This window comes from Phyllobates terribilis, unplaced genomic scaffold (genome assembly GCF_046119375.1).
Source record: "Phyllobates terribilis strain yellow unplaced genomic scaffold, ASM4611937v1 Scaffold_4053__1_contigs__length_65767, whole genome shotgun sequence".
NCBI lineage: Eukaryota > Metazoa > Chordata > Amphibia > Anura > Dendrobatidae > Phyllobates > Phyllobates terribilis.
In genome coordinates, this window is record NW_027366805.1 from 2,496 (window position 1) to 65,768 (window position 63,273).

General features: G+C 38.8%; 1 protein-coding gene and 1 pseudogene across 1 annotated transcript; both read left to right on the forward strand.

The window, feature by feature from the left end:
* The first annotated feature begins 25,499 nt into the window (after positions 1–25,499).
* On the forward strand, positions 25,500–28,465 carry LOC141248765 (ATPase family AAA domain-containing protein 3-like; annotated as a pseudogene).
* A 17,072-nt stretch (positions 28,466–45,537) lies between these two features.
* LOC141248766 (uncharacterized) lies at positions 45,538–54,711 on the forward strand. The gene is given in 33 exon segments (XM_073669442.1): positions 45,538–45,636; positions 46,715–46,831; positions 47,164–47,256; positions 47,365–47,436; positions 47,717–47,824; positions 47,912–47,994; positions 48,224–48,362; positions 48,457–48,525; positions 48,612–48,689; positions 49,058–49,120; positions 49,195–49,239; positions 49,356–49,463; positions 49,550–49,648; positions 49,847–50,050; positions 50,308–50,367; positions 50,459–50,569; positions 51,113–51,210; positions 51,420–51,528; positions 51,662–51,727; positions 51,833–51,931; positions 52,016–52,096; positions 52,180–52,269; positions 52,452–52,537; positions 52,633–52,713; positions 52,814–52,996; positions 53,091–53,157; positions 53,541–53,651; positions 53,771–53,879; positions 53,971–54,101; positions 54,190–54,327; positions 54,396–54,438; positions 54,441–54,499; positions 54,589–54,711. Coding segments are annotated over 33 exon segments (3,222 nt in total).
* The last annotated feature ends 8,562 nt before the right edge of the window (positions 54,712–63,273 follow it).

The following is a 63,273-nucleotide window of genomic DNA, read 5'->3' on the forward strand; positions in this document are numbered from 1 at the left end:
AACCTAGTTGGCCACCAAGATGAAATCAATACCAAACAATTATCCAATCAAGCACAAGAGATTAAGAAACAATCCTCAATTGAAATAGAACATAAGCGTTTAGAAACTCACAATGATATAATATCCAAGGCTTCAATCCTTAAAGTGAACAATGGAGGATTTAGTTCTTCATAATCTCTAAGAGCAATGAATAAACTAGAATGGAGGCAAAAGGAAAAAATTGGGAGAGAAACTCTTCCCTATAAAACCTAAACTATATATATGTCTTGGGAAATAAGATAGAAAAGAAATAAAACAAATAAAACTAATAAATTGGTTAAAACAATAAGATTCTCGGATGTAATTCTCGAGTTTCAGCCCATTAAGATCGCCTGTGATCCGCGACCGTGGTAGTTCTACCCACGGTCGCGGTTATGTGTTCTGTAAACCCGCGGTCGCGGTAGTCATGTGCGCGGTCGCGGCTAGCTTCTGTAGAAAAGTGACGTTTGTAGAATTGCCATAACTTTTGACTCACAACTCCGATTGTGCTCATTGTTTGAGGTATTCAATTAGACTCCAGTATCTAACTCATCGAATTAGAATCACCTCAATCGAACATCGGATCAGGGAGAACGAGCCATTTGAACTCAGCTCAACATCTCATCACTTTTTCTCGGCACTTCTTCGCTCTAGCTCCATCCCGAATACACCAATGATGGGTACAAACGGAATCTCCATGGTTGTGCCACAAAATGCTCTTGAACTTCCTGCAAATCCATATAATGTACTCTCCAAGCCGGATTCAGGTAAATGCACTCGACAAACTCCTAAACACCAATAAATCTATACTAATAACTGTTAGTTACATCGTATGGAATCTCTCTGTCAAATCTCCCCATACTTAAACCTTGGTCGTCCTCGAGTAAGTAAAATTTCGCTCACCCCTCCAATAAGATCAAAGGTCTGTCAGTAAGCACGTAAAGATCTACTAACGGTTATGTCTCCAAACTCCAAGTGTGTAGCAAGTAACTCTAACCTACTCCAGTCTAAACTTCTTATAGCTCGAAGGTGACCTACCCAATTCCCTCCTTATATCTCCACTTCGTATGACACCACTTCGTAGTAACCAAGTGATGTGCTTTAAGCACATGTGGGCTCCTAATCTCCTCTAAGGCTACGGGGATGTATAATAAGCACAAATAAACATAAAATCGAGTCACCCACTCGCTTAACACACTTCTTATTCCTCCCTTCATATTGATGATCTAAACCACTAAATATATATAAAAACATCATGCCAACAACCACCAATCCTAAGTCAAAAATCCGCATAGCACAACTACAACAATATGCATCAAACTCCAGATAAGAATCTAATCCTAGTCTAACACAACCGCCATGAACATGCAACAAAAATGTGATAGGAATGATAGTGTATCATGAATATGCAATTTAGCTCAAAAGTGATGAAAAGAAAGGTAAATAAGGTAATACTAACTCCTTATCCCTCCTGGTGAATCGTAAGTCCCGAAACAATCCTTCAAACACCCTTCTTATGTCACCAAAGCCATTAAATAATGTAGACGATGTAACCATCCTAAGACACTCATTTCTTTACACTCCAATTCTTGCTCTGGCGTCCATTCGGGTTTTCACCGGACACTCTATATTCTTTTCAAGCTCATCAATCAACTCAAATCTCTCAAGTCCAATTATTTCCCGGCCTAGAGCCACATGGACTACCTGCTTATTACTTAGACCGCCCATTTGGGTTTTCGACCTATCCCAGGATTTATTTATATTTATATTTTTTTCATATTTCTTAAATTTTTTTCAAAATTCTTCGATTACAGACTCCATAAACTCAACACTTTAGCATAGTTCCAATCATCCTCACAACAGACTCAATAGATGATTAACATCATAAAATGACTATGAAAACACAAAAAGTAGGTATAATCACCCTCCCCATACTTGAACAGCGCATTGTCCTCAATGCAGCAAAAGAGGACTCGATAGAAAAGGAAGGGAAAGAAAAAATTACTAGCATTGGTCTGCTCCTCCTGGATCTCAAGGGGGGAATTCTCTGCAAGGACCTTAACCGCGGGCACGGTAGGTGGGGCCACGGTCGTGGGTGGTGGTTTCGGTGAGTCTGCAGGTTCATTTCCCGCGGGCGCGGTGGTGCTGCCCGCAGGTGCGGGTGGCGTGGAGTCGCTTCTCTACAAAATCATTAACCGCGGGCGCGGTAGCATGGCTGCGGCCGCGGTTTTCTCTACTGGTGTTCTCTTCACCCATACTTCGTTGAAACTCCGAATAATATATTTTTTTCTCAAGCATCCACCTTTTTCTCTCTTTCCATTTTTACTTGCCTGGTTTTTTCATTTTTCTATTTTTTTAAATTTTTTTTTAGAAAAATTTGTAGGAAATTACCTCGGGTTGCCTCCCGAGCAGCGCCTTTGTTATCGATCTGACTCGACGTGGTGCTCTAAATAGTTCAGCCGTGATCACTTGATCCCTTCCGGATCGCATCGTCTAGCAGCAGCTTCTTGAACCAGGGATGGAAAGGTTTGAACCTTAGACCATTCTCTTTCTTAACTACCCATACTTGCTTGGGTGTCTACTTCTTCTTCTTGGCCCCTTTTTCTTCCCCATACTTAGTCGATTTATCAGGGGATGCCTTCACCTCTTTCTTCACCTGCACAACAGAATTAGCATAAACCTTGTTCTTCTTCTTGCTCTTTGGAGAGGCATTCGATATATTCAACAAAGGTAGGTCTGGCGGCTTAATGGTGGTGGGAACCTGCACAATAGGGGGAGCGGTTTCTCGCTCTCAACGGTTAATAACATGGGCCCACAGGTCAAAAGACTATCTGAAACCTCTTGAGAAAGTGCTACAACCTCACTCAAAGCAGCATAACATATGATATCATGCTTATTAGAAGAAGCTTCTCTATTCTCCACCAATGATAAATCAACCCCAAAAACATCATAAACTGTGTGCACCTTAGGGTCAATAACATTAATAGAGAATACTGAGTTATCCTTCGGGGACTGCTTCATAGCATCAAATATATCAAATCTAACTACATCCCCGTCAAACTCAAGTGTCAGCGACCCACTTGCTAGATCTATCTTAGTATTAGCTGCCATCATGAAGGGTCTACCTAGAAGGATAGGGGCAGCTTGATTGTCATATTCCATATCTAGCACGTAGAAGTCAGCTGGGAATATCAATCTATCAACGATTACCAACACATCTTCGACTATCCCTTTCGGGTAAGTCGTCGACCTGTCAACAAGCTGAATCACAATCCCTGTCTCAATCAGGGGTTCTAGGCCTATCAATTTATATAATGAATAAGGCATAACATTAATATAAGCACCCAAATCTAGCATGGCCCTATCAATCTTGGTCTCACCAATCACACAAGGAATGCTCATCATACCTGGATCGCTGCACTTCTTAGCTACTTTCTGCTGAAAGACCGCAGACACTCTCTCACTTACCTGAACTTTCTGCTTCCCCTTTAGCTTTTGTTTCCGCTTGACCGTGCAGAGTTCCTTCAAGAATTTCGCATACCTGGGAATACTTTTAACAAGTTTAAGAAGAGGAATGTTTACCTCGCATTTGCTAAACGTCTCGAATACCTCCTTGTCATTCACCGGACTCCGCGTATCTTTCAATGCTTCTGGAAATGGTGCGGGAGGTTTCTCTGAGTATAGTGGAGGGAAGTTAGGTCTCACATAATTCTCCTGTCGTAGCTTGAAGTCGCCACGATCCTCATATTCTTCCTCCACTTCTGGATTTTTCGAACTGTTATCGCTGTCGAGGGGTAAACCGCGGGCGCGGTAGGCAGACCCGCGTGCATGATTACAATCGTCAAAAGACTCCGGAGTGCATTGCTCATAACCGCGGGTGCGGTTGTCAGGTCTGCGATCGCGGGCGTTACTCTCGGAATTTTCCGAAAAATAGAATCCATCTCCGCAGGCGCGGGCGTCAGTCCGCGGGCGCGGTCTTTCAACAGTAACCTCTTCCTTTCTTTTTCAGCAGTTTCAGCTTCCCCCAAACTTTTCCACTCATGATAGCACTTACGTTTTCTCTCGGATTTACCATAGTTTGCGACGGTAGCTTACCTGAGCCCTGTTGAGAAAAGGTATTGAACGCTTCCGCTAGCTGTCCGACCTGCTTCTCTAGACTCTTGATACTCGACTCCGTGGTCTGAGCATGCATTGTGAAGTGCTTCTTCATCGATTGTAGTATCTCCCTCGTTGATGGCTCTTGGGGCTGCGGTTGATACGGAGCACAATAATGGTTGTTGTTCTGGTATTGATTCTGGTAGTAGCCTGGATTTTATCCACCAACCGGATCATTCCTCCTAAAGCCAGGATTATCGTTACCTTGCTGATTATAATTGTTGTTTTGGTCGTAGCGAGGCCTAGTAGGTCTGAAACCTCCCACCGCGTGAACTTCTGTAATCGTCGGATCCTGGAGTTGGGGGCACATATCAGTATGGTGGCTTTCATCTGCGCATATGCCGCATAGTCTTGCTGGCTTTTGATTTCCATTGGCTATTCCCTTTATCAAACCCTTCAACTCAGCGAATTCCCTTTTCCATCCAGCCTCCCCAGAGCTTATAGCATTAGCTCCTCTCTTCGTATAGGCCTTGTCAAAGCTCCGAGTTCCTTCAGCTATTTCATTATTCGGGCTCGGGCTTCTGCAGGAGTCCAATTCAGCACACTACCGTTATAGGCAGCGTCTACCAGCCTTCTCTCATGATCAAGTAACCCATTATGGAGTGGGTCACCAGGTCTTTCTCCTCAAACCCATGGAATGGGCAGCTGGCGCATAATCTCGCGAACCTCTCGACGCAGTCGTACAGTGACTCGTCATCATACTGCTCTATATTGGCAATCGGTCTCTTCAAAGCAACAACCTTCTTGGAAGGGAAATACTTACTAAGGAACGTCTTGTGTAGCTTCTCCCAAGTGTCAATACTCCCTGTGGGTAGCAAATAATACCATTGTCGTGCACTATCCTTCAGCATAAGACCGAAAGCTCTCATCTTTATCTGCTCGTCTGTGACGTTATGAGGCTTGCTGCAGCTGCAGATGTCGTGAAACTCACTCAGATGCATAATTGGGTCTTCCCCAACCAAGCCATGGAATTTCGGTAGCAGATTGATGAAACCAGTCTTGAGCTCTAACGTGACACTAGCATTCAGGGCAGACAATTTTACTCCTAGGTGTTGTTGCGTCAGGTCTGGGTCTGTAAGTTGTCGCAGAGTTGTCGATCACCAAGTCGTGAATCCCTTGCCGTAAAGTCTGCAAAAACGTCCGCTCTATCTCTGGATCGTAAACAAATAAATCTGGATCAGTAGCGCAAGTGTGGACCATAAGATAGGTTCACACTAGAGTTAGTTACACAAAAAGAAACAAAATGTAAAGTCTGGCTCCCCGGCAACGGCGCCAAAATTTGATGGGGGCTAAGGTCGTTATCCCTATCAAAGATACCCAACTCAATTATCCACTTAGTAAAGTGGGAAGTAGGGATCAAATCCCAAGAAAGCATGAGTACAGTTTAATCCTATCGTTGTAACTAACTAGTAACCAATGGGGGTTTTAATTGCAATTCAAACTAAAACTACTAATGCTAAACAAACTAATCATTGGGTTGTATTAATAATGATGGAAGCGCTCACTTATCAGAAATCAGCACATTGGATAAACACATTAATCATAGAATCCTAATAACTTATGCTCATAAACATTCAATTGGTTGTCCTACTCTTTGTTCTAATATAGCAACTAGTCCAAATAATCCTAGAAACCCTTATTCTCACTATAACCAAGGAAATCCCAAGATTCAATAGTAGACAGCATTAAGATCAAAGATAAGTAGGTTCATGCAATACCACTGGCAAATCGTCGATACTCGACATGAATTCAATATCTCTATCCTATAAACAATCCCAAATAGATCATGCAAATAGAACTTGTTACCAAAGGTGAAGGCTTTTCAAATAGAATTATCTAAACCTAGCAATATGAATAATATAAATCAACCTAGTTGGCCACCTAGATGAAATCAATACCAATCAATTATCTAATCAAGCACAAGAGATAAAGAAACAATCCTCAATTGAAATAGAACATAAGCGTTTAGAAAACTCACAATGATATAATATCCAAGGCTTTAATCCTTAAAGTGAACAATGGAGGATTTAGTTCTTCATAATCTCTAAGAACAATGAATAAACTAGAATGGAGGCAAAAGGGAAAAAGTGGGAGAGAAACTCTTCCCAATAAAACATAAACTATATATATGTCTTAAGAAATAAAATAGAAAAGAAATAAAAGAAATAAAACTAATAAATTGGTTGAAACAATAAGATTCTCGGATGTAATTCCTGAGTTCGGCCCATTAAGATCGCATGTGATCCGCGACAGTGGTAGTTCTACCCGCGGTCGCGGTTATGTGTTCTGTAAACCCGCGGTCGCGGTAGTTATGTGCGCGGTCGCGGCTAGCTTCTACAGGAAAGTGACGTTCGTAGAATTGCCATAACTTTTTTCTCACAACTCCGATTGTGCTCATCGTTTGAGGTATTCAATTAGGCTCCAGTATCTAACTCCTAGAATTAGAATCACCTCAATCAGACATCGGATCAGGGAGAACGAGCCATTTAAACTCAGATCAACATCTCATCACTTTTTCTCAGCACTTCTTCGCTCTAGCTCCACCCTGAATACACCAATGATGGGTACAAACAGAATCTCCATGGTTGTGCCACAAAATGCTCTCGAACTTCCCGCAAAACTATATAATGTACTCTCCAAGCTGGATTCAGGTAAATGCACTCGACAAGCTCCTAAACACCAATAAATCTATACTAATAACCACTAGTTACATCGTATGGAATCTCTCTATCACGCCTATTCTTGGCGCGGTCGCGTCCCTACTTTTGGGGACCCGCGTGCTCACGTCCTAACCGCGCATGACCGCGCCTTAGCGGCGGCCCTTCTGGAGGAAGGTGCACCCTCACGCCCTCCTGAGCGCATCCGCACTCCGTTGTCTGTTGGTTCGATACACTCTCCCACCGCCATTACCTTTTGGCGAGCTCTATTCGGGGATGCAACGGGATGAGAGAGAATGGCAGTTCAAGCCGGGATACGGGAAGAAGGAATCACACTCGGGACCAATGATGAGAAGAAGAGGAGTTTGGTGGACCGAGCAGCCAGGAAAAAGCTAGTAAGTGAAACCATACCAAGTGAAGAAAGGATCCAAGGAGAAGAAGGGCCGCAAGGAGCCCGAACCAGATTAATAGCGAAATACGTCGAGCCAACGACGTTAAACAAAGGCATTGACCGAGAGTCAACCCGTTTATGAGGTAAATTCTCTATTTTCACCCTTCATTTGTCTTTGTCTTTATTTTACGATGAGGACATTGCGTAGCTTAAGTGTGGGGGTAGAAAGATATCTCACCTATCTAGTTAGTTTGATTTTATGCATTTTTAAAATTTCCTAAGTGTCGGCTATCATGAATTTCCCCTACTTGTTTCTTTGTAATGATTACAATGGTGTTTTGAGTTTTAGTCTCTTTACTATGCCTTCAATGTTAATAATACAACTAGATACATGATTACAGGATTGATTAACTTTAGGACTTTGATTCGAGCATGTAGTTTATGATTATGATGCACTAGGTCCAAAACCAAGTTTGCATGACGATCCCCTCTTCTCTAATTTTTACCAATTGATTCGAGAGTTCTATCCCCGTCCTTCTTCATTACAATGGAAAATAAAAAAATTATAAAGAAAATATAAAGGTAGTGAGCTCTAAGTAAGAGAAAGCCGGAAAAGCACGCGATGCCCAAAGTTGAAATAGAACGGAGGGATCGATCCTCTAAGGCCTATTAAGCATAGAGTCTCATAGTAGCGTGGACCATAAAATGGACATGTTCTACCTAAAGAAAAAATAATTGGGTACGTAAATAAATTGTGTGGGTAGGACGAAAAGGGGCATTAGAAGAGTACTATTGGATTAATTAGAGTTGAGACTTGGTTTAGTTTGCTTTCAGTGGTGTGGGATCTTTTGCATCCTCTTCATAAATTTTAGTATGTCACTTGAAAATATGTCCTATTGTTGCTCTTGCTTATCATCTTTTGTGGATTATTTGCTTGGAAACATTTTTGACATAGTATAGAGACTTTGAGTTAGTTCACTTGCGTATTATAGCTTAATTCAAGTGTGGGGGAGTGATTGTTGTCAATGTTGTTAGCGTCAGTTTTGAGTCTTATTTAATTGCTTTATTTTTAGAAATTTTCGAGAGTCGGAATCTACGCCCTTTATTGTATGATCCTAGGTACTACGAGCAAAAGGTTGATCTACTACCACTTCGATCGTGTTTCCTCACACGCTGGGGCCGCCAAGAGTTAGATGAATATGAATCGAGGACGAGCAATGGTTCAAGTGTGGGGGTTGATTGGCGGCATATCGAGCATCATTAGAAGTGGATTTTAGCATCAATCATAGGCAAAAGAGGCCACAAATGAAGTATATGGCCGTGATCCCGACATCATAGAGCTTCCAAGTTAATATGAGGATTGCGCGCACACGGAAGAGGCACGGAAGGCGAAAATCGAGGGCGGACCAAGAAGAGAGGTGAAGAAGGACGGATTATCCAACGGTGTGATCCCGTCCATGAAGGAGCGCCCGCGCATAGCTCTCTGCAAAGAGACACGATCGCTCCCAAGAAGACGTGCTTGCGTCTATGCCCCTGCAAGAGACGTGATCGCGTCGACATAAGACGCGATCGCGCCTTCCCTCTGTCAGAAGCCGCAAGGAGCTTTAATTAATGGGCTTAAATGCTTAGGATTGTACAACTTTGGGATAGGGTTTCCACATACATTAAATTATGTCTTGCTTTCTTATAAATAGAAACGCTTTGCCTCCTCCCAAAGCATCACAATTTCCCAGAAGAATAGAATAGCGTTGTTAGAATGAATAGGGAGTAATCTCCTTTGCTTTGTTCTCCGGGCTTAGACCTGCGGAGGTAAGGTTAATCTCTTGAATGTCTAGTAATTGATTGCAATATGTTTATCTGGCTTAGCTACCTACGTTTACATGTTTCCTTCATAAAGCCAGGGCATGGTTTATCCGAGTTGGAGAACCTTGCCTACCTAGTGGCACAAATCTCTACTTGGATTAGTTGGACTTGTAGGATAGGGAGATTAATGAGGTGTTGGCGCCAAGGACAGTGCACCTTCCTATTTATTCATTATCTTAATGCTTCCTAGGATTTAGTCTTGATAGTTTCATGGCTAGATTGGTAGGATAGACTCTATTAGGACTAGTTGACCTACTTAGCAACCTTAGTACATGGACTAGGACAAACATATCATATAGTATAGAGATAGAACCCAATTTGTAATAGGAATTCGATGATCAAAACCCATAGCTACGTAGGTTGATGCCTAGGAGAACAAAGTGTTTGTTTTTATTATTTTTCAAACCAATCAATCATACCCCCCCCCCCCCCCCCCTTCTTTCTCTTTATTCTTCATAAAGTTAGTTCTTTTGCAAAGACAAGATAAGATTCGCAGGCTCCCTGTAGGATCGACTCTTACTTACCGCTCTACACCTGTGGAGAGTAAGCTAAGGTTTACTTTGACCGAACAACCCAACGACAGCGTCCGTCAGTTTCCTACTTACGATTATTATGCATGAGTTTCAACACCATCGAAAGTAAACAACAACCACAACTCTACTTAAGTCATATCACATGCACTTTTCATTGCTCATTTTCATCCTATTCACACATTTTGCACTTTATTTTCACTTTTGGATATCAGGCCCGTCCATCTTATGGTCCAGGCCAATTTATTTTGATGTATTAAGCTTGTACGTTTTACGGTCCAGGCTACTAATGAGACTCTTTGCTTATTTAGCCATGAAGAATCGAACCCAAGGTGACTGCGCCTCATATCACGCGCCCAACGGGGGACAACTGAGACATGGCGCGTCCAGCCCTCATCAAAGTAATATTTTCCCAACTACTACTCTACTAAAGTAAAGTGGTAAGTAGGGGTCGAATTCCACAGGGAACCGAAAGGGATCAATTCCTACGATATTAATTGAATTAACTCGAAAGCGTAACAAAGGGGGAAATTGGTAAAACTAATGACTAATGATTGTTTGAAGACTAAAATGGAAAAAATACTTTGTATGATTGGTATTCACCTAATAGGTAATAGGTTGATTTAATGGTCCTAGGTCTCTTTATTCGGGTTCTCTTTCTTTCTCTATTGCCTATATATCTTCTAATTTTCCTAATCCTTGTTCCTTTATAGCCAATTAAGTCAACTAGCCCTAATAGCCCTTACCTACAAATTCAGCCTTAAAACCATTAAGACTAATTCCTAGGCAGCATTAAGCACAAGAATAGATAGGAATGTGCAGCGCCACTTGGCTACTAACACATCATTATACTCCACACACCTACAAGTCCAACTAGTCCAGGTGGTTGTTTCGCTACTCTAATGGTTAGATTCTCCAACTAGGATAACCCTAAACCTATCTATATGATATTAAACGAAACAAGCTAGGTGATCAGTCTAGAGAGATAGTTCAATTCAATGATAATTATAGCAAGAGGATAAATCAATTGAGATATATTATTGAGAACCAAATATTAGAAACCTCACATTGAATCAGCCTAATGGCTCCAATCAACCACACAAATTACATGATAACTACTCCTCTAACTCATTGCTAAGAACTACGTAAAACTTGAAACGAATAAAAGATAGAATGAGACTGTAGATGGAGGCAAAGATCTCATCTATTTATTAACCTAGAAACCCTATAAATAATGACTAAAAATCCCAGCCCAAAGCTCCATTAGAAAGAATTCAAAAGGCTCAAAGAAATCTTAAGAAAAAAACCAAAATAGAGTCACAACCCAGCAGTCGCTAGGTCGCGCCCAGGGCTGGCCTATGCGCGCCTGGGCTATGGCGCGGTCGCGTCAGGGCATGCGTGGTCGTGCCCTGGCAGATTTGCTCATTTCGCAAGGGATCATGGGCGCAGTCGCGCGGGCCATGGATGCGGTCGCACCTAGGCTTCTGTAGCGTCTTCTCATACATGGATGTGCGATCGTGCCTCATCCTTTGACCATCTTCTTCGGTCTGCTCCCAAATGATCTTAATCCTCGTATTTAACCACTTTACTTTGAGAGGTCCGGATTACGATAATACATGCCATAATCGTGCCAAATCACTCGTAATTGATGCTAACAACCACTCGCTACGTTGTACTAAACATTGTCTATCAATATATAAGTACAATCTAGATTAACAGTTTTACCATTATAGTTACAAATATTGATGTTGATATTATAAGCAAAATTTATAATTAACTCTATCTTCAACATGGATAAAAAAAAATATTTATGAAAATTTGGGTAGAAACACAGTAAAAGATTTTAATTGCACCCAGTTTCTTGAGAAAGGGATTCTAATTGAATCATCAAAAAAGAGATTGATGCAAAAGAGATAGAATTGAATGAATTTGTAGATCACATACATTGCACATTCATTTCACCTTTACCAAAATGAAAAAACTCCCACCTCTCTCCTCTCTTAAAAATCCAAATACATAAATTCAAAAACCATAATTCATACAAAAGAGTCAAACTTAGAAACCAACAATCTTAAACAACAATCAATACCAAATGAACAAATCAATGTGAATTTTTTCATATAACAACAATTTCATATAGAGTGAGGAAGTTATCACCCATCTCTTTTTAGTAAGAAACTCCTATTTTGTATATCAAATTCTAGGGTTAAAAATTTGAGGGGTCACTAAAGTTTGTTGAAGGTACAAAATGGTCATCAAAGTTCAAAACGTTAAAAAATGGTCACTAAACTATGATTAAGTGAACTTCTCTGTTGAAAAAAATGGTCACTACCTAGAGTTTTTGGTGACCATTATTTGTGAAGGGAAGTCCACTTCTCATAGTTTAGTGACCATTTTTTAACGTTTTGAACTTTGGTGACGATTTTGTAACTTCAAAAAAAATTAGTGACCCCTCAAATTTTTTACCATGTACCGAGGGTTATCACCCAATCTTCTTCAAGGGTTTACACCCAACTATATTCAATAGTCAATCCCGACATCGCTCGGTAATCCCAAATATTTGTTGTTCGTCGATAACCTCGACACAAACAACTTCAAAATACTCCAAATAAGAACAACACCACTTAATAGTTAAAACAAAGGTGGTTTCTATCCATCGCACAAGTATTTTTACTAACCATCGCACCCGAAATTGTCATGGCTACATCATGTTAAATCGTCATGGAGTATACCGACATAAACGTCACGTGGGCCCAACTCCCTTTTCAACATCACGTGGAAGGACCCAGTTCCCGTGATGAAAAATGCCAATTGCCCCGTGACAACGCATGCGGAAGACCACGTGCCGAGGAGCGTGTTTTAGGCTATAAAAGGCTAAAACACTTTCAAACCCTCATTTGTATCATTTTCGTCCGCCTCCCACTCATATCCTCCCAGTTCTCCCTCTTTCGAACTCCATTTATGGTTGTTTTGACTCAATCCGGTGCTCGTAGCCCTCTCATTTCGTTGTTCTTCCATCCCAAAGACCGAATTCGAAGTTGATATGGTTAGTTGTCCAATTTCTAGCTTTATTGAGTTGATGTTTATGTAGATCTATAAGTTCTCATAGGAATTCTTGAAGGATTTAGTAGTTATATATGTTACTTTGTTGAATTAAAGTGATATGTATGCATAACATTGTTGGAATCTTGAAGTATATGGAAGATTTGAGTTGATTTGGAAGATATTTGGATCTATAGGTTTTTAGGTTGAATTATTGGTAGATTGAGTAGATAATCAAGTTAATTAGTTAAAATAATGTGAATTAATTTAAATTTATGGTTGAAATGTTGATATATATTGAGGTTTTAGTAGTAGTAGTGATTTTGTGAATTTTTGGTTGTGTAGGTATTTTTTAAATTGTTCTAAGTTTTGGTGGATTTTTTAGGTTAAAATAATTAGATTTAATTAAATTATATGGTTAAAATGTTTAAATTTTTGTTGATTGTAGCTGTAGTATTGATTTTGTGGATATTTGATTGTATAGGTCTTCTTTTATAAATTGTCCTAAGTTTTGGTGGTCTTTTTAGGTATTTAGGTAAAATAATTAGATTTATTTAAATTTTATGGTTAAAATGTTGAAATTATCTTTGATTGTAGTTGTATTATTGATTTTGTGGATATTTGATGATATAAGAATTTTCTAAGAATTGTTGTATATTATTGTACTATTTGTAGGTATTTAGGTAAAAAAATTGATTTAAATTCATTTTATGTTAGGAATATTGAGATTTTTGGTGATTTTAGCTATATATGTTGTTCAATACCATTGAGTGAAAAATTATCTTAGTAATGAGTGTTATAGCTCGTGATGGTAAGTAATTGTTTGTCAATTACAACATTTTTATATATTTAACGTCGCTATGGTAATGATTTCGACATAAAATACAGAGTTGGATATACACCTACTTCCCGACCTTTATGTCGCACCGAAGTCAGTGGGACGGTGACCGACCTCTAGCCATGAAGTGGGCCCCCATGCCCTGTCCGGGCACGGGATAAACTACCGTGCCGAGCTAGATGCTATGTCAGCGACCGAGGTACGTATTGTGTAGTACAAAATGTTGGTTTATACAAACGTCTATTTTCTAGTGTAGGCTTATTCTAAAACTTAATTCCATATTCAGGTTGACTTGTTGCCCTACGGTGTTCTGGACTTTGATGATGCGGAGCTCGCGCCATCTCTATTCCATGGTGTGCTGGGCTTCTCCCACGACATCACCGAACCTTACATGCCCGACCAGTCCTGAGGCAGTTTGGCGTAGTCCAATGTATTCTGGCACCATTAATCGCACCCTCAAGAGAGATCCGGGCGCGGGCGCTAGGCGGTTATAAGGTCGAATACACGACGACGAATTGGGTGTGGGATGCACGTACTTTCCACATGATATCACTCGACGCGCTAGGTCCATCAACTATGTACGGTTACGAGGTAACCGACGACTACATGGAGTGGTATCTGTCACGCACACACCCTAAGATTATTCCGCCTACGGCCGAGGAAATCGGAATGGTAAGCCATTTCTTTCCTGCATTTCAATTACTAGTGAGCAGTATACATCGATGTCCTGTAATGTGTTGCGTTATTCTTTCAGTGCATGAAGCGTGTGAAGGGCTACCTTATGCCATACAAGGAGAAAGAAGAGTACCCTCCATGGGACATGTGGGACGCCATAAACAACAGTCTTCAAGAAATGTCTTTTTATGACATACCTTGATTTGTGTCATGTTATTTGTTTCTTTGAAACTTTGTTGAACGTTGTACCCTTGCAACTTTGAAACTTTTTTGTGGATTTGTGTCATGTTATTTGTTTATCAAACTAATTGGATCAATTCGTTATGAACGCAACCTCACACAAACAGCAAACGACATAAGAACTGAAATATAAAGGGATCAACATTACATAGAACCAACAAAGACAACATAACCTTAAACACGGTACATGGAATGAACACAAAATCACAACACAACATAAGGTTGCAACTGTTACATGAAACTAACACGATACACAACATAACACAACCCCATAGGCTTACACATGGTGGACAAATGTGATGTTCACCCGATAAAGTTCACAGGGATGCGAGCTAGGAGCTCGACTGTGGTGGGATGCATTGGACAGTCCCTGAATTTCTCAAACTCGGGGGGACAACTTGTAGTCCACCATTCGTCGCCAACGATAGGATCGTGTCTTTCAAGATAATCCCTTACGAACCCCGTTCACTCAGCATACATGCTCTTCAGCATGCCAAACCTCAGCCTCGACACCCCTGGGGTTCCATCCATCTTAGTTGCCTCGTTATACTGTTCCGAATAACGTCCCAGTCAAGCTCGGTGCACCCTGGATTCGTAGAATGTAGTACATGGTGTAGACAAGTAGGGCATCATCATGATGATGACTGAAGTCATACGTTGTCATTTGTTCCTGGGATACAACTACGTATGTTACCAAAGTAGGTCATGAAGTTGCAACATAATGAACACAAAATTAAGGTTTACCCTGTTTGCAGAACACCATAAGCTAGCTCCGCTATGGTTGACGTCTTCCATGTCAGTATTGGACGCTTGTTGTTACCATTGTTGTCGAAGGTGAAGTAACGGTGGTAAACCATACCATCATGGTACCTGATAGAAAACCCTCTCAAGATTCATCACTAAGCAAAATCACAAAAGAAATTGTTATTTTTGGATGAGATTTCTCTTGCCCAAGTGCGGTATTTATAGCCAAATTAGGCTGGATAATAGTGTTACAGCGAGAGTACAGATCACATCCACATTCTATATTATTTTTTAAGATTCGAGGAGACATATGGCCGGGTCCTAAGCTGAAAAGCATGATGAACCACCGCAGTCCAATGTCACATCAATGTGGGTGAATTGCATTTTCGAAATCCAATGGTAGATTGTTGGCACTCTTCAAAGCATGCCTTAATTGGTAGCCCATCTGTCATATTGGGCTTTGTTCTTTTACGATGGGCTTCATTCTGTTTAAGAGTGAGTTCTGTTGGGCTGCATTCAGTGTTTGTCTGGGTCATAGTGGAACTCGCTTTTGTTAAGTGTGAGTTACGATGTCATGCATTGATTAGGAAGAAGGTGTAAGCAAGACAATATGTGAAATCATAACAACATCGAACTTAATATCACATGAACTTAATACTACGTGAACTTAATATTACATCAACTTAATATTACATTGTCAAACAACACCATAGTCACCGACATCTACATGAGAACTACGTTGTTTCCTACCCCGTCCAGCTTGTGTATGCCTATCGTCCACATCAAATTGATAAGCTCCTAACCGTGGAAGAAGGGGCACAAGCATTTCATAGGCTGATAGTTCATGACGATGGTTCCACAACACGTTCAGTGGAGGGAGGGGTGAGTTCGGATGGATGATAACATGTGTGGAAGAAACATATATCGAGAAATCGTTACAAGTAAAACACAACGAAGTTCTGTAAAATGCATTTGCTAGGAATATAATAAACCTACCAAAACCCAGTGGTTCTCAAGTGGTATGTGGCCTAGACATATAATCGGGATATGCTGGTCGGGAACATGGTATGTCGATGCACGCATGGGCAAGTGAGTGTTGTTGTTGTTTTCCCCGAGAATTACCAACACCACATTGAAGGTTGTTGCAGCGATCGTCCCCATGTCAGGAATGGTAAACCATTTCCACGACGGAGCAGTCGGCCAAGACCACTGTGTGTCCAGCTTGACAATCATCTCTTCCTTAGTGATTGATGAAAATACCATCCTGCTTTGGGCTCCCAGTCGGTTTCAACCGTCCTCACCATGGCATCCCTTATCTGGACCAACCATCTTCGCCCATACCAAGTCCAAGAGCGATGGATCTGTATCCACAGTTTTCATCGGAGGATAACGTAGGGAAATGCCCTTAGAAGTCTTATCCCATCCAGGATTGCAAAGAAAACGTCTTGCATCTTGTTTATTTTCGGATCGGATGTGTACTCCACATAATATTTGTTCTCCTTACACTTCTTGAAGAACTCTTGCACAACAGTACGTCCTTCTATTCCTTCCCTCCTGAACTTCTGATTGATGTTATATATTTGCTTGACGCTCGTGACATTGTCTGGGCTTGACAACATCCCTAGTACGTACCTCGGTTGTACATGCACTTCAGCCATCTCTTTCATCAGCTTCAACTCTTCCTTCGTGGGACGGCCAGCGTACACGTTACCGTGCAAGTTGTCGATGATGACATGGTTGTGTGTTCCCTTGCGCACAACAATATTCTAGCGGTTCCTCAAAGACTTGTATGAGGAACGGACAGTCGCACTGTCTCACTCTTGTTCTGATTTTCTTGCTGGGGTATTTGGTTGGCATGCTTTTACCTCTCCTCTGGCACGCTAACCATGTCACAGGCCTTCTACCCTTGGTACCTTTGTCCACCTTGTAGTTGACGAGCATGAAATTGAGCTTCCTCGCCTCCCCCTTCGCCCATGCAATTATGTCGTCTCTGTCTTCGAAGACCTTATCTGTGACAAAGTACTCGCTATAGTCCTTTGATTTTATAGGTTCAGGTGTGGCTACGTTCTCGAACTTCGGTAGAGTGTAGAGGGGTGACCATTACCACAATTCTGTACCTCGTTCCGGAATACTCTGGCATGGGAAGCTTGGTGGACAACTCTTCTTGGGGGAGGGTTATCTTCGTCATCAGTGAACCCAAGACTGGATTTGGGGATTTACAAATCGAGTAGGGATTCCACCGGTATCTGTGGAACATATGTGTACTGTGAGGAAGGCACCTGGGGTTGTAGGTCGTCCCAGCACACTGTTGGGACATGTATTTGATCGAGGCTTTGATACGAATCAGGAACATATGGTTTCCCATAAATTTGATCCCCATGGTAGTACAATGAGTTAGTGCCATACGTGTATGGTGCAATCTATACATTTTAACAAAAGAAATACCAACTATGAGCTTATAGCACTAAATGCGAAGCAACTTAAGCAACATAACGAAACATGGTGCAACATAACAAATTATAAAGTATCCTGCAGCACAAAAAAGGTTATCTTATTAGCAAATTAAACATAAAGCAGAGTAAGAAATAAATCATATTACTACGACATAATGCAACAAAACACACCATAGGGGTTAATCAAGACTTTTGAAACTCTACAATGGTAAACATATATTCTAACTAACCAGATTGTTGTAATCTCCCGAGAAATATAATGTGTTTGGATCCACCCCTTGATCCATGCGTTCCTCATGCTCAGAATGACTAGATTCATCGCCCTCTTCATGTTTTACTCTTTCAATATTCATTATCTTAAACTTTGATGAGAAAAACTTCTTCATTTTTTGTAGAATGCAGAGAAATGTTGTGAATGGATTGGTGAATGGAGATGGTGAGGTGTAGGGGTATAAATAGGTGAAGATGAAGCTCATTTGTGGGTGAAAAGTGGTCAAAGTTGCAGCTTCGGGTCATTTCATTGCAGTCTTCAGCCATGGACACATCAAAACAGAGGTATGGGCTTGATGCGACAGCCTAATTCTGGGTTTGCAGAGTAGCTTGCGGTGCGTGACAGGTACCACCACCTCCATCGTCACGTTTGCAATCGTTGTGGACGTGACGATCAAAACTTTGGACTATATCACACATTTGACATACATGGCCCATTAAAGGGTGGCTTGTTGGGCTATTTTCTTGTTCACATTGAAGTTGTGGCTTGTTGGGCTATTTTCTTGTTCACATTAAAGTTGTGGCTTGTTGGGCTATTTTATTGATGTACAACTAGTAGTAATGCATTCAATTTGATACTCTCTTTACCATTAAGCTACAAAAGATTGAAAACATGAGGACACTAGCTGTTACAAGATTACATTGTTTCTAGGTGACGCGATTCTTTTTTAAATTACTAAATAGAAAATTCTTCAAATAGCATTACATTGTTTCTAAATAAGGCGATTCTGCTTTCGATATCTCTCCCAGGACAATGTCGCATGTTCCCTGCAAAGTTTCATAAAACAAAACATAAATCATGGGTTAGGATTTGTCTTAGGTTTTCTAAGACGACTTACGTCTCTGACCGCTCTAACTTTATCCAAATATTTGATATCTTCTTTAGCCTTGAAATTAAACCTCATAAGACCTTCGTTCTGTTGACTTATCTCATTTCTCTCTTTCCGCAGTTCATCGATAACCTCTTGGGATCTCTTACAGAATGGTGGATCAATCCATTCTGTAAAATTGTAACATCCTTCGTTATTTGGCTTGTTCACATCATATGTGCCAAATTCTGGACACCCCCAGAACCTTCTACCAAAGTTCCACCGACCCTCCACGGTTTGTTGAACTAAAGGAAAACCGCAATGACAGACTTTGTTTGATGTGACTGATGAAGGTGATGAAGATTCCATCTGCTAAGAGATTGATTGATGAATGTGGAATGGATCTTGTGGATCTTGTGGGTGTGGAAACAACTACATAGGAATCACTCTTTTATAGGGGTTGTGCAAAAGGGTTCTAAAGTAGGGTTGAGGAATAGGCATTGTGCTATACAGTTGTATGTGTGCTGTAACCAGCTTCTATCCGTTGTGGGTGTAATACAGTTGTAAACAACTATGAATTAAAGAAATAAAAAAGGTGACTCCAACACATAACATACCAATGTGAAAACCACCTAAAAGTCTATACAAAATTGACTAAAAAGTAGACATAAGTACGAGGATGAATTCAAGTTCCCCTTAATGTCACAATATCTCTATATAGGTCATTAGATATCACACAACATTGTTAAAACCACCTAATACACCCCTTTCATTCATTACAAGTACATTTTCATCCTGCCGAACACCCTTACAGCCCCAGCAAGCCTACCACCATGATCTAATGTGATTTTCTTGTCAAAAATAGCATAAAAAGGCTTCAATAACCATTCAGAACTAATAAAATACTTACGAACATCAAAAACACCTCCTACCATGAAATAGCCATTTTGTCACGCCCAGTGTCACAGACATCGTCACGATCTATCATTAACCTCTCGTCACGCCTCCTCCTCCCCCCATACAACGTCACATCCATGGGTTGATTTCTCGTCACGTGTTTGGCAGCGCTGGTCACGTCCTCCTCCTATCTTCACGTCACGAGATAGGCTGCAGCGACCGTCACGAAAGAGGGTGTGATGGTTAGTAAAATTTGTATGCGATAGATAGAGGGCCCGAAAACAAATTAGGAGTTGGACTTTAAATTTGATCTTATTTCAAAATTTTAGACTGCTTTGTTGGGGCTTTTGTTTATTATGATTTACCTAACTTTATTCTTTCAATAATTTTACTATGTAACTACTTCTCGTTGAACATCTAAATTTAGGGTTCTTGTATCTTTCACAAAACACTACAAATTTTTATTATCTTGGTTTTACCTGTTAATTTCCTTCAATTTCTGGTTTGTTTGTTTGATTCAAACCTCCTCGAGTCGATCTTAACTCTTCGCCAAACTTCTATTGAAATCATCAAATTATAGCTTGCCTTACGGATGTACCATTTTGCCTTGCTCCTTTGATCTCTAACCCATTACCTCTAACCTTTCTTGACGGGATTTTTCTCGTTCCATCACCGTGCACACCTCCATCCTCGGGTCTTTGTCGGTGGTGTTCCTGGGTTACTGCCTCCATGACCTCTTTGTTTTTTTGTTAGATTATTGATTGAATTTGTATTGTACGATGTAATTTTAGTAGTTTCGTGTCTCTTGAAGATCCCTTCAACCAGACAACGTCACGGTGGTCCATTCGTCACTTCCGATCATGTTTAGAGTTCGCTTTTCTTTCCTGGCCTTTTTTCTTTTGAACATACAATACAAAGGCTCATCTTCTAGGGAAGATGGCCTAAATCATCAAAGTGGATGATCTTTACAAAATCCCAAACTCTAGAGGGAGAGTGAAGATACATGAAATCATGTTTATCGACCAAGATAATAGAATTGAAGTTTGTGATTACATCCAAAATCAGCGGTTGTTTCCATCTGGATTTAGCAAGGAAATCAGCTGCTTGGTTACCGGTACGTTTTACGTGGATGAACTTGATTACCTGGATAGTGGAACTTAACTTGTGGATGTCTTGGATGATGGGATCGATACCCCAGGGAACTTTCCACGTGCGCTTAAGACTATTTATTACGTTGAGGTTGTCGCCTTCAATGACGACAAAAGGAGATCCCAAGCCAACAACAACTTTAACTCTTGTTAGAGCAGCTAAAGCTTTGACCTAGAGTGCATTACTAGCATAAACTCCACAAGTGTCAGCATGAATAATACTACTAGTGTGGTTTCTAATAATATAGGCCACATTTCCTGAGTGATCTTTGAAAGAACCATCAAAAATAACTTTAATCCAATTAGGAGAAGGTTTTTTCCAGCTATGGCGGGTTGTGGTGGACTTCTTAGTTGGAAAGTAGGACATCTTATGGTTATTATATGAGTTCCTGATTTCATTCTTATTCCATAAGTCCAACTGAGACAGAGCAGTAGCAATTATAGAATTAAAAAACATGATTCTTGGTTTGTCCTCATTTCTGAAAATAATGTTATTTCTAACCAGTAGAACAAATCAATAGTGAAAGAACAATTGAAAAAAATGTGGTTGGTAGTCTCTATTGAACTATGGCAAAGAGGGCATTGATCAGAGATTCCGATGAAAGAACCTATTAAGTCTTTCAACAGTAGGGATGCAGTCAGAGCAAGCCTTCCAGAGGAAATTCTTAACTTTAGGAGATAGATCGAGGTTCCAAAAATTAAATGGGAGAAAAATATTGCCAGAGGATCGTGAAGCATGGAAGGCTGATTGGGTAGAAAACTCACCATCATTAGATGGAGACCATATAAGCTTATCATTTGTAGAGAAGGAGGGAATGTGAATTTTCTTTATTTGCTCAACGATACAAGGTGGTAAAAGGGCGTTTAACATTTCAATATTCCAATGCCTATCAGGAATTCAGAAATGGTTGAGTGGAGTGCTTCTATCGTTGGAACCCAAATACGAGGAAAGGTCCAGGTTGGGGTGCCAGTTGTCAATCCAAAATTTTATTTTAGTGCCATTACCAATCTGCCATTTGATAAAATAGTATCTCTGATAGAAAGAAGATGGTTAAACTACCATGAAGAAGAAGGGTTTTTTTATATTAAGAATGTCAGAATAAGGGAATTTGGATTAGTCAAAAGTCTCCATAATAGTTTTATTTGTAGGGCTACATTATTTTCTTGAGCAAGACGCAGACCAACACCACCCTCTTTTTAGGTTTACATATTTTATTCCAACTGATCAAAGGATGGTAGTTAGCATTGTGTTTATTCCAAAATAATTTCTTGTGAATATCATCGATTTCTAAACAGATACCTTTGGGAGAAGGAAACATTGCATCAAGTGGTTAAATTTTGAAGATAGATTAGTTTATATTAATTGTATTCTACCAGCTTGGGATAACGAGTTAGCTTTCCATTTAGCTAACTGCTTTTTTAAGATTGGAGATATAGTCATCCAAAAGATTATTACAAACTCGACCATTCACGATAGGAATTCCTAGGTATTTTTCCAATTTCGTGGTGATAGGTATGTTTAATTGGGATGCTAGATTTCTTTGGGTACAACTAAGGAGACTTTTATAAAATTGAATAGAGCTTTTATTGAAATTAATATTGAGGTCACTTTGTGTCGATAATTTATGAAGGAAATTTTTAATAAATTCTATGTTTTGACTTTTTGCTTCCGCAAATATAAGCGTGTCATCAGCAAAACTCGGGAAAGGAATAATATTATCATTTGGAACGAGATTGATTCCAATAGGGCGAGAAGGTCGTGCAACACAAATAGCCATAGATCTGGCAAAGAATTCCATAACAATGATAAAAAAAGAAGAAGAAAAGGAGCGATGGGATCACCTTGTCGAAGGCCACAAGATGGAGAAAATTCTAATCCTGGTTGATTATTAACAAGAACCGATATATGCGGAGTTGTGATATATTGACTTATCAAAGAGATCCATTTTCTTGAAAATCCAAAATTGGAGAGAACTTTAAACAAGAAAGTCCAATCTAGCTTATCATAAGCCTTTTTCATATCAATTTTGATTGCCTTCATATTATTTTTCTTTTTATTATGTTTATGGAAGGAATGGAAGATTTCATGAGCGACCAAGACATTATCATGATGATTCGTCCCTTCACGAAACCACTTTGAAAATGGGAAATAATTTTTGGAAGTATGGTTTTTAACCTATGGCCAAGATTTTTGAAATAATCTTATAGGTGGAGTTGAAAAGACCAAAAGGTCTATAATCATTAATAGTTATATGGGAGTCTTTTTGGGGAATTAGGGCTATAAACGAGTGGTTCCAGTGCGAGAGAAGGTGTCCATAGTGAAAGAAAGCCTTAATAGCTTTCAACAATGAAGGATGGATGATTTTCAAAACTTTTTGTAGAAGTCAATAGGAAAAACGTCTGGACCCGGCGTTTTGTCAGGGGACTGGTCAAAACTGCAATTTCTACTTCAGTTAAAGTAGGAGTTTTGGTTAGAAGTAATTTTTCTTCATTGGTTATCAATTTGGGAATAATAGATAGTTCTTCGGACGTAATGTGAGTATTGTTATTGGCAGTTAGTCTATTGGATAATTCTATTGTAATAGCATTTGAGATTTCTTCTTGAGAGTGAAGAATGGAGTTATCTCTAGTCTGGAACGAGTGAATGGCCTGGCGGTAGGTTCTTATTTTTTCTATGGAGTGGAAATATTTTGTATTTTGGTCGTTATATGCATGGTGCTTTATTTTGGATCTTCTTTTCCTATAGTTGTTGTGATAATTGAGGAGAGTTGTGTGTCGAATAGTGTGATTTCTAATTTTAGTTTTGAGATAATTGTTCGAGGGATCATGAAGATATTGTAGATATAGATTTTCTAATTTTTGTTCAGAGTTTGAGAATTGAGTATAATTATGATTAGTATTCCTTTTGGCCCAAGTTTTTGCACAAGACTTTAATAAACGCAATTTTTGAGAAAATTTGAACATAAATGAACATTTAAGGGTGTATTTCGAAACTTTGGAAACTAAAGCCTCAAAAGACTTGAACTTGGACCAAGCTTGCTCGTATCTAAAAGGAAGCTAATAGCATTGGATTTGTTACCCAGCGTAAAAGTAATCAGACAATGATCCGAGGAGGAGAAAGGATGATGTTTTACTATATTATTGTTATATAATGGGGTAAGGGAGGCATAAATAAGAAGTTGATCAAGACGTTCGAAGATATTATGGTCAAAGTTTCTCGTTTTTCTCCATGTGTATGGAAAACCTTCGGATTTAGTATCAATTAAACCGAGATCGATTATAAGGTTATTAAGACGATCAGAGTTTCTCAAAAAAGGATAATACCTCCAACTTATCCAAAGCAGAGAGAATATCATTGAAATCACCCATCAAAATACACGGAGTTGAAGAATCATAATTTCATTTTTAATAAACTGCCAATAGTCATTTTTTAAATGATCTTTCGAGGGAGAGTAAAGAAAAATCATGATGAAATTGAAATTGTTGAAATTGCAATTTAGGAAAATAGTGTTATTATCGATTTATATTTGGTCAAGGAGCGAGTGGAGCAGGAGTTCTTGATAAGAACCCATAAACTACCTTTAGTTCCATCGGCAGGGCATGTAAGACATTTATCAAAACCCAACCTTTTTAATGTCGTCAATGGACGGATTGTTTATGGTTTTAGTTTCCGCGATGGTGAGAATGTCTAACCTATTGATTCTTTCATGGTCATTTAACTTTTATTTTGTTGCGTTGCTTATCCATTATTTGTATTGTTAGTTTTGATCTCTAGTCGGTTTGTCCGGCTCCCGTTTTTTTCGGGCTCTAGATTGAACTGGTATTGTTACATCAGTTTTATCTAAATACTTACCTTTTATCAAAAAAAAAGATCACATACGTTTTCGCATGAAGGGTTATGGATACTTTAACTGAGTTTTGATTACAACAACATTTCACCTTTACTTTCAATTTATTCAAGTCATTTTTTTGATTTCCGACAAAAGCCTCATGATTTATTGAGTAATTCGACGAATTTGAGGAAGCTTATAGGAAGAGCAATAATATGATTGACAAATTCGTATATAAAGAAGAAGATTATGAAATAGAAAGGGATTAATAAACCTAACATAATCGAAATTGAAGGGTTCAAAACAGAACCATTAACATTGGAATTGAGAGCTACATACCTTATTGGAAGAGGTATCACGAGGAACATTGAAAGGGAATCGGTACATCACCTCCTACCTTCCACCTGCGCCGCTTACTACTTGAAATTCAGCAACTTCTTCACCGATTTAACGATTCACAAACAACTTAGAGAGGGGGAGAGCTTCTCCCTCTAAACATTTTTTTTTAAAGTCCCTCTAAACAAGTTAGTTTAAAGTATCTTATTAAAAGAGAAGAATAGTTCGTTTCATTTTGGTTTTGATCTGGTGATCTCAGTCAAAATTACTTTTTAAACATCTTGATTCTTCGGACTCGTCAATAATAAGTTTACCATCAAAACCAAAATGCACCTAGAAACCGTATTATACGCTTGCAACATGTCTGTATAAAACCAAATAAAAAGTCGGCTAGAAAACGGTCCACTGTAGAGAAAAACCCTACCAAAACCCTTTCTCTCCGATTCGGTCTGCGTTGTTGCCCTCACATGACTTGCTCTCCAACCAATCTAATTCCCTCCGTTTCATATCAGAACACCCGCCTTCCGATCTCACATTTCCAACATTCTCAAATCTGCAAATTGCTACTTCTGAGCTTCCAACTTCAAACATTTGTCTTTCATCATGGCGGCGGCTAAAGCTGGTGCGGCTGCGCTGCTCTCAGCATTAGCCTCGGCGTCGCTAGGAACCAACTACACCTACGCCGATGGCCCTTTCAAATTCTCTCCGTTCTCGTCCTCTTCTTCCTCCTCCCCGGCGCCGCCCTTAAATGTTCCGTTGCCGGCTTCTATGATGCCGGCCAATTCGCCGGCGGCGGAGCCTTCCACTGAGGAATCCCCGCCACCGAAGCCTAGAAATGATAACCCTAGAACGACTGCTGCTGGATTTGACCCTGAACCATTGGAGAGAGGTGCTAAGACTCTTTCGGGAATTGCCAGCTCTTCTCATGCCAAGAAGGTATATGACTTTGACCAATCTCGATCGTCGTTTTTGCATTCAGTGCTAGTGCTAGTTGGTTATTCCCTCACAATTCTGCCTGTAGATGAGGATAACTCTCTTGTTTCTTATTAGTCTGAGTATTTAGTATTTGATGTATTCCGTTTTTTCTATTGATATGAATGTAAATATTGAAACTTCATGCGAATTTCTTATAGCAGAGTAATTTAAATGTAACCATAAACAGAAGTTTAACTAAAACTGAATATTAAGATAGACTCTACTGAAAATTACTTATTTGTTTATCTGATCATAGGTGTTTGAGGCCATAAAGCAGCAGGAAGAGACTAAGCAGCAAGAAATTGCATTGAAGGTGCAAGAGATGAAGAAAATGCAATATGATGCTGAAGTCGTAAGTTGATCAGTGCACTTATTACTTCAGATATTCTTGTCATTTGCAATTATTTCAGCCTCATTGGATTGAAAAAAAAGAAAAGGATTGGCTTGTATGATGTTTCTTTAGTCGTTACTGATTATATATTGATAGTTATTTTCGTTATTCTTTTGCAGGAGAAGCAAAGGGTGATACACGAGGAGCAAAAGAAGTTGGCTCAGCAGCAGGCACAGATCAAATCCCAAATGGCTCGTTATGAAGATGAGCTGGCCAGGAAAAGAATGGCGGTATGTGATCTCTATTATATCAGTTATAGGATAATGTCTTACACTGGAAAAGGTCTAATTGGTCTATATTCACAGGCAGAAAATGACTTTCAAAGGCAAAGAAATCAGGAGCTTGTAAAACTGCAAGAGGAGTCATCAATGAGGCAGGAACACATTAGACGTGAAACAGAGAAGCAAATCCAAGCTCAACGTAGGCAAACAGAAAAAGAGAAGGCTGAGATTGAACGTGAAACTATCAGAGTGAAAGCTATGGCAGAAGCTGAAGGGGCTGCCCTTCAAGCTAAGCTAACTGAAGATGTAAACAGACGTTTGCTCATTGACCGTGTAAATACTGAGAAGGACAAGTGGGTTTCTGCTATTAACACTACTTTTAACCATATAGGAGGTGTGTATTTGGTGTTATCATGCTTGAAATTGTTAATATTAAAACATGTGTATGTGCTCTTTTATCTTACTAAAACAGAATGTTTAATTCCTTTCTGTAGGTGGTTTTAAAGCTATCTTGACGGATCAAAATAAGCTGATTGTTGTAGTTGGTGGAGTCACTGCAGTTGCTGCTGGAATTTACACGACAAGGTACATGAGATGTTAGTGTAACACCATTTGTTTTAACTAAATTCTGTTCTAAGTCCCATGTCATAAATAATGAAGAGGCATGTAATTAAAGACTGTGGTGTAATTACAGAGAGGGAGCGAAGGTGGTATGGAGTTATGTTGACAGAATATTGGGTCAACCGTCACTAATAAGAGAATCCTCACGAGGAAAGTACCCATGGTCAGGCTTTTTCTCGAGTTCTTTGAGCAAGCTAAAAGGGTCAGGTGGAGCATCTTCTTCTAAAAACGGTAAAGGCTTTGGAGATGTAATTTTACATCCTTCACTGCAGAAGAGGATTGAACAGCTTTCGTCTGCTACTGCTAATACAAAAGCTCATCAAGCTCCATTCAGGAATATGCTCTTCTACGGTCCCCTGGAACTGGAAAAACAATGGCTGCAAGAGAGCTCGCTCGTAAATCTGTATGTTTATCACCCTTAATACTTTATTTTTTTCATGCTTTCTATTAGAAAAACGTGTTTGGAGAAGTAAAAAATTGTATTCTTCTATTAGGGATTAGATTATGCTTTAATGACTGGTGGAGATGTAGCACCTTTAGGCTCACAAGCAGTTACCAAAATCCACCAATTGTTTGACTGGGCAAAGAAGTCCAATAAGGGTTTGCTGTTGTTCATTGATGAAGCCGATGCCTTTCTATGCGAGTAAGTTCTCCATTCAGTATAACATCTTTGGAGACTTTATACAAATCGGAATTTTGTTTTTTACTGTGCTATTAAATTTTACAGGCGTAATAAAACGTATATGAGTGAAGCCCAAAGGAGCGCATTGAATGCGCTTCTTTTCCGCACGGGTGACCAATCCAAAGACATTGTACTTGCACTAGCAACTAACCGTCCAGGGGATCTTGATTCAGCCATATCAGATCGAATTGATGAGGTGCTTGAGTTCCCATTACCTGGCGAAGAAGAACGGTTCAAACTTCTGAAACTTTACTTAGACAAGTACATAGCTCAAGCTGGAAATAGCAAAACTAGCTTCCTGAAAAGGTTATTTAAGAAGCAAAATCAACAGAAGATAGAGATTAAGGGTGTAACAGATGATATACTAAAGGAAGCAGCTACCAAGATTGAAGGCTTTTCTGGGCGTGAGATTGCTAAGCTTATGGCCAGTGTTCAAGCTGCTGTTTATGGTAGTAAAGATTGTGTGCTTGATCCGCAGCTTTTTAGGGAAGTTGTGGATTATAAAGTTGCAGAACATGAGCAAAGAAGAAAGCTTGCTGATAAGTAGCTTAAATTGTTGTGTTGTTACTGCATTTAGCACCCATTTTTAACAGGGGAGTTTTGTTGATTATTACCTTTCAATTGGTTCTTGAGTAGTCCTGTTAGAGATTACACAACTTTTGTAATGGTTGAAATGTAGTTTTGGTTCTACAATGAGTAATAAGTGTCTTGATGGATCTGCATAGGAATGCTGATTGGAAAGTCAATTGACTTTGAATGAAATGTTTGTAATCTTTGGTAATGTAAATTGTGCTGAAAATTTCATTCAAATTATTTAAGTAGTACTAATGTCAGTGTTAACGAATCAATGGATTATATGAAGATATGTTACAAGCTTTCATTACTCTCATGTGAACTATTGTAGAAAACAAAATGATCAATTAACCATGTATAAAGAAGGATTTTTCTAAAAATGGAGAGTAAAATTCGCGTGTTAAATAAAAATGACAACTGAGTATAAAAAATTTGAAATTGATATTTTTATTAAACCTTTTTCCAAATTTTATAGTACATTGTTATGTTTAATTGAAAAGCTTAACAGATCAAAATATTAAAAAAGGTAATGAGTGGGTTTTTATAAGGGTAGACAATGGTTAAGTCTCATGAATAACTCTACCACATGGTGGTTTATACATGCCCCCCATTGTTTTTATCGGATTGTACTGTAATGCGGATAACATATAAATGAAAGAGGAGGTGTAATCTATGTGATATTAATGCGTCGATATAATTTAATTGATAAAATTATATAAAATTGTGGACGAATTAGCTTGTGGAGCTTAAATTTTTTTTTTTTTACAATGGTCAACAAAGTAAATCCTCCTTATCCATGAGTCAATTCCGCATTATCATGTTAGATAATGCTTATAAGAGAAAAAAGAAAACTAAGGAGCAAAGGTTGCGAAACCCGCAACCTTTCTCGCAAAGTCTTGATATGACAATCAGGTACGTTACACAAGTTACAAAGATACTGAAGATATCCTACATCAATCTTCTCAGCGTCTTTAGATGTAATAAGGTCAGATGCCTGGTTGTTTTATCTTAAGCAGTGGAAGATTCGAACCTCGTTGAAATATCGGAGTTGATCTTGAATTTCTTCAATTGTGGTTTTAATCTTCCAAGGTACCTGTCAAGTTTGTCTAATGGCATTTATTGATGTAAGGTTATCTCCTTCTAAGATGATATTTCTTAGGTTGAGGATATTCGCTTGTCTAATACCCTCAATAGCCGCACGAGCCTCGCTTTGAATCCGCAGATTGTCATGATAAATTTTAATGATATTTCCTTTGTTATCACGAATGATAATACCAATATAAGAGCGTAATAGGAAGCATCAAAGTTAACCTTAAACCAACCTTCAGGAGTTTTTTTCAATTTTTACTGTTATTCCTCTTCTTGCGGTTACACATAAGGTGATTGTTACCATTCATTTGCGTAGTATTAGTTTTATATTTAGAAGAATGAAAATCTTTGGTGGCTATCCAAGAGTGAAATTTAAGGAAGGTTGTATCAGTATCAATGAGTTTATCCTTAGGGGTGTTCGATCTGTCAAAAATTAGTTTGTTACAACATTTCCAAAGTTCAAACCAAAGAAAGAATATAACATCGATATTAGTGTTGTTATCCAAGAGGTATTCAAAATCATTGTTAAAATTATTAGTATTAATATAGTTGATCTTTTTACCCAATCTGTTTTCAATTATGTTAATCATTTAGATAGTATTTGGGCAGCTGAAGAAGAAGTGGGACGTCGTTTTCACAGGTCCGTTACAGGGAGTACAATGATTTGGAACACGATTAAAATACCTATTTAATCTCTCTGTTGTTGGAAGAGAATAAGAAAGAGCCTTCCATAGGCAATTTTTAATTTTGGGTGGAATGTTGAGATTCCACATTTTAGTGAAGATTGTTGAGTTTTGATTAGCGCATTGATTTTTCGTTAACTCTACTGCACTTTTAGTGCTGAATTCACCTGAGCTAGAAAGTTTTCATATCAATTTATCTTCAGTATCAGATAAGGGAATATAGATCTTTATGATTTGATTGACTATGTTAGTTGGTAAAATAGTAGCTAATTTTAGAGGATCCCACATTTTGTTATTGGTAATGAATTCAGAGACTTTAGTGTCTCGGTCATGAATACTAGGATTGTAAAATGGATTAATATCAATGTTATCAATCCAATTATCTGTCCAGAAATTAATATTTCTACCATTGCCTAGGATCCAAAAGAGCCCTTTGTTGAATTTATCCTGAAGGTGTAATAAACGACCAAATTGCCAGGAGTGACTGTGTTTTTTATGATAATTCAGGATATCTTTTGTCTTTAAATATTTTTCCTTGATGATTCTAACCCACATATTATGATCTTTGTCATTGACAATCTTCCAAAGTAATTTCATTTGTAAAGCAATATTAATATTCTCCGCCTTTTGAAGCCCATACCACCATTAACTTTTTGGCTGGCAAATACTATCCCATGAAATGAGCGGACTCGAATTAGGGGTATATTTATTCCAGAAGAATTTCTTGTTACTGTCATCAATTTGGTTATGGACGCCAGTAGGTAGATAGAAGTTTTGCATTAAATAATTAGTTTGAGATAGTAAGTTTGATTGGATGAGAACCGTTCGCCCTGCTTGAGATAGTGTATTCGCTTTCCCAGTTGGAAGTTGTTTTTTCAATTTGGAAATAGCGTAATCAAAACATTCATTTTTTACTTTACCAACCAGAATCGGTATGCCTAAATATTTTTCCATAGTAGTTGTGATTCTTATTTGTAACTCGACAACAATGTTAGCTTTAGTATGAGGTTGAATATTCTTAGAAAATTGTATCGAACTTTTTTCGTAATTAATTTTGAGCCCGGAGATATTGGATAAGTGATCTAAAGTATTTTTAATGTATTTAGCATTAGTCACATTAGCGTTTGCAAAGATTATAGTGTCGTCCGCAAAGCTCAGAAAGAAAATACATGTTCCATGATTGCACAGTTTAATACCAACTTTATGGTTACGTTTTTGTGATTCAATTGTAAGATATCTTGCCAAATATTCCATAACGATAATAAAGATGAACGGAGCAATTGGATCTCCTTGACGAAGACTACATTTGGGTTTAAAAGTGGGTCCCCGTTCATTAGTAACCAGAACGGAGAACGAAGATGATGTATTACATTTCATGATTAGATTAGTCCATTTGGTAGAGAAACCAAAGGAGAGCATAATTTGTTGTATAAAAGGTCATTGAATTTTATCATAAGCCTTTTCCATATCAATTTTAATAGTCATCCATCCTCTCGAACCTTTATTCTTCTTGTGGAAGGAATCAAAGATTTCATGGGCGATTAAGATATTATCTTGGATTAATCTGGTTTGAATAAACGCCCCTTGAAAAGGGTTAATAATTTTAGGTAATAGATATTGTATTCTATTAGCCCTTAATTTGGTAATTATTTTGTAGATCGTATTGCATAGACTAATAGGTCGGAAATGGTTGATGGTTTGACGGTTATCAGTTTTAGGAATTAGAGAAATGAAAGAATGTGTAGATTCAGAAAGAAGGTTTTCGCTGTGAAAAAATGCTTGTACTGATTTAGTGATAGAATTCCCAACTATAGACCAATAGGGTTGGTAAAATTCAGCAGAGAATCCATCACACCCACATGTTTTATTTTTGGGTAGATTTTGAACAATATTTTTAATTTCTACTTCAGTAGGATTTTTAAGAAGGTTAAGGTTTTCAGTATCTGATATGATATTAGGAATAATTTCGAAATCAGCAAGATTTAGAGGGTTGGTATGTTACGGATGGAACCGAGTTTGAAGATCTTTAGTAATAGCATCTTTCATTTGTAATTGATTGGTATGATTAGATCCATCGATCGTAGTGAAGCTAGAGATTTTTTGTTTAAAAGTGCGTTGTTTAGCGATATTTTGAAGAAAAAAAATTGTATTCTTATCTATTTGATAAGTATTCTGAACTTTGGCTCTTTGGACCCAGTATTTATGTTGAAATGAAAAGAGAGCATTATATTGTTTAGTAACATTTATTAGCTTATTGATTAGGTAATCATTGCAAGGATTAGAAATAATTTCTTGTTGAAGCTTATCTAAGTTTACAGTAGACTGCAGGAGCTTATTATGATTATTATTATAAAATTTCATCCGCCATGATTTTGAGAGATTCTTTAAAAAATCTTTGTTTCATATAGAGGTTAAACATATATGAACCTTTTTTCTTTTCTTTTTTTGAAATTAAGAAAAAATTAGACGGCCTAAACGGGCGGCCAACCTAGAGCATCCTTACGGATGAGAGCCATGAGCTCTATATCGTCCATCCACCCCGAATCCCCACCCGGAAGCCCCAGCTTGGCCACACGGTCTGCCACCCGGTTGCTATCCCTGAACACGTGAGAAAAACGAAAAGCGGGACAATTCATTAAGTTAAAACAGATATCATTAATGGATTGATTAATCTCCCAAGGGCAGATCCAAATGTCATTAAGCACATTAATTAGGCATAAGTTATCCCCCTCAATTTCCACAATAGACAAGTTCATTTCTTTAACCCGCTTAGAGGCAAGCCGGAGGGCTAGAGTTTCTACTTGTAAAACAGAGAGGTTTCTTCCAGATTCCTTTTCCATTGCAATAATCACCCCCTTGTCATCTCTCATCACATAACCCCACCCCGCGTTCCCATTTCTATCAACTACCCCATCAAAAATTAATTTTAATAGTACCACTCTTAGGTTTAATCCACATACATTTCCTTTTGGTCCTTCTCTTATGTTTATTCTTATTTTCAGGAAAGGAGATCACCCTGTTAATCCCGTCCTTATTTATTAGTTTAGTTTTTTCCCAGTTCTTTCTCAAAACATGAATGAATTCCCTAAGATTTTTAATTTTAGAATCATCATCAGTCTGAAAAACACGTTGATTTCTGAACATCCAAATTGCCCACCAAGTCGTCGCAAGGGTCACCCCTTGCTCCGTTGAGAGGTTCCGGAAGATATTCTTGAGGATTTCTTTAAATGGGAGATTAGTCGTTTGTGTGTTGCGAATCTCCGGAAGTATCAGTTTATCTTGATAAAATATATGTAGCTTAGTAACTAGGCAATCAAACAGCAGATGGACCACATCTTCCCAGGGATGTGCACAGTTGACACAATTTGTTGGTACCATTATATTTTTTTGATTAGATTCCCTTTAGAGGGGAGACCATCATGAACAACTTTCCATAAGAAATTCTTGACTTTAGGATACGTGTCTAGTTTCCAAATCCAAGAGAAGAAATCTTCAGTAAAAAAACGTCCTTCCGAAAGGAATTCGTAAGCAGAGCTCGTGCTAAACCTTCCATTTTTATTTGGAGCCCACATAATTTTGTCCGAAAAGTTATTAGTTGGTAGGGGAATTGCTTGTACCAGTCTAGCTCATTCACTATTAAATCTCTCATTGATCTTCCCGCAATCTCATTCCTGGTTATTGATAAGGGAACAAATACTCTCCCCTAGAATGGGAACGAATTCAGGTCTCTTATAGTTATTGATATTTTGTCCCAAGATCCAGTTATCCTCCCAGATCCTTGTAGATTCGCCATTACCAAGACACCAGATAAGACCTTTAAAGAATTTATTTGTAATTTTGATCAGTTGGGACCATTGCCACGATTTATTCCTCCCATCACCTTTGTAGTCTCTTAGACTTTCATCTTTTAAATATTTCCCCTTCACGATATTAACCCAAATATTTGACGGATCGGCCAGAATTTTCCACAGAAGTTTCATTTGCAGGGCTTTATTCATAGTTTCTGCTTTTCTGATCCCAAGTCCACCATTCTTCTTTGGTTTGCACACTTTGTGCCACCCAATAAATGGGGAATAACTATCTCCTTTATTCCAAAAGAATCTTCGATTAGTACGGTCCAGTTCTTCGTGAGTGTATGTGGGAAGCATAAAGCTTTGCATAATGTAGTTTGGTTTTGCCGACAAATTTGCTCTAATGAGTGTAGCTCGACCCTCAAGGGAAAGTGCTGAAGCTTTCCAATTTGTGAGTTGATTTTTGCAGGATAAGATGATGTCATTGAAAGTTTCCTTATTTACTCTACCATTAATAATGGGGCATCCGAGGTACTTCTCAAGAGAGCTAGTGATCGGGATATTAAGGATTGCTTGAATAGTTCATTTATTTTGGCTAGAAGTTTTCGGCGAAGTTTGAATAGCTGATTTATGGTAATTCACACTTTGTCCAGATATCTGACAATAATCCTCAATTATCTTTTTGACTGTTTTGCCAGTTGCTTGTTTTGCTTTAGCAAAGATAATAATGTCATCAGCAAATGACGGAAATGGAATGGTGATTTTATTTTTTACAATGGGGAAGCCCAAATCAGAATTCCCATTGCTAGTAAATTGAATTTTCCTAGCCAAAACCTCAGCACAAAGGATAAATAGGAAAGGAGACAGCGGGTCGCCCTGACGTAAACCCCGACCCGGAACAAAAACCTCCGTTGGGCCATTATTAACCAGAACCGAGAAAGAGACAGTAGTCACACATTCTCTAATCCAATTTATGACTTTTTCATGGAACCCAAATTTAGCCAAAACAGCAAAGAGGAATTCCCATTCGATTTTATCATATGCCTTTTCCATGTCTAGTTTAATAGCCATCCATCCTTCCTTCCCTTTCCTTGCCCTAAAAGAATGGAAAATTTCATGGGCAATGAGAATATTGTCTTGAATCGCTCTATCTTCGACAAAAGCACCTTGGAGAGGATGAATAAGTTTTTGAAGAAGGGGTTTCAGTCTATTTGTGAGAATTTTAGATATAACCTTATAAACCGTTGAACATAGACTAATAGGTCTATAGTGGGTTGTGCTGCTCGGATTATCACATTTTGGAATCAAGGTGATAAACGTGTGATTTATTTGTTTAAGCATTCTTCCAGAATGGAAGAAGCTTTTAACTGCTCTAGTAACACTGGGTCCTACAATATGCCAATATTTTTGGTAGAATAGAGCTGTCATCCCGTCCGGTCCTGGTGACTTACTTTGTCCAATACTAAAAATTGCTTGTTTGATTTCTGAGTTGGTTATATCCTTCATGAGATAGCGGTTATCATTATCATTTACTTCATTGGTAATATATTCCAGGAATTCATTAAGTTTAGTATGATTTATGTTTTGTTTTTTGAACCTATTCTGAAAATCTTTTTTAATTTCATTTCTAATATTCTCGTAGCCAATAATGATCGTTCCTTCAAGAGTACGGATTTCCTTTATTATTTTACGATTTCGTCTTCCCGATGCAATTTTGTGAAAATAACCCGAGTTGGTATCAATTAATTTAATGTGTTTAACTTTATCCCTTTGACTCCAATATTTTTTCTGAAAAGAAATTAAGTACTCTTTTTTTTTCAACAGTTTGTCCTGGGCATAAATGAGGGCCTGATCCGGATTCTGAAGAATTCTGGATTAAAGATCAACCAATTTTCCTTCAATCTCATCTAATTGTCTAAAAATATTCCCAAAAGTGGTCTTGTTCCACTTTTTTGCAGCCTTTTTAACTTGATATGTCTTTTTCACAAGGTTAAACATTTGCGAACCATGAGAAGCCCCCCTCCAAGCTTGTTTGACTAGATTTTTGAAATCTTTTCGATGAGTCCACATGTTTTCAAATTTGAAGGATAGGGCTTTATTGCTGTTACCGTTTGTTAAGATTGTTGAGATTAAACAGTGATCAGACGATGAGAAAGCCGAATTATGTGTAGATATATCAAGGAACCAATTCAATATTTGTGAATGAACCAGAATTCTATCTAATTTTTCATAAGTATTATCTATATCCATTCTATTCTTCCTCCACGTAAATCGATTACCCGAAAAGGGAATTTCAAAAAGGTCACACGCGTTTTAAAATTTTATTAATCTTTCAAATCTATGGTTACTCGGAGGAGCACCACCCTGTTTATCTGCCGGAGATGCAATTTCATTAAGATCCCCTATAATCAAACAGGGGATCGGGGAGTTATTGATGAATCTCATAAGATCGTTCCAGAAGGCCTCCTTTTCCCCCGCCCAGGCGGGCCATAGACAAAGATAATTATGAAGCTGATATTTTGGCTTAGAATTTTTATCTTCATCACGATAAACCTGTTATAAGAAACGACAATCTCGCATAACTCATCAACTAACTGATATCCTTTCCATAAAAGACATATTCCGCCCGCAAACCCCATGGAGGGAACCACATGACAATTATCAAAGCCCGCTTTGCGCCAACAATTCCTAGTGGGCCCTGTAGCAGATTTAGTTTCCACCAAAGCTAGCATATTAATTATATTAATCTTACAAATAGCCTCTATTTCCGCCCAAAAATTCTTCCTTCCGATGCCCCTACAGTTCCATAGCCCTATTTTCATTAAAACATAATTATTAGGTGTTTTTTTCCAATTGATAAGTTTATGTGATAGTGAAACCAGACTACCACTTTTTTAGTTGGGCTAATCATATGCTCAAGTTCAATCTTAGTCTCCATTGTTTTATTTTTAGAAAACATAATTTCTATCCTCTTAGTGAAAGGATTTGTAGCTCGAACTTGTTTCCCATAAGAGGGTTGTTCACATCCTAGGTTATTTTCCCACTTAAAATTCATAATACCAACATCATGATTCATTAAAATTACCTTGCTCCGTTTCTCCATACAATGGTTCACACAAACCAACCTAGAAATACCAAAAGGGCATACGAGGCCATAAAGATACAAACCAAACTTTTTACATACATAACGATTAGTCATGGAAATCGGATAACTATATATATTGTTCCTAATGGTAGTAAAATGGGACCCGGACGATTTAACCTTAGACCTTATACTTATAGACAATAGGGGAGAACTTCCACGTCTCCCGGACAAAAGCCGATTTCCTTTACTAATCATAGATACACTGGGGTTTAATTCTTGTTCCTCTTGCTCTCCGTCACCAGGGACGAAGCCGTATCTTCCATTCCATCCATCATTTTCCTCTTGCTTGAAGTTGATTTAGTAGGGCCATCCTTGTTCACTTCAAGATTACCCAGTTTGACCCGAACCGAGGCCGCAGAGTTAGTCGATTGCTCAGTTTGGTGAGTCGAGAGCTCACGGTTCTTTTCCTCTTCACCTTCGGCTCCTTGGTTACCATTGATGAAGTCCTCGAGGTCCTTATCAGAAAAATGAGTGTTAGTGTCAAGGAGCAACGGCACGCTACCGACCCCGAAATCCATTTCTCCCGAAAATTCACAGCCGTCGATGTCCAAGAGGTCGTCCATCATCATATCATCAAATTAATTGTCCTCAAATTCAACTTCTTCTATGTTTTCCTTGTATTCATCCGCTGCTTTCAGACAGAGTTCTTGGGTCGTGACTTCATCTAGAGCAATATTGGTATGGGGTTCGTCCGATCGAAAGTTAGGGCCTGACCCGGCCCGGGGCACCCCAGCAGATTCCTGCCCTTCACATTCAAAAACAGCACAACACCCATTTTCCAAATACCTTAAATACACATTCCATAATTCTAACAAGAGATTTTCCCATTTAAATATAGTAATATTTTTACCTTTGATCAAGGAGCTTTCAGCAGACCGGATATTTTGGTCAAGATTTGCCTTACAAATCGGGAGAGCAGAGGCTGAACAACAGGAGCAAATTTTACTTAGTCCATAGTTTACACAGCAAGGTTTAGAACAACACCAATGAAAGAAATTGAAGAAAAAACAGAAATTTAAACGAAACTATTTGGTCACAGCCATCATTCCAAACATAAAAGCCAAAGGTAGTGACATCATAATTTAGATCCAAATTTAGGAAGATACCAATAGCCATCCCTTTTCCCTTTCTCATTTCTTTCTCTTTATTCCCATCCAAGAGGATACCATCAGAAGCGACGATAAGAGACGGGGCCTCCACGAATTCACCCTCATTTAGAATGAACTGATTAATTTCATCGGAGTCCTCGGATTCGTAAGTGATGTTGATGCCACCACGACCCGAGGAGTACAAATTACTGCTCGGGTAAATAGGCTTTGATTTAGGATCAATAGTCTTATTGTTCTTGCCCATCATTTTCCAATTACCCGTCTCCGAAGATTTCCCACCACCTTCCATGGATTTGGAAGACGGTTTTTTGCCTTTGAGGTTAAGTATTGGGATAGATCCACTTTTGTTTGGACAGTCCTTAAAGACGTGAGATAACTTACCACAGGCCCCACAGCCCGCAGAGAAGTCATCGAACCAAAGCGAGAGTCTGATTTGGTTAAAGTGCTCATCCGGAACAATGATGCTTTTTCCAAACGATTTCTCGATATCGGTGTTGATGCAAAATCTTGTGAACATGTTCCAGCGCTCACTATTGTGTGTGGGGTCCATCTTGAGGAATTTGCCAATGTGACAGCCCTTGATAATAGTCTCGAGGGCGTCCGCATTCGCAAATTCCTCCGGGAGATAGTGGAGCCTGGCCCATAAATCAAGTTTGGAAATAGATTCTGTGATAGGATCAAAGCCCGTGTACCATTGTTTCAATAAAAACAATTGGCTGAAAAATGATAGGGTCTATTTTTCCAAACCAGTTCAAAATCCATTTGGTTTGAGAAGGCAATCTCAAACCACCCTTTTTTCAAAATAGAAAACGTTATTGTTCCTTTGATAGGTTTCCATTCGAATATCATTTTAGCAAATAACCTTGGGAATTCCTTGAGATCACCCACAAGGAACCCCACAAGGGTGAGCAATTTTCTTTTCCTCCCACTTTCCCTCGAAGCAACCAGTTTTTTAAACATTTCTGTGGGATCATTTCCACTCAATGAAAAGTTTGTGTTTTGAGTTGTTGGTGATTTGTTACTTTGAGTAGAACCACTCAAAGGAGAGTTTGTATTTGGATTTGTTTGAGATTTGTTCCTCTTTTTTCTTTCCATTTCCTCTTTAGCATTGTTCAGGTTGAGTCTAGCATGATCAGAAAGGAGGATACCTGAGCACTTTCCAACCAGTTTTTCCTTTCCCTTTTCTTCCCCACTCATGATTTCCACCTCAATCTTGCAACAGCTCCTCTGGAAGTTGACAGGGACGAGTAAAAGCTCACACAAAAACAAGAAGAGAGTGAGATTAGTGAGTTTTCATAGTTTGTGTATGCTGCTATTTATATCAAAAGGTTGAGGCTCAGAACAACTTATTTTATTCCTGAAACCCTTGTACTTCCAATAAGGAATTTTAGAAATCAGATCCCAAAAAATCGAGCAAAATCTCAGCAGATTATCTTGGTTACAGAGAAGGGATGTGATTTTGTTACCTTAGTTCCTGTTTGTGATTTGGTAAATAGAGAAAGGACGGATGTAGCAACCCTCCCCCTCCCGACTCATCAGAGCTTGCGTGAGATAATAGCAAATATAATAAGGTGGAGAGAGAACAGATAACAGAATAAGCCCCTCCAACCACATCACCAACATCTGCTGGAAAACAGGGGCAGAGCACAGCTCCACCATGGGAGCAGATAAAACGCAATCATGCTTATAGCTGGGTAGACTCATATAATAGATAAATCTTAAGAGGCTTCGTACACCGCGCAACCAGGGAAGAGGTAGTAGGGGTCGGTCAAATCCGAAAATCAGATGGCTCAGAACCCCCCCCCCAGACCACCCCTTTTTTAATAAACATTTCGGATTCAGACAGGGGGATGAAACTCAGCTTCAATTCAGATCTCAGAGAAGACGGCTCACTTGATGGAGAGAAGAAACCCTACATCAGAACAGATCTAGCAGGGCGAATAGGGTACCTATCGACGATAGGGCGAGCAGATTAGGGATTAGGGTTTATGAGTTGGTGATGGAGCTAAAGGGGAAGAGAGCGTTTTTACGAGGCTGAAGTTTTTCACTGGAAATGTTTTAAACATATATGAACCTTCATGATTAATAGACCATGCTTTTTTGACATTTTGAATATAGGAAGGATGTTCTATCTAAGCATTCTTGAATCGGAAGGGATAATTTTTCCGGGGCTGATTATTTTCAAGTTTGAGCACTATGCAACATTGGTCTGAAGTTGTGAAGGGTAGGTGATTTATTTCGATGGATTTATACCAATTGTTAAAAATTGTTTGGATCATACACCTGTCTAATTTTTCTAAGATAGAGTTAGAGAAATTGATCGATTTTCACCAAGTGAAGGAGAAACCTTTATGCGGAACAGTAAGGAGTCCAAATTGATTCGCAAGATTTTGAATTCTGGAGAATCTATGTGGATTTGGGGGGTTACCCCCCATTTATCCGCTGCACAGGCTATTTTGTTAAAGTCTCCCATGATAAGAAATGGGAGGCCCAGTTTATGGATTTTTCGATAGATTTTGTTCCAATATTCATCCTTATGAGTAGGAGCATAAATGAAGAAGAGGAGAAATTCTATAGTATTCTTATTAAATTTGAGAATGATGGTGTTATTTTTGTTATATATAAGTGAAATGGATTTAGTAGAAATAGAATTTGATAGGAGGATCCAAAGACCTCCCTTGGATTGATCTGTTGGACTAATGTGAATATGTTTAAAGCCTAGTTTGTGTAAAAAATTATTATTGGGAGGTTTGTTTGATTCCGTTTCAGCTAAACAAAGCATATCCATAGATTGGGATTTTTTGAGAAAGGATATTTCAGTCCAAAAATCCGATCTTCTTGTTCCTCGACAGTTCCAATAAGCGATATTCATAATAAACGTAGAGTGTTAAAGTAACATTGAAGGTGCCAAAAGGCACAAGGAGAAGGATACCCAAAGGTATCATGAGGTATGATTAATTTAACCATATAGGATTTATGAGGATTCGTAGTGATTAGTATGATAGTATATGACTCATTAGCAATATAGAAATGATCCAGGGAGTTATTTATATCCATAATAAGCATATGTAGTACGTGAATGTGGTGATTCGGTCGTGCTTTGATTAAGATAGAATGTCTTAAACAAAGCATGCAGACCCAATTAGCACATTCACGCATATGACAGTCCATCATAATATAGTAGTTCATCATAGTAGTGCCCATACTAACATAGTACCTATGGGCTTTCCAAAATATTACAGCCCACGCATGAGCCCACAAATGTCCACATAGACAGTCTACATCCTGTACCACAAAAGGCTGATCCATACCAACATATTCTTGCCGCCAAAAACAACCCCCGAAAGATTATAACAACCAACAAAATTATCAGAGGTTAGAATTTGTAAACACCAGCATCTATTGCCACTGTCATCAACTATATATTTAAGCATAGTAAACCTATATATGTTACCTTGCCTCCCTGAATCATGTGGTTGTATTATCATTAGTCTTATGACGTCTCATCCCCCGAAGCCTTCCTCTTCTGAGAGAAGGAGTTTGACGGCTCAGATGACGAAAGATCTTCAATGGAAGATAGCACCATAACGCCTTTGAATCTACGGTTGACAGTGCCTTGAGAGTTGGTTGAATGGAACGATGATTCGACAATCTCCGAAGGTGCTTTCAGACCCACGCACACAACAAGAGGGGTGGTAGTGCTTGAAATGTTGTGGACCGGATTATTAGTCATGCATTCAGTGTTTCTGCGGACAATCACCATGATCTCTGTGGCTTCTTGGACCAATTGATCACGAATGGAGTTGACATCAGTATTTGTGATCGGCGGATCAACTGTGGCATGCTGAATGATGGGTGGAGTCTCCGCAGTGGTAGGATTGGTGTGATAAACTGGGTTTGAGAGATTTGATGGCCCAACTAAGTTCGGGCTAATATGGACGGAATAGAATCTGATTGGAGGGGTGTTGCTAAGAGGAGTGTTGAGATAAACACTTAAGGGAATACCAAGGCTGAAGTGGGTTTGATTATCCTGGGATGAAGGGTGGTCAACAGATGACGCAACAAAAGTTTTTTGGATGAAGCTTGGTCGCATTTGGGCAGCGTTAGGGGCTGGTTCAAAACTAAAACGTCCACCCATAAATTGTTGCATGCATGCAACAACCTGGGCAAGCTCACCAGGGTCAAAGTTTATATCGATAGTGAATGGAGAGAGGCGGAGGTTGTTCAAGGGACAAACATCTGGGGCATGATTCAGTGAAGCACACACATTACACACTTTGGAGAACCCTTCATACCACATTGGGAGTGTGTAAGGTTCGCCTTGGATTCCCGAGAAGTGAACCACACTAGGGACTTTGCCATTAGTAGGGACTTGGATATTTATGAAGAAACGAGTAATTTCATCCGGTTATGAGCATTGGAAAGGTCATCAAGTCTAAGCACAGTACCAAGGTAATTTTTTTGTAGGATAAATTGGATAGCGGGCATAGAGATTAAGTATAGAGGGAGGAGAGGAATTCGTACCCACAAGTCTATGGACGGGATTTCTTGAGTGAAGGGGTTAAAGGTGGAGATATATGGAAGAACAAGGACCAACTTACCCAACACATGAAAGGGATGGTTGTTCCAGACCCACTCTCGAGCTTCACGGTTGGAGAAAGTAAAGAGGATCCAGAAGTTGTCGATCTCATAAAAATGGACTTCGTCCCTGATTTGACGCCAGGCCTGGCGTAGCCTATTGACCACAATTTGTGAGTCGAAAAAGGCATTTACCACATGTACGATCAACGAAAATGATTCAGCTTGGCAAGAGTTTCTTGAACTTCAGGGATTAAACTGGGCATCAAGGGGGTAGACGTGAACGCCATGGACTCTTGAATGAGTATTTCCTCCATTGAGACGTTGATCGGAGATGCATGCATGATAAAGCTAAGAGGATCAGAAATATCTTGAGAGATTTGATGCATGGTAGTTTCAAGATGGGTATTTTCATGAATAGGGGGAAATGCAGAAGGAAGGATAACGTCTTCCATTGCCTCTGATGGGAGTTGGGAAATATTGTGGTAAGATGAGATGGGGTTAGGGAACGAGTCTGTAAACATCATGTAAGGTGTCGTTATCGAGTAAAGAGAACCATACTGGGAATTGGTGGAGTGTTGGATCGAGTGCATGTTTGTACCATGTGGAAAATCTACAAGGGCATGAGAGTATGAGGTGTTTTTATCCATGGTTTGGAGGAGGTGATAATAAGAAATCACCGAGCCATGAATATTTAAAGGCTGAGAGGTAAAGTTAAGGGGTAGTTTGGGGAGATTAGAATGAATATACAATTTGAAACGACAGATCTTAGGTGGCTTGATAGGGTTATTTCTAGTAACCACGTCTGTGCATAAGCTAGAGTAAAAACTTAGGATTTGAGAGGTAAAAAGGGTATTATGGGAAGAATAAAAGAATTTGCAACATTGTAGAATGCATGCAGAATTACGGCTGAAGTGGGAAGTGTAAGTAATGATTGTAAAGTAAAAATTTAACCGCATGTGGTACATGCAAAAATAAAAAAAATAATGATCGAAATATATAAGTAAGAGTGATATGAAATCTAATATTAATACTAGTAAAATAGTCGGATCCATGACAGAGAGTATTGAGATTAAAACCCAGATTGAGAATCTGAGATTTATAAGAATTAATGTTGATGGGTTTGAAATTATGCATTTGATTATTAGAGATATTGAATATGCATGTAAAATAAATGCAAATGATTAATAGAGCACACATACCATCTCGGAGTAGATTTATGTTGTTTAATGAGGTAAGAAGCTGATTATGATTGTTATGCAGATAAATGGAAATAGCTTCAGTAATAATGAATGAGCTTAAGGTAGGATTGAGGATATTATGAGAGATTGTAACAATGTAACTAATGACTATCTGATGAATGATATGATGATGATTATTATCAGAGTAAAAATCAGGATTGAAAATTATATTGTAACAATTAAATGTGTAGACATACCTTGAATGAACCCTGTGACAGTCAGAGTCAGGAGTCTTGATTCTGACATCAAAGAAGCCCATGGACCATCCAACACAGATCCTAGACTCATCTACAAGTAAGAAACAAGTACCAGTTGCAGAGTTAATCAAGCACTTTGAGAAAAACTTAAAATGACTTGGGTTGATGTTGGATAACTTGGATGTAGAGTTGGAGATTAAGGTTCTAATTTGTAAATGTAGCTGAGAATTTTGGAAACAGAGGAGATGAACACATATAAAGCCATCGCTCCCAAAATTGGGTAATCTAGAAATTAATTTGGGGCTTTGGTGTATAACATCCAGAGAATCATGCGTTAAGAATTTATAAGGAAAATCAACCTTGTTCTCGAAGATTATGAACCAAAATTGGAAGGAATAAGGCAATTTTCACAAACCCTAGGATCGATGTTGCGAGTACAATTGGGGGTTTTAGTGATAGAGCAAATTAACCAGAAATTGATAAGGCATAAGTAGAGTCTAGACTTGGATTGATGATGATTTTGGGATGGATTCTGATTAAAAGTTAAAGCATTCAAATTGATGTGAAATGAATAATAGATTCAATCGGATTTGGTATGAGAAGGGTTTCGAATGAAACCAGGTAATTGAGATACATTTAAATCTGATTTGAGGTAAGAGAAGAAGGAATTGAAAACATACCTTGGATAAATCCGATTATAGGTTATGAAGCTTACAAGATTTCAAAGTGAGCGGATAAGAAAGGCATGAGAAAGAGGATGGAGAAGGGGGGAGGCTTCTTGCGCTCGAAGACGCTCGAAGTTGCTAGAGAGAAGAGAGAGATTCTCTCTCTAGCGTCCGTAGTATGTTTACTATACTTGAAATTTTTCTCGTGGAGCTTAAATCTTAATTAACGCGCAATACTTAGAGAATAAATAATATAATAAATAGTAATTTTTAGGGTTCTAAAATTAAAAAACATATAATGAATGTCGTATTAACGCGACGGGAACGTGATTAGTTCGCGGGACGCGTCATTTCATAATAATAAAATAAATTTCAAAATTCAAAAGTTACAAAAACCCTTTCAGCTATCTCGAACTCTGCTTTAGTTTGAAGCTATCTTTTTTTTTTTTTTACTTTTTTTTCTCTTTATATTTATACATATTTGTAATTCGTGTCTCGTCTCTCTTCCCTTCGCAATCTTCTAGCCCGCTTAATCAGCCGAGAAATCTAGGTTTTTTTTCTCGCTTCTCGTGGTTGCTCCGTACATTGTAGGGTTTTTGCGTCCCTTGGCTGTATCCTTTCTTCCACATTTCTCTTAGCTCCAGGACTTTTTCTATACGCGTTCTGCTCTTCGATCAGTTATGGCGGCCGATAGGCTCAGAGATTTGAGCCAGCCTATTGATGTGGCGCTTCTGGACGCCACTGTTGCTGCTTTTTATGGCACCGGATCTAGAGAAGAGGTAATTACTACCTGGTTTCTCTGTGTTTGAGTTCTATTTGTTCTCTGCTGTGTTGAAGTGAATGTTTTCTAGTTTTTTAATGTGAAACATCTTTGATGAGCTCAGTTCCACCATTGCTTTGTCAATTTTAACTTCTGAACTGTGATTGCTTTGTCAAGTATGTTGTTAGAGATGGCGAGCCAACTTGACTGTTCACCAAGGCCTTTAGGGTTTTATTTTCCGCTGTTTTAGTTTGAGTTTATTTAGGATGGGGGGCGCGTTTGATTGGCTTGTCTTTTCGGGTAACTTCGGTTAGTTTCTGCTTCATCTAAGTTTTAGTGGAATGGTGTGATTTGTGGTATCACTACTTGGTGCCACACTACATTTTGGTACGGTTAGGGGCTTGCTGTGGAACTGGATTGTTGGACTTGTTTAGTAGGGAGCTTTTTGTTTTGGTCCGTATGCTGTATCGAAGAGGATACTGAGTTACAATTGTACTTTCGGAATGAAGATGAATTGTGACCATGAACAAATGCCTAATGTGGTTTTACTGTCTATTGGTATTTTGCATGAGATGATACCGTATGTCCAGAATCTCTCTACTGTATGCCATATTTTGTTTTAGGCAGCTTGCACTGAACTTATTATCCCTAATTCATCTTCGTCATCTTCTTGTTGTATTACACGAGAACACAATTTTAACTGAAGGAAGTATTACATTTATTTTGGGAAGGGATATGAATAAATGGAGTGATTCTCATTTATGATTGAAACTGTAAGAATGTTAGATTGAATGTGGATTGTAATAGAATACTATATAATTTGTTCATTAGAATCTGATAACGGGGATCTTTTAGGAAGTTTCTTGTAAATTATCTCAAAGCTAAATATCTGAATAAGCACTGAGCCGGATTAGTTGTTTTTCAGGTCGTGCAAACTGAGTTTCATGATAGACCAGTAATCCTCTATTTGTTGAACTTCATTCTTCTTTATTGCACTTGATGTTAGTGTTTTGCATATTATATCTTTAAAGTAATGATGATCAAGTCAAATGCTGGTAGTGAGTGCTTACAATGTGTTTTCTGTGCTAATGATGCAGAGGTCAGCAGCAGATCAGATATTAAGGGACTTGCAAACAAATCCTGACATGTGGCTTCAAGTAGTGCACATTTTACAGAATACACAGAACCTTAACACAAAATTTTTCGCATTGCAGGTCAGTAATGTAGCAGTTGATGTCTTTTTGATATGTTGATATTGTAGAAAATCTGTGTGATGAATCTATGGTGCAGCAACATGCATAATGGGACAATGACTTAATGAAATTATTCCCAATCAAATAACTATAAAAATCACTTCCTGTGTCATGTTACACAATTCATTAACGAGTTCGGTGAAAAAGCTAATTAAATTATGGTGCTGAGGAGTGTATGTGTGTATGCGGGATAACAGAATTTTGTCAGACTGACCTGTTCCCAATATTCTTGTGATTCAGTTGTACTCTTAAGAAACTTGATCTTTTATTTCCTGTAATGTCTTTACTGATAGGTTTTGGAAGGTGTCATTAAGTATCGGTGGAATGCTCTGCCTATTGCCCAAAGGGACGGAATGAGAAATTATATATCTGATGTGATTGTACAGGTTTGTAATGCTATTTTTTCTATAGTTTGCGGGCTTATTTTTTGTTTTGTTTATTTCTATTAATATTTTCTAAGCTTAAATACTCTTCATGTGGTAATCTTTGCATAGCTTTCAAGGAACGAGGCTTCTTTCAGAAAGGAAAGGCTTTACGTCAACAAACTAAATGTTATACTAGTCCAGGTAGCCATTTCTTTTGTATGTATTTGTAATATCTAGTAGAGGTATTTCTTCTTTCAGAATGTGTAGCACTTGACTAGTGATGATATGAATATATAAATGCTTCTAGTATTAAAGACTCACTTGACAAGCAGTTGTCTCAAGTAAATTTTCTTTTTCTGTTTATGTTTATGAAAATTCATTGTTATGGTAGTAAGGCACTAAGGTCGCATGCACTAGGTGTTGATTTACATATGTTTTATTGAGAGTCGCTCATACTTCTGTATATTTTTGAACTCGCTAGATCTTGAAGCATGACTGGCCAGCTAAATGGCAGAGTTTTATCCCTGACCTAGTTGCTGCTGCCAAAACAAGTGAAACCATTTGTGAGAATTGCATGGTCATATTGAAAGTATATCTCATGCCCCTTCTTCTTCTAATATCGATTTCTTTGTGATTTTTTTTTGTAATTTGGCCAATTCTCACTTCTACTATGCAGCTACTAAGTGAAGAGGTTTTTGATTTTTCAAGAGGAGAAATGACTCAGCAAAAGATCAAAGAGCTTAAACAGTCGCTAAATAGGTAATCCAGACTTAAGTTTGCTAAATATCCCTTGTGAATTGCGATGCACCATCTTGTTCATTAGATTCTCACATGCACCTTTGTTTATGAACAGAACAGTTGAAATTATTTTTAATTTCCTATTCAAAGCTTATATTATGAGTTTCCTAGTCTTTCTGTTTCCCAATGGAGAGAGATGTAAATGATTACTGTGTAATATCCAAATTGGTCCTTTTTGCTATCTTTGCAGTGAGTTTCAACTCATTCACGAGTTATGCCTCTATGTACTATCAGCATCTCAGCGTGCTGAATTAATTCGAGCTACTTTGGCCACCTTGCATGCTTTCCTTTCATGGATACCTGTGGGCTATATATTTGAATCACCACTGGTCAGTGCACTCTATCATTTTTACTTTAAATACATTGTATTTGCTCATAGATGGTTTATTTACAATCAAGACTTGTTGCCGGATTTGTTTGCAGTTGGAGATTCTTTTGAAGTTCTTTCCTGCACCTGCATACAGGAATCTGACCCTTCAATGCTTAACCGAGGTATCTCCTGTTCCATAGGGTGCTCTGTTCTTTCTTAGGCTTCCCTTGGAGCTTAGTAAACTTATTCCGTTGTACACTCTCTACAGGTTGCATCTTTGACTATTGGCGATTTCTACAATGCCCAGTATGCTAAGATGTATTCCATATTCATGACTCAGTTACAGGTAAATATTATATGCTTCTTTGATTTCCTAATGTTCAGCAGACTAGTTGTCTAATTCCAGTCAGGCATTTCCTTTAAATAGATAGGACTATTCCTTGTGTTCATCATTTGAAATGTTATCAAGAATATAAGAAAAATGTTGAAGGTTTCTTCAGCGAACTACTGTGCTTTGAGATTCTTATTACATACTAGCTGGTGGAGATTCTTATCTTAAGTGGATCCTGTTAGAATATATATACTATCTGTCTTGTAAGACCTATATATAATTGGGGCATCTGTTTTTTGTCTCTTACCATTGAGCTCCCTTCCGATATTTATGTTTACTCTTAGTTTTTCTTCTCACTGTATTATTGTTACTCTGTAATGCAGACTATCCTTCCAGGAAATACAAACATACCTGATGCTTATACAAATGGATCATCAGATGAACAGGTAAGTACTTCTAGTTTTACAGTGTTTGGTTGTAGCTGTAATTTTTTACTTAAATCGTACTCTCTTCCTTGCAGGCTTTTATCCAGAACCTGGCATTATTTTTTACTGCTTTTTTCAAGGTGAATAATTCTGCTTGCAGAATAGTTGCTATTTTTTTTATCTATATTTCTAATCATGTATGACTTTTGGTTTTCTGCATATTTGCCTTAATACAAACTCCTATTTCTACATGCAGAACCACATCAGGATTCTGGAGTCAAGTCAAGAAAATGTAGCTGCTCTGTTGATGGGTCTTGAGTATCTAATTAACATCTCATATGTGGATGACACTGAGGTTTTCAAGGTTAAGCCGCACATTCACTTGTATTTCATTATTCAGTTTTGGTTTCTTTTGGATCTCTATGGTGTTTAGCTTCTCTTCATCAACAGGTTTGCTTGGACTACTGGAACGCTCTGGTCTTGGAACTGTTTGAGGCTCATCAAAATGTTGACAACCCGGCTATGACTGCAAACTTGATTGGACTGCAGGTTTGTATTGTCTTTTTTTGCCCATGTATGTTCTTGAAGCTTTCATTTGGATTCTATCGGTTTGGGTTTAAGGGGAAGCCCAGGTTTTCTTATTATGCTGTTTTGTTGTATGTGGGCTGGAGATTTAACTAATCTGATTTATTTCATTTCCTTTTTACACATGTTTGATGTTTCTTTCCTATTTATCTGTATTGGCAGACACCTTTTCTCCCTGAAATGGTTGATGGCATGGGAACACAGCTGCTGCAACGAAGGCAACTGTTCGCTACTACTATGTCTAAGTTGCGTCTGCTAATGATTTGCCGAATGGCAAAGCCAGAGGAGGTTTTGATTGTTGAAGATGAAAATGGGAATATTGTCCGTGAGACAATGAAGGATAATGATGTTCTAGTGCAATATAAGGTAATGACTTTCTGCTGCTATGTACATGATGATTAAGTTTTGCTCTGAATTTGTTTACCATGGTAATTCTTGTTCTTGTACAATGTGTTGTAAGAAATACTAGATAGGTAGTGTTGGCTGGGCGACTATTGTATTACTATCTCATAGTTTGTTGTACAAACTTTTGCCTGTTTATAAGCAGAGAGGAATTGAAGAGCACTATATATAACCAGTTTTAGTTGAAATCATCTTGGTGCCTAATAGAAATTCTGTTGCAGATTATGAGGGAAACACTCATCTATTTAACACATCTGGACCATGATGACACTGAAAAGCAGGTAGAGTTTCTGACCTGCACAACAGATGTAAAAAAAGTTTTCCTGTTAGCTGTAATTGCTATGTTATGATGTGTTCTCCCTTATACAACAGATGTTGAGAAAGTTAAGCAAGCAGCTAAATGGTGAGGATTGGTCATGGAATAACTTGAATACATTGTGCTGGGCAATAGGATCTATATCTGGATCAATGCTGGAGGAGCAGGTACTTGTTTCCGACTTTATATAGTTCAAGTGAATATTGGTTTTTGTGACATGTATATAATTCATCTTGAGTGACTGCATGTCCTAGTTTGATTTTTTTAAAGTTTTTTTTTCATGCTTCCTCTTGTTTTACTGATAACCTGCTTCCAGTAAAGTTGCTAGTTGTGTATGCTAATAAGTTGCTTGCACTGTGTCGTAGAGCTCAGATTATGCACCTCATTAATGTGCATTTGGTAATGTTTTAGAATTGTGTATGCTAATAAAAGTGGACTATCTACAATCCTATATGAAGATCTTGTGATTATGAGTTGATCCTTGTGTCTTTATTATATATGAAGAAGTTGCTAGTTGTAGCATGTATCTAATATCTCTCAGTGCTTTGTTTTATATAGGCATTCTGACATGAATTGATTTTATGTCATTATTTTTTGTCGTCATTGATTCCTTGTCTGGTAATATTTATTAGAATGGAATAAAGTAACTCTTAATGATTATGTGCTTTGTGTCTGATGTTTTCTTTTTTTTTGTTATGATGATTGTGCAGGAAAATAGGTTTCTGGTGATGGTTATACGTGACTTGCTGAACTTATGTGAAATCACAAAAGGGAAAGATAACAAGGCTGTGATTGCGAGTAATATCATGTAAGCTTTCATAGTGTTTGGAAAGATAATTATTTGGTGGTGTCTCATTTGACCCTGTTAAGTATTATTCTCTATAGATGTACTACATATCCTCTGAGATAGCGACAATCTTTAAATTGTATTTCATTTACTTGTTAGTGTATATGTGAACATCTTTTCATGAACGCTGTTTTGCCTAGTCTACTATTTTATATTTTCCCTGTTTACAGGTATGTTGTCGGGCAGTATCCAAGATTCTTGAGAGCTCATTGGAAGTTCCTAAAAACTGTTGTCAACAAGTTGTTCGAGTTCATGCATGAATCACATCCAGGAGTTCAGGTTTTGTTTCTTTTCGAATCCAGTTTTTTCTTGTTACTCTGGGATATTGTAACTGATTATATTAATCTTTTTCTACCTGGAAAGGGAAGTATTTTCCACATGTCTGATCTAATTATTTTATTGCTTTTTGCAGGATATGGCATGTGATACGTTCCTGAAAATTGTTCAAAAATGCAAGCGTAAATTTGTGATTGTGCAGGTAATAGTTAGACTTTGTTCTAGGTGATGAGAACTTGTGATTCTTGTTTATATTCTCCATCTTTGTTTTTCTCTGTTTGATCTAATTGCTGATTTGTGTGAACAGGTTGGAGAAAATGAGCCATTTGTATCTGAACTTTTAACTGGTCTTCCAACAACGGTCGTGGATCTTGAATCGCATCAAATTCATTCATTTTATGAATCTGTATGCCCTCTGTTTCTAATAAAAACCGCAATGGGTTACTTGAGTAAAAGCTTATGTTCTTACTAATTTGATTCTTCATTTCAGGTTGGTCATATGATTTATGCGGAGCCTGACCCTCTAAAGAGAGATGATTATCTGAGGAGATTGATGGAGATACCTAATCAGGTGCTTTATCATCATAATAACATAATCACTTGGTTGTAATGTAATACGCAGTTGCTTTACATGTGCACCCCTTGGTTTTACAGAGATGGGCAGAAATAATTGGGCAAGCACGTCAAAGCGTGGATGTTCTGCAGAACCCAGATGTTATCAAGGCTGTACTTAATATAATGCAGGTATATGACTTGTCTATTACATACTAATGATTGAGAAATAGCTTTTTCTAGTTGCTGGCTGTAAAATTCTAGGCTCAAATTACGTATGCTGTCTATTATTGAATTATTTAAACTGTGCCTGTTTATGAAAGATCCATGACTTGGGGGTGCTTTAATTTGTATGTAATATTGCCTCTTCGCAGACCAACACAAGTGCTGCAACTTCACTGGGAACATACTTCTTTCCGCAAATCCAGTTGATTTTTCTGGACATATTGAATGTCTACAAGTAATAAACTTCTATATGATTTAATACCAAGTTTTTTTTGCTATTCTGAATATTTTCACATTCTATGTATCTAATACATACTTTTTATCCAACAGAATGTACAGTGAACTCATATCAAGTAATATTGCTCAAGGGGGCCCTTATGCTTCAAAGACTTCATTTGTTAAGCTTTTGCGGTATGGTTCCTCCTCACTTGCGAATTTGTTGGCAGTTGTTTTTTGTTTTGGTTTAACAGTCAATTATTCGTTCATTGTTTTTTTTTTTATCTTGTTACAGATCAGTGAAAAGAGAGACACTTAAGCTTGTTGACACATTTCTAGAAAAGGCTGAAGACCAACCCCATATAGGAACACAGTTCATCCCTCCAATGATGGACCCCGTGCTTGGTGACTATGCTAGAAATGTTCCTGATGCTAGAGAATCAGAAGTGCTATCACTTTTTGCAACTATAATAAACAAGTAATATATGTTCCTAATCTCTACTAATTTTCGTCTCTGCTGTAAAATTTGGTGTTATTTGTGTAAATGTTTTTTTCCCCTGACCTTTCTATAGATACAAAGTTGCAATGATCGAAGATGTGCCTCGTATTTTTGAGGCTGTGTTCCAGTGCACATTAGAGGTGAATTATAAACTCTTCATCTACACTAATTTTTTAAGGTTGCATTGGAGATTATTTTTGGATTAATCGATTGGCTGTAATTCAAAAACATGTGAAAATATTGCATTATTATTGGATTGTGACAGAGACCACTTAGGGAGATTCTCCAATTCCTAATAGAACTTCAATAAATCAACACCAACTGGATAGTGGAGAAAATGGGGCCAACTCCTAGTAACTAGCTAAAGGGGAAATTACTGAAACTAAGCTATTGAACTAAACAAATACTAAAACTGGCTAAATAAGAAATCAGTTAGCATCTGCATGGTTTTTTCTTGGGTAGTTTTTTCCTGCATATGAACTCCAATTTTATTATCTCACGAATCTTTTCTTTTATTGGGCAGATGATTACAAAGAACTTTGAAGATTACCCTGAGCACCGGCTGAAATTCTTCTCTCTCCTACGAGCCATAGCTACTCACTGTTTTCCAGCTTTGATTCGTTTGTCCCCTCAGGTTAGAATTTGGAACTTAATATGCCCTAATGTGGTGCACTATATTTTCCAGCTTTTTTATTTTTTATTACTATCATTTGAACGATCTAATTTTTATAATGAATTGGCTTCTTGTTGCAGCAACTGAAACTTGTCATGGACTCCATCATCTGGGCTTTCCGTCATACAGAAAGGAATATTGCTGAAACTGGGTTGAATCTTCTGCTAGAAATGCTGAAGAAACTTTCAGGTACTACGTACACAATTGGCCTTTGTTAAATAGTGTGGAGGTTTATTTATGTTTGCCTTAAATGAGCTGTTGACTATTGGCCAGGTTTCAGAGTTCTGCAACCAGTTCTATAGGACATACTTCATGACCATTGAGCAGGAAATCTTTGCTGTATTGACTGATACGTTCCACAAACCTGGTTTCAAGTTGCACGTTTTGGTGTTGCAGCATTTGTTTTGCCTGGTAATATAGATCTTGATTTTATTTTTTCTACCGCAAAAAATAGATCCTATTATTTTCCAATTATCATCCTGTACTCGTATTTTTTCAGGTACAATCTGGTGCATTAACAGAGCCTCTATGGGATGCAGCTACTGCTTCATATCAGTATCCGAATAATGATGTATTTGTTCGTGAAAGTACGATAAAACTGCTTAGCTCATCATTTCCCAATATGACAACTGCTGAGGTATAAAGTGATTTGATTCTGAAAAAGGGTAGCCTGTTCTCTAAATATCTCACACCAACCTTTTTCAGGTGACGCTATTTGTGAATGGACTCTTTGAATCAACAAATAACCTTGCTCTTTCAAAAATCACATAAGGGATTTCTTGGTCCAGTCGAAAGAATTCTCAGCCCAGGTACTATCTCCATATATGCAACAATTTTGTATGAAACACTGCAATGATTTGTTGGATGTCTTACTATTTGTTGGTAATAAACACTACAGGACAACAAGGACTTATATGCAGAAGAAGCGGCCCTTCAGCTACAAAGGGACCGCGAGTTGAAACTACGAGTTCCAGGTCTTATTGCTCCGAGTGAGATTCAAGATGAAATGGTAGATTCCTAAGTCATTTTGGTTGGAATAATTTAATCTTGGGTGCCACCTGGTGGCAACAACTAATCCTATGTTGAAGGTGGTGGTGTATGTAATTGCATATGCAATGGTTTTGTTGCCTGGGTTTGTTATACGAGTGAGGGCAGTAGCTTACATTACAATTTGTAAGGGTGTCTTGAATCCAGTTTTTTTATTGTGTTCATATCATCAAATTGTAGAGACTAGACGTGGAAACTGTTGATATCTGGCTTTTTGTCAGTTTAGTGTTTCATCTATCACCTGTTTGTCGTGCTTCCTAGTTTTGTCATTGTTTCTTTTGGACTTCAAATATATCTTAATGGATTTGTGCTTGGTGGTGAGTAACTAGCAGTTTAACCTTCTTTAGTGCAATTAATTTTTGGTTTTGAATGAGGGTATGAAATATTTTTTAGGCTTTTTTTGACATGTTTTATTGGTCTATGAAGCACGGAAACCTCTAGGACCCCTGCGTTTCTGTTTCGGAAACGGAAACTCAACATTTTTTATGATTTAAAAAAAAAAACTAAACCTCTTAACTGTATAATTCTTTCATCGCTGCACTTCCTTGTTAGAATATTGTTCTTGTTTTTACTTCTTTATTATTGTCTTTTTGAGTTATAAAATATTAGAAATGTTTTGCACTAGCTTATATTCACTAAATGAATATAATATTGCACCTTATTAATGCTAAAATAATAAGTAGATCAAGAGCTTTAAAATAATATATAATATATATGGGCGTTTTCCCCACCGTTTCCATTTTACTATTTTTTTGAAAATGCCACTTCCCCGTTTCTGTTTCCGTGCAACATATCTGTGATAATTTGATAAGTACTTTGTTGAATTTGGCTTGTTTGTATCTCATAATCATGTTACTGGATATCTGATTTTGGTATTAATACGAGTCATCCAGGCTTTGGTGGCATTAATATGAATTGTATGAGCATTGCACCATAAACAGATCAAAGTATTAGAACAGTTAACAAAATGACAGTACGTGGTACGTGCACATAAGGACTGGGAAAGAAAAATTTCAATCTGTTCAGTTTTTGAAAAAATTTACCAATATATTTGGCGTGTCAAAGAATTTACTAAAATGTTCACTATTGGAGTAAAGACGTCGTTTGAAACGGCGTCTCATATGAGGGGGCAGAATTATGTGTATGAGACGCCCTTTGGAACGACGTTTCATAAGTCATACACATATTTTAAAAAATAATTTTATGTGAAACGGTGTCTCATATAAAAAAAAGTTTTGAACTATAAAAAATCTTATGTGACATTCGACTGTATGTGGTGATTGTACCTCGTTTGTGGTAATTAAATACAATTTTATGTTGCATCCGACTGTATATGGTAATTAATTTTTTTTGTGGCATCCAACTATATAAGTTAATTAAATATAGAAAAAATGAAAATCTTATGTGACATACGACTGTATACGGTAATTGTACCTCGTCAAACACACAATCATCATAATCTTACATTTATATTTATATTTATATGATATATAATAATTTTTCTAAATTAATACTAAATAAATATATTATAGTAATTTAGATATTTACCAGTATAATCGTTATAATTTATTTTTAAATATTATATTAAATGAAATTCAAAACATATAGACATGTATATAATAAAAAAACAAAATTATATCTAAAATATTTGATTTAAAATAATTGTTTTTTTAAACTCGAACGGCGTCTCACATTAATTTTTTTAAAAAATATATTCGTATGTGAGATATTATTCTTTTTAAAAAAAATGTATGTGTATGAGACGCCGTTTGGAACGGCATCTCATACACATAGTTCCGGTCCCCCATATGAGATGTCGTTTCAAACGGCGTCTCTACTCCAAATCATATGAAAAACGATCGTTTTGGTAAATTTTTTGGTAGAGTAAATATACCGGTAATTTTGTTTTTCAAAAAGTGAATAGATTGAAAAAAAATTGCCGGGAAAGAAGTAACTATAAGTCAAAAGGCCTATTTGTCTAAGGCTAATCATAGTGGCCTTTCAGACTATAATGGCCTTTTGTGGAGACTTTTCTGCTATTTTTTCGTACAAATGTCAAAGTCTAGCACATATATTTTCCTTGAATGTAAATCATAAAATCTAAGGAGTTCAAACAAGTAAAGAAACTTTGTTTAGTTATTATTTAATAGGATGTATGAATGGAGTCAATGAACCATATCACTCACACAATAGCTCTATAAGCAAATCTGGTCCTGTATAGCCCTAACAATGGTAGCACAATTTTGTGTTCCATCGATACAAACCACACCTTCAGAGTCATCAAGCTCAAGGAGTTCCAGCTGTGACTTTAAAAGTGTAGCAGGCATGAAATGAGCTTCTTCTTCTCTTCGTCTTTTAACTCGTTCAGCTAAAACTTCTTCGGAGACTTCAAGCAGAACAAATCTCACTGCTTCACTGGTTTTGGTTGCTCTTTCTCTGTAAATTGGATCAGCTGATCTCAGGATCTCTCTGTACCGCTTTTGTAGAGCTGAACAGGCACAAACTACAGCTTTTCCATTGACTATATAGGCTGATAGTGCGTCACGTAGAGATATGAGCCATGGTGTTCGATCTTCGTCAGAGAGAGGTATTCCGTTTCTCATCTTCTCTATTCATAGTAATATAAAAATGATTCAGCAGCAAAAATGAGTTGAAATACCATAAGATTGCAGAAGCTACCTTTATTAGAGTCTGAGTGGAAATCATCAGCATCTAGAAAGGGACAGTTCATTGCTGCAGCCAAAAGCCTACCGATTGTTCTGGTGTGGAACACAAGCAAACCATTAAACATATGAGCACTCACAACAAGTTGCCATTTTTGCAGCATGCAAAGCTTAAAACAATATCAGACAGAATTCATCTTGGCTATTAGCTCAGCTGTAGTGATGTTTCTGTTACCTGTAGGTTGGTAAGATTGATCATATTGGTTATGGTTTCATTTACTAGGCAAAGATTTATTTTGGGTGAAAACATTTTAGCATGAAATCAAAGTTAACTTTCAACCAAGCAAGCAAGATAAGTTCACGTTCCTCATATGAAATGTTTATATGGCTTGGACCAGAAAGTATTCAGCAATACTAAGATCAAAGTGCAGATAAGGATTGATTTGTTTATTGTAGCCCAATTGTGATCCAAGCAAGGATAAGGAATGAAAATTTCTTATCAGATAATCAGTGAATGATTTACAGAAAAAAAATAGGTTGCACTTTCTGCTTCTTGTAGCCTTATAATGATCAAGCGAGAAAAGTGCAAATTGAGCATGTATTTTCATGATTACCACAAAACAACAATTTATGCATGAAGTCGCTATCAAGCTAAAATGAAATGCTAATCATTGGTCACATGATGAAAACAGCCTTAAATCAACTGCACTGAGTATTTCTTCAGTTGACATGAACCATCAATCCTCCCTACAGAGAATCCTATTGAAAGCATTAAGCATAGATTTCAACAATCAATCATATTGAAGGCATCAATGAAATGTAATACATTCAACATTTTCTGAACAGAGAATGCAACAGGCAAGTTTGACACAACTGATCGCCATAAAGCATGATATTCAAATCCAAAACCATAACCAAATTCAACACTTACGTCTTTCCAGCACCGCTTACACCCATAAGCACAATCACTCTACCTGCATCAAGATATTCTAGGTTCAATCGAACTGATTGGAAGGCAGGAAGTTGGCGTGATTCAGTGACAGCATAATTACCAGCTGCCATTTCTAGATCTGAAGACTTGAGGGAGCAAATCCTCCCTACAATACAGCAACAGAAGTGAAATTGATTGATCAAATACGTAATCGAACAGATAATAATCCAATAAAGATCGAAAAAGGAAACTTCATACCAAAACTGTGTTTTGTATTTGTAACCTTCTCCAGTTTTGACCTTTGAGGATAAGCTGAAAGGGGACGTAACTTCAAAACGACATCACTTCGACGTATCCACTGAATCCTTTCACGTGAGCGAAGAAGAAGGGGCCTCTGTACTGCGACTCCACACTTTGACCAGACTCTTTGAAAATTAGGGTTTAGTTGCAAAGTAATACTGCCTCCATCACCATAGGATAAAACCATAACCAAAATGCAGGGAGTACAAGCGCACGAAAAACGTGTGTTCGTATCGGGAACCTTGATTAATTTCCTACCTAAATTACAAAGTGAGAAGATTGAGTGATATCACATTATCACCTGCTTTGAAGAAAATCGACAAATCAACTGCACAAAAAGGCTGACATTCATCAACTTGATCAGAATGCGCGCCAACGGTCCATTCAGCAATCACAGCATTCGCCCGTAATAAAGTTATCATTTTTCTTTTAAAATTTTCATAAGAAGGATCACATGACATCAGCATGCTCTCGTATACTGTAGGAGATTTCTAACTGCGCAGGTTGTTACAATATCAGGGACATTTTTCATTTTAACAAAAGTACATGATTTTCGTAGAGTCAACACGTCTCGATAGGAGTCTTAGATTCACTCTTGTCTTCCTTAGCTGAGGGTAAAGGAAGTTTAAGCTTCCAGAGTCCGAGATTCTCGTCAATCGTTTCTGAGTTGATCGATACATTCAATTACCTGCAAAAGGCCAGAACCGGAGGTTGGGGTCTCCGGGACGGCTCTCCGACGCTCAAGTCAGTAATGTATTCAAATGTGATATATAATATATTTGACAAATGAGTATTAAGATTATGAAAATCTATGTTTCGCTCATCGGATGACTCTCTCTTGGGAGGGGATGAATACGTCCCTCCCGGTCTATTTTACCTGCTAATAAATACCGTAAATACGATACGAGCTGTGTGAATACGTCAAGGTTTGCCCATGACTATTCAATTAATACACTCGGATGGAGCTTTACTATATAATAATGCTGACTAAAATAGTTAGGATAGACTTACCTGCTCATGTCCGTTATTTCATCACGCGGGGCTCAAATTGGAATGAAGCCCAAACTAGGGAACTCATCCATGTGCTATGCTACTGGGCGATGCAAAGCGGACCTGCTGCATTACTCGGCCCAAATTGGTGAGCATTGCGAGGCCTTCAATCGGCCCAAAGAGGAGACAGGCCCGAATTGGCCATAATGGGCCCAAGATGGAAGAAGGCCCATCTGCGATCTCTTGCTCGGCCCATACGTACACGCGTCTTCCTCCCGAGCTGCGTCGTCTTCTTCATTTATCGATGCAGAGCCGGCGATCAAGGCGAGGTGTATGTCGACGGTGGCGGAGGAGGCTTAATAGGCTCGACCGAGGAGCTCAGACGGCGAGGATACATCTCCAGCGAGGCTCGCAGAGGTAGAGATGAAACTTTTGGAACCGGAACCGGCGAACCGGCACGGAACCGGGGGTTTTCCGGTCCCGGTTCCTGTTTTACGGAACTGGGACCGGCGGTTCCATCCAAAACTAATTAAAAATAAATAAAAAATGTTTTTTTTAACTAGAAAGACGGAGGTTCGGAACCGGAACCGAGGGTTCCCCGAAACCGCCGGAACCGGGGGTTCCCGAAACCGCCGGAACCGGGGGTTCCGAAGCCGGGGAACCGGCGGTTCCTAGGCCTAGCCGGTTCCGGAACCGACCCATCTCTACGCAGAGGTCACGTCGATGGGTTCGTCCCTGTTTCCGACGAGGACTTCCACTGGAGCTCGAGCGGGTGAGGTCGGAGAACTAGATCGGCGAGAAGCGATGGGTGAGGAGGCAGGATTCCGTTTCTGGCGGAGCAGGAGAGGTTCGAGGAGGCGGACCCCTGTTCCGGCATGGACGAGCAGAGGAAGGCTCTAGCGGCTTCGTCTGGCTCCCGGCGAGGACTACGATTCCGTTTCCGGTGGTGCTCGGGCAGGCGAGGTCGACGAGGACGGTTGGCCGCTCGAGTGAAGGGACAAGCTGACTCGAGAGGGCCGAACTCTATAAGGCTGGCTCGAGGAGCTCGACACTGTGTTTCCGGCGAGGTCGACGAGGATGGCTGGAGCTCGGAACTGTTTCCAGTCGAGGCCACGAACCTCGGCGTCGTCCTAGCGGGGTGAGATCGATCCCATCTCCGAGATGGCCCGAGAAGAACATCGACGGAGGAGATAAAACGTGGTGGGCGGAGCTGCCCTGTTTCGTCGGCAGAAGATTTGCCTTATAAGGATGCTAATCAGCTAATTAGGCTGTTGAAGCCCCTAATTCCCCCTCTTTAACCCTAATAACCAATCCTTGTATTTATAACAACCTTAATCTTATAGGGCTTTTGGGCTTTTATTCTCATTCCGGTCCAACATCCCTTTGACTTTGCGAAGGGAAGGCGAAGACTTTCCTAGTTGGACCTCTTTTGAGTTTTATACTTCGTACGAGCGTCTTTCGAATACTTCTATGATCTTCTACGCGAATTTCCTAATACATATATTTGTACGAAACCTTAAGGAAACGGCGTTGTCTTTCACTAGTCACGGGACCGTGGGTTACTCGATGATGGATGAACCCCGACTTAGTGGTCGTATGGGCTCCGACATTCTTAATTAGCCACGAGTAGATATGAAACAAGGATGTGGAGCCCTCGGCTCGCTTTAATCTTAACGAAGGGATTACGCATGAGCTCCACGCGCCGTCTTCGTGCATGTTCATATGACGACATTAATATTGTTGCTTTCTTGTCTCCATATACGCAAAGTTATATAAGTTGCCATTGTACTTAGGTGGTCGAGTGAGTATGGCTCTCTCACTTGTACCGTTTATTCATCGTTAAGGCTTTGTCAAGCCTTAACGTGTAGACGCGATTGTCGTTATTTCAATAATTCGATAACTACGAGATGTACGTCACATATGCATAAAGTTCGAAAAGATACCTATGACAAGTTACGTACCTCGTCGAGTTGAGGGAGGATAATCTTCCCATTCAACACCATTTATTCGTCCGATTATCTCACTCGGGGTGATTGAGATAGACGTCTATTCGCCCATTTTCGTGGGTGTCGTTATCTCGCGAAGTACGCACGAAGTGATTACCTGAGAATTATTTCATACGATTGACTTTTCTCTTAAATTTATCGGACATACCTCGAGGGCGAGAGTGAGAACTCTCGGCGCAACGGATGTCGTACGCCATTTGGTACTCTTGGTCTGCTTAATTGTGTGAGAGGGTCCCCACGGTCGGCGCCAGTGTTGAAGCCCAAGATCCTCGTAGAGTCAACACGTCTCGACGAGAGTCTTAGATTCACTCTTGTCTTCCTTAGCTGAGGGTAAAGGCAGTTTAAGCTTCTAGAGTCCGAGGTTCTCGTCAATCGTTTCTGAGTTGATACCTTCAATTACCTGCAAAAGGCCAGAACCGGAGGTGGGGGTCTCCGGGACGGGCTCTCCGACGCTCAAGTCAGTAATGTATTCAAATGTGATATATAATATATTTTACAAATGAGTATTAAGATTATGAAAATCTATGTTTCGCTCATCGGATGACTCCCCCTTGGGAGGGGATGAATACGCCCCTCCCGGTCTATTTTACCCGCTAATAAATACCGTAAATACGATACAAGCGGTGTGAAACGTCAAGGTTTGCCCATGACTAATCAAGTAATACGCTCGGATGGAGCTTTACTATATAATAATGCTGACTAAAATAGTTAGGATAGACTTACCTGCTCATGTCCGTTATTTCATCACGCCGGGCTCAAATTGGAATCAAGCCCAAACGAGGGAACTCATCCATGTGCTATGCTGCTGGGCGATGCAAAGGGACCTGCTGCATTACTCGGCCCAAATTGGTGAGCATTGCAAGGCCTTCAATCGGCCCAAAGAGGAGACAAGCCCAAATTGACCATAATGGGCCCAAGATGGGAGAAGGCCCATCTGCGATCTCTTGCTCGGCCCAGAAGTACGCGCGTCTTCCTCCCGAGCTGCGTCGTCTTCTTCATTTACCGACGCACAACCGACGATCAAGGCGAGGTGTATGTCGACGGTGGCGGAGGAGGCTTAATAGGCTCGACCGAGGAGCTCAAACGGCGAGGATAGATCTTCGGCGAGGCTCGCAGAGGTCACGTCGATGGGTTCGTCCCTGTTTCCAACGAGGACTTCCACTGGAGCTTGAGCGGGTGAGGTCGGAGAACTCAATCGGCAAGAGGCGATGGGCGAGGAGGCATGATTCCGTTTCTGGCGGAGCAGGAGAGGTTCGAGGAGGCGGAGCCCTATTCCGGCATGGACGAGCAGAGGAAGGATTGAGCGGCTTCGTCTGGCTTTCGGCAAGGACTACGATTCCGTTTCCGGTGGTGCTCGGGCAGGCGAGGTCGACGAGGACGGTTGGCCGCTCGAGTAAAGGGACAAGCGGACTCGAGAGGGTCGAACTCTATAAGGCTGGCTCGAGGAGCTCGACGCTGTGTTTCCGGCGAGGTCGACGAGGACGGCTGGAACTCGGAACTGTTTTCGGTCGAGGCCATGAACCTCGGCGTCATCCTAGCGGGATGAGATCGATCCCGTCTCCGTGATGTCCCGAGAAGAACATCGACGGAGGAGATAAAATGTGGTGGGCGGAGCTGCCCTGTTTTCGGCGGCAGAAGATTTGCCT